The sequence below is a fragment of the Salvia hispanica genome, chromosome 2, assembly GCF_029641045.1.
Source record: "Salvia hispanica isolate PSC_SH4W2 chromosome 2, Shi_PSC_v1, whole genome shotgun sequence".
NCBI classification, from domain to species: domain Eukaryota; kingdom Viridiplantae; phylum Streptophyta; class Magnoliopsida; order Lamiales; family Lamiaceae; genus Salvia; species Salvia hispanica.
Window position 1 is genome coordinate 10,607,445 of NC_142693.1, and position 69,543 is coordinate 10,676,987.

The 69,543-nt window shown below is 35.5% G+C and overlaps 6 protein-coding genes, 1 long non-coding RNA gene and 1 other non-coding gene across 22 annotated transcripts in view; 4 read left to right on the top strand and 4 right to left on the bottom strand.

Moving 5' to 3' along the window:
- Window positions 1-9,371: 9,371 nt before the first annotated feature.
- On the top strand, window positions 9,372-12,232 carry LOC125223069 (uncharacterized). Of its 2 annotated transcripts, XM_048126041.2 has the most exons (5): window positions 9,372-9,596; window positions 10,083-10,633; window positions 11,470-11,761; window positions 11,831-11,912; window positions 11,984-12,232. In XM_048126041.2, the coding sequence occupies exons 2-5, from the start codon at window positions 10,087-10,089 to the stop codon at window positions 12,182-12,184; spliced, it is 1,122 nt and encodes a 373-aa protein (XP_047981998.1). In that variant the 5' UTR covers window positions 9,372-9,596; window positions 10,083-10,086; the 3' UTR covers window positions 12,185-12,232. The 2 variants fall into 2 exon arrangements, with proteins under 2 accessions (XP_047981998.1, XP_047981990.1); XM_048126033.2 differs by lacking the exon at window positions 9,372-9,596 and having other exon boundaries at window positions 9,610-10,633.
- Window positions 12,233-12,301: 69 nt separating this feature from the next.
- On the bottom strand, window positions 12,302-17,468 carry LOC125223083 (RNA-binding (RRM/RBD/RNP motifs) family protein). Of its 3 annotated transcripts, none has more exons than XM_048126054.2 (14): window positions 17,315-17,468; window positions 17,005-17,140; window positions 16,816-16,905; window positions 16,489-16,554; window positions 16,338-16,403; window positions 16,143-16,228; window positions 15,941-15,986; window positions 15,813-15,867; window positions 14,721-14,797; window positions 14,198-14,339; window positions 13,995-14,119; window positions 13,820-13,924; window positions 12,913-13,071; window positions 12,302-12,625 (listed from the first exon to the last, which is right to left on the bottom strand). In XM_048126054.2, exons 2-14 carry the CDS (start codon window positions 17,023-17,025, stop codon window positions 12,551-12,553), a joined length of 1,113 nt encoding a protein of 370 aa, XP_047982011.1. In that variant the 5' UTR covers window positions 17,026-17,140; window positions 17,315-17,468; the 3' UTR covers window positions 12,302-12,550. The 3 variants fall into 3 exon arrangements, with proteins under 3 accessions (XP_047982011.1, XP_047982017.1, XP_088920891.1); XM_048126060.2 differs by having other exon boundaries at window positions 17,284-17,426; XM_089064765.1 differs by having other exon boundaries at window positions 17,005-17,411.
- A 442-nt stretch (window positions 17,469-17,910) lies between these two features.
- On the bottom strand, window positions 17,911-18,012 carry LOC125202943 (U6 spliceosomal RNA). Its single transcript, XR_007173270.1, has one exon. It is a non-coding gene; the product is annotated as a U6 spliceosomal RNA (small nuclear RNA).
- A 4,527-nt stretch (window positions 18,013-22,539) lies between these two features.
- On the top strand, window positions 22,540-26,021 carry LOC125213583 (PI-PLC X domain-containing protein At5g67130-like). 4 transcript variants are annotated; one of them, XM_089063862.1, is made up of 9 exons: window positions 22,540-22,630; window positions 22,709-22,783; window positions 22,860-22,985; window positions 23,057-23,194; window positions 23,964-24,062; window positions 24,167-24,470; window positions 24,833-25,056; window positions 25,177-25,263; window positions 25,680-26,021. In XM_089063862.1, the coding sequence occupies exons 1-9, from the start codon at window positions 22,625-22,627 to the stop codon at window positions 25,839-25,841; spliced, it is 1,221 nt and encodes a 406-aa protein (XP_088919988.1). In that variant the 5' UTR covers window positions 22,540-22,624; the 3' UTR covers window positions 25,842-26,021. The 4 variants fall into 4 exon arrangements, with proteins under 4 accessions (XP_088919988.1, XP_047970185.1, XP_047970211.1 ...); XM_048114228.2 differs by having other exon boundaries at window positions 22,542-22,783; window positions 23,964-24,066; window positions 24,225-24,470; XM_048114254.2 differs by having other exon boundaries at window positions 22,542-22,783; window positions 25,177-25,360; window positions 25,680-25,811.
- Window positions 26,022-30,237: 4,216 nt separating this feature from the next.
- Window positions 30,238-37,542, bottom strand: NAPRT1 (nicotinate phosphoribosyltransferase 1). Of its 4 annotated transcripts, none has more exons than XM_048100194.2 (15): window positions 37,187-37,542; window positions 36,599-36,746; window positions 36,015-36,134; window positions 35,764-35,898; window positions 35,616-35,677; window positions 35,045-35,120; window positions 34,349-34,450; window positions 33,596-33,703; window positions 32,865-32,923; window positions 32,317-32,491; window positions 31,580-31,714; window positions 31,415-31,513; window positions 30,851-30,959; window positions 30,622-30,734; window positions 30,238-30,548 (listed from the first exon to the last, which is right to left on the bottom strand). In XM_048100194.2, the coding sequence occupies exons 1-15, from the start codon at window positions 37,306-37,308 to the stop codon at window positions 30,471-30,473; spliced, it is 1,641 nt and encodes a 546-aa protein (XP_047956151.1). In that variant the 5' UTR covers window positions 37,309-37,542; the 3' UTR covers window positions 30,238-30,470. The 4 variants fall into 4 exon arrangements, with proteins under 4 accessions (XP_047956151.1, XP_047956150.1, XP_047956153.1 ...); XM_048100193.2 differs by having other exon boundaries at window positions 33,596-33,712; XM_048100196.2 differs by lacking the exons at window positions 30,238-30,548; window positions 30,622-30,734 and having other exon boundaries at window positions 30,865-30,991; window positions 33,596-33,712.
- Window positions 37,543-47,790: 10,248 nt separating this feature from the next.
- Window positions 47,791-54,357, top strand: LOC125202597 (OVARIAN TUMOR DOMAIN-containing deubiquitinating enzyme 7-like). Of its 5 annotated transcripts, none has more exons than XM_048101030.2 (12): window positions 47,792-47,981; window positions 48,072-48,181; window positions 48,277-48,352; window positions 48,656-48,805; window positions 48,964-49,025; window positions 51,291-51,375; window positions 51,483-51,644; window positions 51,822-51,948; window positions 52,568-52,698; window positions 52,807-52,904; window positions 53,706-53,833; window positions 54,129-54,357. In XM_048101030.2, exons 1-11 carry the CDS (start codon window positions 47,925-47,927, stop codon window positions 53,821-53,823), a joined length of 1,176 nt encoding a protein of 391 aa, XP_047956987.1. In that variant the 5' UTR covers window positions 47,792-47,924; the 3' UTR covers window positions 53,824-53,833; window positions 54,129-54,357. The 5 variants fall into 5 exon arrangements, with proteins under 5 accessions (XP_047956991.1, XP_047956987.1, XP_047956988.1 ...); XM_048101031.2 differs by having other exon boundaries at window positions 47,793-47,981; window positions 52,577-52,698; XM_048101032.2 differs by having other exon boundaries at window positions 47,793-47,981; window positions 51,495-51,644.
- Window positions 54,358-60,423: 6,066 nt separating this feature from the next.
- On the top strand, window positions 60,424-63,497 carry LEJ2 (Cystathionine beta-synthase (CBS) family protein). Of its 2 annotated transcripts, XM_048099865.2 has the most exons (8): window positions 60,426-60,655; window positions 60,728-60,815; window positions 60,888-60,952; window positions 61,643-61,691; window positions 62,466-62,527; window positions 62,973-63,088; window positions 63,189-63,246; window positions 63,328-63,497. In XM_048099865.2, the coding sequence occupies exons 1-8, from the start codon at window positions 60,488-60,490 to the stop codon at window positions 63,409-63,411; spliced, it is 690 nt and encodes a 229-aa protein (XP_047955822.1). In that variant the 5' UTR covers window positions 60,426-60,487; the 3' UTR covers window positions 63,412-63,497. The 2 variants fall into 2 exon arrangements, with proteins under 2 accessions (XP_088920434.1, XP_047955822.1); XM_089064308.1 differs by lacking the exon at window positions 60,888-60,952 and having other exon boundaries at window positions 60,424-60,655; window positions 61,659-61,691.
- Window positions 63,498-68,477: 4,980 nt separating this feature from the next.
- LOC148931551 (uncharacterized) overlaps window positions 68,478-69,543 on the bottom strand; it is a 1,508-nt gene continuing 442 nt past the window's right edge. The window contains exon 2 of the long non-coding RNA XR_016136034.1: window positions 68,478-68,665. This is a non-coding gene — a long non-coding RNA (uncharacterized LOC148931551). The remainder of the gene's footprint in view (window positions 68,666-69,543) is intronic.

Here is a 69,543-nt window from a genome sequence, read left to right on the forward strand (position 1 = left end):
TCCGACACAAACCCATTATAGACACAATATAATATGGGTTGACACGACACGATAACGACCCAAACCTGATATTACACGATTAAACCTTAATTTTTAACCTAATTTACATAATTAATATTCGTTTTATACCTAATTTATAAGAAATTAAAAAAATTTAAAGTAAAATATATTTTTTAAAATAATAATATTATTTCTTAATGGGTTACCCGTATCCGACCCGCATCCGACCCGAACCCAACCCGAAATTATCGGGTTCTTAATGGGTCAACCCGATAAGGACACGGACCCAATAAGACTTGACCCCAACCCAATAATGTCGTGCGGATTCGTGTCGGATTATCGTGTCGTGTCGAAAATTGTCAGCCCTAATTGTCACTGCCTATGGACCCGAACCTGGGTGATCTATCCATGACCAAGATGAAGCTTGGGTGAAACTAAGTAGAGGTTCGAACATACTGATATTGAAGAATCAGCGAATGAGTTGTGTTTATGGGTGAAATGACACTCGAACCCAGAGCTAGGATCTACAACGCGGGCAATTACTAAGTCACTGATTAATTGAAATCTTCGATTTTGATTGTGTTGTGGACTTCTTGGAACTATCATCACTCTAATAACAGATCAAACCGTATAAATGTTGACTAACATATTTAAGTCTATTAATATTAATTCTCTTCAATAAATAATTAATTTTTGCATGCGTGGATCTATGTTACGAATATGACTCATTTTAATTCATTATTTCTCATCTTTAATATCTTAAATATCAATTAATTAATTTATATTTGCCGGCAACGGTAACAAATTATAATATTTTTCCAATAGATGAACAACTCAAACTTTGATTATTAAGCTGAATAAATAATGAATATTTTTATTAGATATTTTAGTGTAATTGGATTAACTTGAATGATCGGTTATTGTTATAATGATACATTATTTAAGTATGGAGGTGCGGAGTGCACGCTTATTTGAATTCGTTATAATATTAGAAGCGAAGCTCCTAGATAGATGAACGGGGGTCGGGGGGCAGCACCCCCGGGTAGCGGGGTCCAAGGGGCAGAGCCCCTGGAAATTTTTTATTTCCAACAAAGTTACTGTATCGGAAATTCATCCGAAAATATTATTTCCGAAAGTCGAAGGACTAAATTGCAATTTAGGAAACCTTTGAAATTCGGTTATTTTCGGTTTCATCTCCCAATAGTTGCAATATTTCATTGCACTGTTTCATCTTCTTCTTCTTCTTCTTCTACTGATCATTTTCTGGTTCAATACATCGAAAATACAAACATATGATCTTTTAATACTCTGAATTTTATCCGATCAAATATTTTGGTTGAACCCCGAAATTGATTTGATCTGAAAGTGATAAACACGACTTTCAGATATCCGGTTTTTGTTTCTCTGTTTTATATCTCCCTAACAAAGATCAAATCAAAATGTCGAACAAAGAAACGATGAAGGAATGAGCGAAAGGTTTCGCAAAGTTAGATAAGTTTGCTGGCCAGGACTTTAGACGCTGGCAAAAGAAGATGCATTTCATGCTGACAAATCTCAAGGTGGTGTACGTTCTGAGTACTCCCATGCCCGAGGCTGTTGATAATGAAACTCTGGAACAGACGAGGAGGCGGATGAAGTGGGAGAACGATGACTACATATGTCGTGGTCACATCTTAGGTATGTCTGATTCCCTCTTTGATGTGTATCAAAATGTAGAGTCTGCTAAGGAATTGTGGGATTCTCTCGAAGCCAAGTATATGGCAGAAGATGCCTCTAGCAAGAAATTTCTTGTTGGTAACTTTATCAACTATAAAATGGTTGATTCGAGGCCTGGCATGGAACAATACAATGAATTGTTGAGGGTGGAAGAGGGTGAATCCTCAAAGGCTGGTAAAGAGAAACGTAAGTTTCAAGGGAAACGGAAGTTTCAAGGTTATAACAGTAAGGATGGGAATAAGAAGCCCAAACTGACTTGCTGGAAGTGTGGCAAATCCGGGCACTTCAAGAAGGATTGTAAGTCTGGAAAGGGTGGAGGAAAAGGGAAAAACGAGGCTGGTCAAAATGGATCCAAGGATCCGGAAAAGCAATCAGGTTCGTCTTTTGTACCTAATGATCATTCGGTTGAGAATTATTATGCATCAATAATCTCTGAAGCATTTTATGTGCAGGATGATGATATCTCATGGTGGATTGATTCGGGTGCAACATGTCATGTATGCAAGGATCGTCAATGGTTCAAGGACTTTAAACCAATTGAAGATGGATCTTCCTTGAAGATGGACAATGTTGCAACTGAACCAATCAAAGGAATAGGATCTGTTAGCCTAGTATTTACCTCTGGAAATTCGTTATTGTTAGAAAATGTTATGTATGTACCTGGAATTCGTAAAAACTTAGTTTCTGGTATTGTATTGAATAGTTGTGGCTATAAACAAGTATTAGAAAGTGATAAATACATTCTGTCAAGGCATGGTAATTTTATTGGCTTTGGTTATCTTTGTGGCATGTTTAGGTTGAATCTAGATGTCTCTTTTGTGAATAATTCTGTTTGCATGACCTCTTCAAGTATTGGTAATCATGTTAGTAAATCAGAATTGTGGCATGCTAGACTTATAAGAGATTAAAAGATATGTCGAAAATGAGTTTGATACCTGCTTTCGAGTTGAATAATGGAAGGTGTAAAACTTGCATGTTAACTAAAATAACTAGACAACCTTTCAATAAGAATGTAAATAAAGAAACTAAGGTATTAGAACTTATACATAGTGACTTGTGTGATTTTCATTCGACTCCATCACTTGGTAATAAAAAGTATGTAGTTACTTTTATTAATGATGCTATTAGATTTTGCCATGTCTATCTATGTCATTCAAAAGATGAAGCTCTTGATAAATTTAAAATCTTTAAGGAAAGTGTAGAGCTTTATCATGGTGTGAAGATTAAAACTCTTCGCACTGATAGGGGAGGTGAGTATTATGATCCAGCGTATTTTGAATCGACTAGTATAGTACATCAAACGACTGCTCCATATACACCACAACAAAATGGTGTAGCTGAAAGAAAGAATAGAACGTTGAAAGAAATGATTAATTCAATGTTGTGTTATTCTGGCCTAAGTGAAGGATTTTGGGATGAGGCTATGTTAACAGCCTGTTATTTGTTGAATAGAGTTCCTAACAAAAGGAATAAGATTACCCCTTATGAACTTTGGCATAAGAAACCTCCAAAATTGAGTTATCTTAGAGTTTGGGGTTGTCGAGCAGTGGTAAGACTAACTGACCCTAAAATGAAAATCATAGGTCAAAGAGGCATAGATTGTGTGTTTCTGGGGTATTCACAAAATTCTGTTTGTTATAGATTCTATGTCTTAGAATCTAATGACTATGTATCTGTGCACTCTATTATTGAGTCAAGGGATGCTGATTTTGGCAATGAGGATAGATTCACGTCTATACCTAAACCTGGAGGCATGATTGCAAGGTCTAGTAACTCTGATGATCTTACTGGAAAGGTGATAGATACACCTCCTGAGGCTAGGAGAAGTAGTAGAGCAAGAAAAGCTAAGTCCTTTGGAAATGATTTCCAATTGTACTTACTTGAAGGATCAAGAAATGAAATTAATTTTCAATATCAGTATTGCTTTACTATTGGTGATGATCCAAGGACTTACAAAGAAGCTATGGCTTCAAGAGATTCCGCTTTTTGGAAAGAGACAATCTAAGAGGAGATGGATTCTATAATCCAAAATGGTACTTGGATACTGACTGATTTACCACCTGGTTGTGAAGCTTTAAATAGCAAATGGATCTTCAAAACGAAGATGAAGGTGGATGGAAGCATAGACAAATATAAAGCCAGATTGGTTATCCAAGGCTTTAGACAAAGGGAAGGAATTAGTTATTTTGACACCTATGCTCCTGTTGCTAGGATTTCCACAATTAGATTATTGTTAGCACTTGCTGCTATACATAATCTTGTAATTCACCAAATGGATGTCAAAACTGCCTTCTTGAATGGTGAATTAAATGAAGAGATTTATATCAAACAACCAGAAGGATTTGTCATGCCTGGTAATGAACATAAGGTTTGTAAATTGGTAAAATCTCTTTATGGACTAAAGCAAGCCCCCAAACAATAGCATCAGAAGTTTGATGACGTAGTATTGTCTAATGGTTTTGTATTAAACCAAGCAGACAAGTGTGTATATAGCAAATTTGATACTACCGGTAAAGGGGTTATCATTTGCTTATATGTGGATGACATGTTGATCTTCGGTACTGACCAAGATCAAGTTGATAAAACAAAGGCATTTTTGTCATCTAAGTTTGAGATGAAAGACATGGGGAAGGCTGATGTGATTCTTGGAATTAAGATCACACATGGAGAACAAGGAATTTCTATTTCTCAATCACATTATATTGAGAAGATTTTGGAAAAATTTAACTTCAAAGATTGTTCTCCAGTTAAGACTCCTTTTGATCCTAGTGCAAAGCTCGTACCTAATAAAGGAGTTGCTGTGAATCAGCTTGAATATTCAAAGGCTATTGGATCACTAATGTATGCTATGATTAGTACCAGACCCGATATAGCCTTTGCAGTTGGAAAGTTGAGTCGATATACTCATAATCCAAGTTTAATCCATTGGCAAGCCATGAATCGAGTATTTAAGTACTTAAAAGGAACAATGGATTATAGGTTGTCTTATTCTGGATTTCCTTCTGTTCTTGAAGGTTATTCGGATGCAAGTTGGATCACCAATATGGAAGATCATTCTTCCACAAGTGGTTGGGTATTCCGTCTTGGAGGTGGTGCTATATGTTGGGCATCAAAGAAACAAACTTGTATAACAAATTCAACAATGGAATCGGAGTTTGTGGCATTAGCAGCAGCTAGTAAAGAGGCTAAATGGCTAAGAAATTTGATATATGAGATTCCATTGTGGCCTAAACCGATATCACCTATATCTATCAGATGTGATAGTGCTGCTACCTTGGCTAAGGCATATAGTCAAGTGTATAATGGAAAGTCAAGACACTTAGGTGTTAGACATAGCATGATTCGTGAACTTATTTTTGATGGTGTGATATCTGTGGAGTTTGTAAGAACTCATGACAACTTAGCCGATCATTTAACCAAAGGGTTAAGTAGAGATCTTGTGTACAAATCGGCTATAGGGATGGGATTAAAGTCCACTACAAATCTCTGATATTAAGATACCCAATTCCCATTTAGTATGACACTAGATGCAGAATTCAATGTGGAAAACTTAATGTTGGAGATTGGAACACATTTGAAAATTCGTCCCAAGGTATGTGTTCGGACCTACAAGTTAAGGAGGTTGAATATATAGATTCTTAATAGTTCTTTTGAAAAATTGCAAATGTAGGTGCAAGAATAAAGGAGCTACCTATATAAGCATGAAGTTTAGCCGCTTCAAGAAGCTGGGACTTGGTTTCGATATGTTTATGAAGGATAAGGACATAGGCTAGTAAAATATAGTGTCAAGATAGAACTATTCATATGTAAACTTTTGTGTACATCATCTTCGTGTATTCAATGTGAGTTCCCAGAGTTCAATCCTTAGAGACACCCGGGGTATTCGAATATTTGGAATGTGTAATGTACTAATATGGAATTCAATCGTTACGATATTTCATTTATGCAAAAGTTTGAATGTTTGAGATGACTTGTTTTAGTTAATCAAGGATTGCACTAAAATAGGGGAGGATTGTTAGATATTTTAGTGTAATTGGATTAACTTGAATGATCGGTTATTGTTATAATGATACATCATTTAAGTATGGAGGTGCGGAGTGCACGCTTATTTGAATTCGTTATAATATTAGGAGCGAAGCTCCTAGATAGATGAACGGGGGTCGGGGGGCAGCGCCCCCGGGTAGCGGGGTCCAAGGGGCAGAGCCCCTGGAAATTTTTTATTTCCGACAAAGTTACTGTATCGGAAATTCATCCGAAAATATTATTTCCAAAAGTCGAAGGACTAAATTGCAATTTAGGAAACCTTTGAAATTCGGTTATTTTCGGTTTCATCTCCCAATAGTTGCAATGTTTCATTGCTCTGTTTCATCTTCTTCTTCTACTGATCATTTTCTGGTTCAATACATCGAAAATACAAACATATGATCTTCTAATACTCTGAATTTTATCCGATCAAATATTTTGGTTGAACCCCGAAATTGATTTGATCTGAAAGTGATAAACACGACTTTCAGATATCCGATTTTTATTTCTCTGTTTTATATCTCCTAACAATTTTTTTGTATAATAATAATAATAATCTGAGAGGATACCATCAATCTCGACTCACTTGAGATGTGATTTTATGCAATGACACTCTATTACTTCTCGCAAACAGATCAGCCCACCCAATGTACTTTAGAACTATAGGGTACGAAAAACCCAAACTTTCTATAGATAAGAAAAACAATATGAAAACATTCTTCAATACTAATAGAGAATAACTAATCTCATCTCACTATGGTATGTGAATTTCCTTTTTTAAGCACACCAATATCATTTGTTAGCTAAGTTAAGTGTAACATCATATTGATACTACAACATTTCAAAATAGATATAATTAAGCTCACGTATGGTGATTGGGGGATGTCAAGTAGAAGGTGTAAATTGTCACCATGGATGGAGCATAACGGTGTTGCCGAGGAGGTTGGATTTTTGGTTTGATACTCGGGGCTGTTTATTATATATTATTGAATTTCTAGACATTTTTGAAGCAAGATACAATGATAGTAGGAATCATAATTTATAATCCTTTCATCTTTAGTTTGCAACAGCCTGTTTATTATATGTTATGTTGTATTATGATAAATGTGGCTACAAATTCAATGCTTGTTTTGGAATATATACAAATATTTATCTTTTTAAGTAACTTTGTATTCTTTGTATCTGCATCTTGATATAAAGCGAAATACCTATTTATTTTTTTTTGGATTTGGAAGCACGACAGATTTAGAGTTTCTTCTTTATGTTGTTTTTATGTGATTTTGTTATTTTAATATTATCTGAATCATTAGTTATATTTTAATTTATCATTTATTGTATATAAATTTATTGTTAATGAGTTACTGAATATATAATAAAATATAAATAACTTAATTTGAATTGGTCTAATATTTATCTATATATTTCTTTTATATAAATATGAGTACTGAAGATACTTTTAGTTTTTATTGATTCTAATATAGGTTTGTGTTAAAATGACAACCACCCTTAAAATGACAACGTGACAACGCTTATACAGCAATATTATAAACGCTACACAGCAATATCCAACATGTTAGACAGCAATCTATAGATTGCTGTCTAACGTGTTGGATATTGTTGTTCAAGAAAAATTGCTGTTTAAAGGCCAGCAGATTGCTGCCCGTCTTTTTTGGGGGTTTTTTTTTTTTTTTTGCCACGTGGCAGTTTATTATTCGTCCACGTGTACAAATGATTGGCTAGGAATGGTGGTATGGTGTTATTTTAAGGGGTGGTGGCACCCTAACATGCCCCTTCTAATATATTTTTAAATTTTATGATATGTTTATTGATCACGAAATAATGTTGTAATTATAAATTAGATTTGTAGTTTATAGTGATATGAGTGGATCAATTTTTTCAAATGCCGAATTTGAATGATAGTTGTTTCAAATGCTCCTTATCCATGTATTATGCCAGGGAGTTCTCCCAAGTATTTTATAATTTGATGTATTAATTATTTCGAAGTTTGTTAGTATGTTTTAGTTGTATAATTCTTTGTTATTATTACTTATATTTTTTTCTACAATTTTTATGATATTGTTTCTAAATTCTTTTAAATTAAGCTATAATCTAAAATTAATGTTTTAAAAATAATTTAATTCGTGCATTGCACGGATATAATACTATTTATCGTACAAAAACCAACATTTACTATTCCACCGTCTAACAAGGAAGTTATTACTTTCAAGAAAAATGTGAAAAATGGCATTTTTGTCCACACGACATGCAAATTACTATAGCTTATGTATCGTTTTTCTCTGAACATAACGAATTAAACAATAACATTATCATGACATTTCATCTTTTAGGTTGACCTTATTTTCTATTGCACATTATTAAGATTCGTTTAAATAATTCCACATTTCATATTAAAAAATGAGCGAAATGAAATGATTCAATTTCAATTGTACCACGTAACGGGCAACACAAGTTGATGTCTCACCCACTTGTAGCTAGTAACACAAATAACAAAAAGTAATTTCTTCTATAAAATGTTAGTACCTCTTTCTTACAATAAAAGTCATATTTTACTATTTTGATCCGTCCCACGGTAAGAGTCACATTTCAGTTTTACCATAAATAGTAAATAAGCCTCATATTCTATTAACTTATTTTACTCATATTATTTTATTATAACACTAATATATATAAGTGTGACTCATAGTTCACTAGCTTATTTAACTCACTTTTATTTATATTTTTAAAAATACATGCACATGTCAAATGTCATTTCTATTGTGGATAAATTAAAGATAGTACGAAATAAGATAATCTAACCTATCAAAATATCTATTGAAATAGTATTCTGTTCCGTGATAGTGGAGGCATTTCTTTTCGTCACACGATTTAAGAAAAATTGTATTAAGTGAGTTAAGTACAAGAAGAATAAAGTAGGAAATTAAAAAAGTAGACTGATGAGAAAGAATAAAGTAAGAGAGAGTAATAAAGTAAATAAAAAAAATATGTTGAGTTTTACTAAAACGGGAAATACCTCCATTGCTGTGGAACGTACTAAAATGACAAAATAATTTCACTATTATAGAACAGAGGAAGTAGTATCAAACTTCACTGAAATTCTAAAATACTCTTTCTGTCCTCCAAATTTTGACACAGTTTATTATTTCGGTCCATCCCCTAAATTTTGACACACTTCACTTTTTACCATTTTTTATAGTGGACCTCATATTCCACTAATCAATTCATACTCATATTTTATTATAAAATTAATACTTTAAAAGTAGGACCCAAATCCCACCAACTTTTTTAACTCATTTTTCATTACATTTCTTAAAACCCGTATCGGGTCAAACCGTATCAAAATTTAGGGGACGGAGGGAGTACAATTGAGACGGGGACTTTTGCCTACATATTTAACTCATGATATATCTGAAGTTGTTGATCTAAATGTTAATTATTGCGAAATTTCGTTAGCAAATTCACCATTCACACACACACACACACACAGTGATAGAGAGAGATCAAAAGTCGATCCAACAAGGGTCCCAGTGTCTTGGTTGTATCCGCATATGGCATTGACAGTAATTGGAAAACATCTTATGCCAACTCAGCCTTCTCACCATCCCTGTATTCTTCCTCCATTAAATTATTCTTGAAAAACAATCAGTCTTCCACAACTCCATTTTTCTATTCCCTTCTTCAAACAACCTTATTTCCTTTCACATTCTCAAAATCTAGACACCTTAAACTATTCCTCCATTACCCAAAACAGAAAATCCATTATCCTACAACATTTCTTCCACATAAAGTGCAAACAAGATTTTCGAGACGAAAAGGCAAGAGCTTGAACTCAATTAAAGGTAACTTCTTGGGTAAAGCAACATTTCTCTTTTCTACCTTTCGCCTTTCATTTTCTGGTCCCATTTGTGTCTGTATGGTGGAGGGAATTTAGGGACTGTAGCCAATTTTGAGAGCGAAAGATTGGATTTTTATGTGGTAATGCAAGAAGGGTCTGTAGGGGTGTGTGTTCTTGGCTGGTTACAAAGACATGACCAGCCCTCCGGTGGTCCCAACCGTGGCGCCCATAAACTTGCAGACTGCAGAAAAAATAGAGCTTTTTGGAATTATTTGGCATTTAGACATATTGTCAACTGATGATGCCATTGCCTGCCTTCTTTGTCTCAGTATTTTGATAGGTTAACTTAACTTAGCCTCTGGTAGGAAAAAAGGGGCCTTTTAAGTTATTGAAAAGTTAGATCTGAATTCTTGATTGTTTTATTGTTGGTTCTACTTGTATCAATAATGTGTTTATGACATATTTGGAGGGGATTTTGATCTAAATTCAGAGTCATGAGAAGGAATTCTGGACCGCCTTTTAGGAACTCGGGCGCCTTCACTAGCCCCGGGACGCCAGAGTATGGTGATCAGTTGCCGAAGACGTGGAGCTCTGAGAGGGTGCCATTGCCTGCAAGCACTAGTAGGAGGCATGTTTCTGCAGCTGCATTGATGCCCTTCAATAGTGGGAGGACAGTGCCTTCGAAATGGGATGATGCTGAGAGATGGATCACCAGCCCGATCTCAGGGTTCGGTGCAGCAGCTGCTCAGAGACGGCCCAAGTCCAAGAGTGGCCCTTTGGGACAGACCCCGATGGGACTTGTGTACTTTCCCAACTACTCACCCACTATGCCTGTGCACGAAGGCGGGGCTGTGAGGAATTTCATGGCGAATTCGCCCCTCACTACCGGCGTTTTGGTCCCTGAGGGTTTATCTGTTCATTATGAGTCTGAAGTTGATGCAAGATCCCGTCCCTTGTATGGTGAAGACGACAGGAGACATGGTGCTAGTATGCTCGGCTTGTCTGATATGCGTAGCGAAACGTCTGAGCCTAGTTCTCGAGGTACGCTATGGCCTCTTTAGTAGTTAGCTGATTATTGCTTGCACGATGATGGTAAACAAATAAAATTGAGAGAAAGTGTTATGCATTGAGCTTGTCTTGAGACTAGGGCTGTTCATGATATGGATTTACTTGTTTACTTCTATGACTGAACTTAGCATACAGATTCGAATCTCCTCTTCTACTTGTTTAGGAGGCTGTGAGCTTGTTTGGTCTCATCTTAAAGTGACATTTCCATCACTTCTACTCAGGATTTGGCATTATGATTATGCCTGAATAGGTATAATCTGTCATTTTCTAAAATAAGGGAGATGCTGGAAAGTGCAAGTACCTTTTAGTGGTAAATATTTTTGGGCAGAGGTATTAGTTATAGTATATATGATTCGATTTAATGGGTGTTGACTCCATAAATCATAATTCCCCCTTTTCAACTTTGTTAAATAATGATTAGCTTAGTTACAAGAATTGAGTTCATTTTGGGTAATTTTAATTAATATAATCAATTAGCAGAATAAAATATATGGTGGGGCCCATTTCATTGATATATTTTATACACTGCATATGATAACTTGGGTTTGGTATCTATCATTGCTTAAATGGTACAGTATAAATCAAAATTCATTTATAGTGCATCTGATGAAAACTAAACCACTTCATTTTAGGTTCTTTTATGGTGTTAAGCTATCTTTTATTTGATTGATTGAATTCATTGATGATTACATACAACTATATTTAGGTACTCTTGTGTAATACCTGTGGGGCATGTTTGTGTGTCAATAGAATCTGCCTCCACCTGAATAAATCTTGACGATTTCTTGATTGACAATTTTAATGGGCAGACGACAATATGGGTGGCAAGGAAGAAGAAGCCCTAGTTTCAAGAAGGGATATGGCTACTCAAATGAGCCCTGATGGAAGCACCCAGTCATCATCCAAAGGCAGATTATCGTATTCTACTCGTTCCTCATTTCCTATGCTAGGGAAAGACGACATCAGAGATGTCCAGGTAGACAAGGGCACCAATACTTGTAGAGAATTGAGGAAACAAGATGTCAAAGAGATGGAGTCAACTTGCGTAGGAGACATACCTACAGCTTGGGACGTCACTGAGTCATCCAGAAACATGTCCAAGTATGTTGTGGAACTGCAAAAAATCTTGAAACTTCAGAAATTATGTACTTATTGATCTGGTTTGTGTAGGTTTCAGAGAGAGGAAGCTAAGATCTCTGCTTGGGAGAACTTGCAAAAGGCTAAAGCCGAGGCTGCAATGAGGAAACTCGAGGTTCGTTTACCACAAACTCTGCTCTGTATTTGCTTTAAAGACATTCTGCCTAACTGAGTTGGTTCGGGCAGATGAAACTGGAGAAGAGGAGATCAGCTTCGATGGAGAAGATAACAAAAAAGCTAAGAGACAAGCAGTCGAAAGCTCAAGCCATGAGAAGCACTCTGTCAGACCAACCGCCTCCTCCAACACATCGCAGGAGGAGGATTTCGTGCTCTATGTATTTCAAGTTTTGCTCTATTTGTAGCTGCTTCATATGCACCAAGAAATGAACACTTGCAGAGTTTTTAATCATATAATCAATGAGAAATTAGTACTCATTGTGCTTCTTGCAGAAACTAAAAATGAGTAACTAAGAGGCTAAACTGAAATATTTATTGGGCACAGAATACAGAAAACATCTTCATGTAAAATACCAACAACCAACTGGAGATAATTTCCTCCTACGATTCAAGAAATATGGGATTCAACATTAAAATGGCATCTAACTCAAACAGTAACACTTGCTCTCAACAACTAAAAAGAAGTGTCAAACGGAGATAATTTCCTCCTATGATTCAAGAAAATCCACAATTCTGACAAGGGCAACAAATTACATGTCCAGGATTCATTCGATACAGCTGCTACATCTCTCTGACTTAGTAAGGCCTATACCTGTAATCTGCACGTGGAGGTCTGCCTCCGTTCATACTGCCGCCAACACCATAACCCCACTGCCAGGTAGTAATTACATTCAGTCAGTACAACAGTTTGTAGTTCATTACTTAGATACCATATACATCTAAAAAAAACGTATTTACTAACATAATTTCTCAAATAGAAAATAGATTTTCATCTAAATCCTTTCAGGTTTGGTTAAAATACATAACATATTCTGATACAAGGTATACTAGATGATTATATATAAACAGTATAATAGATTATATATGAACAGCAGGTATAGACATGTTGCAGAATTTTTTTAGTGTGAATGAAGAGTAAAAAATACATCAGTACTCACATCATCAAAATCTAAGCTCCCATACATCCTACCATAACTGCGCATAGGCGGCACACCATACCCAAATGGCTCAGGGTTATTCGTCGGGTAAGTACCACTTGGGCCAGCAGCAGCAGTAGCTGTAGCATCATCAATAGGTGTTGCTGAATCTATTGCAATCTGTAAAACAAGAAATTAATAGACTTACAAACATCCTTGCCGGGTTATTTAATGAAATAATTGTTCTATAACATTTTATTTTACAAATAATGATTACCAACCAGTTATCTATAACTTTATGCCTTTGCACAAGTATTGCATCTCGAAAATCAGTTAAATAATAAATAGCATGAATATGGCCAATCTCATTTATGGCCAGAAAATAAAATTAGAAAACAGCGAATAACAGGGGCTAACATCATTTTCCAATGTTAACATTAAGTTTTTATGATCTAACAGCTAAAAACTATATTGAATAAGGAAAACAGGATTTAAATAGAATGAAGGGTCAGGAGTGAGTGATGATTATGGATCACTAGAAATACAATATAAAGGTTTGGGACCATTGTGGAAAAGACAAAATACAAAAATATGAAGAAATGCAAGAAATGCTTGTAGTACTGGAGAATTATTTAGTCCTAGTCACTCAACACCAGGTTGCTACATAATACAAACGCAGGTGGCTACATGATACAAAAACCAATACTTTCTCTAACCTATTCTCAAAATTTATAGTATAGCAGGATATAATTAGTCAGAGATTGATCACACTGCAAAAGATCCATATGTTAGGACAAACTGCTTTTGGACATCTCACTACTTCCTATAACCTTGTCAGCCATTGGTTAGTCAACGCAAATCATTAAAAGATGGAGTAGAATTATTCTCAAAGGATTATAGTCTATTCAAGTACAGAAGGCGTCAAAACCTGATGTCCACATATCTCATGTGATCTTCGAGCTACACGATCTGCAACACCATCATCAGCAAAAGTAACAAAACCAAATCCTCTATGACCTGTTCTCTTGGGGTCCTACAAAAATAGAACTGCAATATATCAAAATCTAGTGCCATCAAATACAGTAAAGCACAGATATTCTTACCTTTGGAACATAAACATCTAAAATTCGTCCAAATCTCCCAAAGTAATGGCGAAGATCTTCTACACTTGCCTCCTGAGGCAGCCTACCAACGAAGATTTTTTTTCCCATTCCACGAGGTACCTCCCCTAATGATATAATAAGCAATTGGGGTCATTAAACTCAAAAAGGCAGTTACAACATTGTACTTTCAGCAATGTACTTACTTCCATACATGGCACCAGGAGGATCATACAGGGTTGGTGCACCAAGTGTAGCATATCTAGTCGCAGCATTAATATAAGCATTATATGCACCATATCCACCCCCGCTTTGAGGTGCTCGGCTAACTGGCCTGAATTCTTCCTCCTGTTATACAGTCGGGAAATAAAACATATATACATGGGCTACGGACTACACATTCAAACAACAAAAAGATTCAAATACACCTTAAAGATCCATTTACTGCAAGGGGACATTTGCACCTTTTAGCTATTGTGCATAATGACATATATCATACTCTTGCTCCATAAGTCTATATCATTTTATGCACCAAAACTTTTACTATAGTGTCACAGTGTGGACTGGATGACCATTTTAACTCAAGTATTCATATCAACGATGCATTTCATTGTCTTTATTGAAAAAACATAGGAAAAGATCCATAAGTAAATCTTGCAAGATGCCGACAGATAATTCGAATTATGGGGAAAAAGTAAAAAAAAAAAAAACCAAAAGTGTTAAGGATACCTTCGGAGTTGCTCGATCCACAACAACAGTTGATCCGCCCAACTCATGAGTCTCAGACATTAGATCATCTACTGCTTCTGTGAACAGTTCAGAATAAAATATATTTTATACGATATAAATTACATAAAAGTACCATCACATGCATGTATAATGCAAGTCAACAACCTCACAAATAAAGAGTGTTAATAGCAGCGGTGCTATAGCTTAAGAGACTGATCACATCTCAGTGTATCAGAATAGGCGGTTATTTAAAAATTCATACAAAAATATTCCAAATCCAGACCTATCAAATTAAAACAAGCATCATTATACCAAACTTGAGAAGTTGCAGCAATATGATATCGATCAAAATTATCAAGGAGTCTTGGCATCTTTATCTTTTATGTTAGATTGAGTCATGTTTATTTTTAGGAGTCTTAAAAGGAGTCTTTTAATTGAGTCTATACTCTATATATGTTGTTCACTGGAGTTGAGTCCAGCAAGTAGCTGTGGAGGTATGGCCCTCTTTGGGGGCAGCGTTACATTTGTTACTTAATTTCAGTACCGGTTATATCAATTTAGTTTCAGTCCTTTTGGTTTTCAATTCAATAGTTCCTGTTTTCCTGTTCTCTATTCTGTTCTTTTAAGATTCCAGCAGCCAACAGCAGCCTTCCTCTAACACAATACATACAAGAGGCCAACATTACGGAAAATATTAGGACTGGTAACTCACTTAACTAAAAAGTTCAATTGTGAGCAGATATATCATTGGGATTTCGCGGATATAAACGACAATATATAGAAGAGCCAAAAATTAGTAATCTCACTTTTAACAAATAGAATTAAGAATATCTTTGAGATCACAGGCAGTATCTGTGCAGGCAAAAAAATTAAAATAGTTTACTTAATAAAACTTGAAAGAAAAATTAATCTTTATATACATAGAAAACATTTAAAAAATAACATATAAGTTCTAATCAAGCAACTTCTGATACTACTCTCTAGTCTCTAGAACCAGGGGCTACTAATCAGTATGAATGTGAACAAGTACAAATCTGACACAAGGAAGAAAACATATGTAAAATGCCAACAAGAGCAACAAATAAGATATACCAGCATTTACAAAAGTGATAAATCCAATTCCACGATGGCCTTTGGTAGATGGATCCTGCAAAAATGAATTGTGAGGTGCAACAACATAGAAATCAACTTGTCGTAAAGAATGGGAGAAAAGTAAAAACCTTCGGCATGTATAAATCTGTTATTTCGCCGTATTTCTCAAAATGGCTGTATAAGAAGATAAAATATAACACTATCAGACTTTTCCAGCATACAAATAAGAGTTCGGTACATATTCATCTACTAATTTGAATTGCAGATAGTCAAAATAACTCATGTGGATGATATATTTATAGAAGCAAAAGTAAAAGAAGGGAGAACAACCTTCTGAAAACAGCTTCAGTTACTGATGGTGGAATCCTAGCCACAAATATCCTGGTAACTTTCTTAGATGAGGTTTTCATTTCATCCTAAAAAATAGAAACTATGCTCAAAAATAAAGTATAAAGAATCAATTTTTTTATGGACAGCTATAATAGGAAAGGTTAAACAATAAAATTGAGCATCAAACAAGTTAACCTTTGGAGTGGCTACTTTGACTTCCAGCACCCTATTGCCAAGTAAATGCTCACTTGCTAATGCCGCCTGGAACATTCACAATTACACAAAAGTTATTATGCGAAGTTGCAAACTGATAGTGAGACTCAACAATGATGCATTCAAAAATAACCTTTGCATCCTCGGCTGTAACAAATGTTGCATACCCAAAACCACGAGAGCGACCGGTAGAACGTTCCTGAAATCACCATGACAAAGAAGATAAGGGGTCTCTTGGTATTACTATTACAGACTTATGCACACATCCCATTAAACAAACCTTTCTCCACCATAGTATAATGTATACCAACAGGTTTTGTTTGTTTCAGGTGAAGTAAGTTTCAGAATACGAACATTAACATTTAGCATCAAGAAGCTGGCAAGCTGCCAAACTAGATAAATGAAAAATCTAAATCTCTTAGGTCTATTTGCTTACACAAATAAAACAATACGAGCTTACCTTTAATACAATACAGTCCTCCAGCTCCCCGAATTTGCTCATGTATTCCCTCAATCCCTCAGTATCGACATCCCATGGAATTCCCAACACCTAATTTGGACACATACATGCACATTAATCAAATAATAATCTTACACTCATCAAATGTACAATTGTGTTATGAAAAAAGAGCAGTATCCTGAAACTTACAACGAGCTTCCGGTCAGTCATGATGAAAAGAGGTCCCTGCTACCTAGAAATGGCGAATTTGGGCAGTTCCCACAAATTTCTCTCCCCTCTTTCCCTCTCTCTCTCTCACCAACCCTCAATCGCTCACGCACTCTTCCTGCACACAACAATAGGGACACCTCTATCTCACAACACACAATTACCATCATCATCATATACCAAAGCAAACTCGCCTAATTTCTAAAAAATTCTAACACAATACATGTACCTAATAGAGAAAAACAAAATTCACAAAACAACCTTGAAATTAGGCGCTCGTCGCTTAACTGACCTTTGGATTTGATAGGATTTAAAACCCTAAATCGCACCTCTCTCCTCTCTTTCTCTCTACAACTCTCCGCTCTCCTCGCGTCGCTCAGCTACGTGCTTTTTACCACCGTCCCTCTTAAGCTAATTTTATTTTCGCCATCAATAGCGACTCTCTGAATGCTTATGCGATTTCTCTCCTCCTTTTACTTGGGCTAGTTTTGGAGGTGTCAACATTTTCATGGTCTTTTTTTAGACTATTATTCTCTTCCTCTGAGTCCAATTTGGCTCGAATTTTAAGAAATAATTCATCCATCCTTAAAAAATAGATTAGTTTTATTATTTTGAACCGTTTACAAAATGGACCAAGTCTAAATATGTGAAGTTTTAGTCAATTACTTTCTCTGTCTCACTCAATATGTCCACATTCTTGAATGGCACGAGATTATTATGTGGAGTAAGTAAAGAAAAAAATAGTTGAATTAGAAGAGAGGAGGGAGTGATTTATTTCCAAATATAGAAAGTGAACATTTTAATTGAGACAAACTAAAAAGGAAAGATAGACATCTTGAAAGAGACAGAGAGAATAATAATTAGATAATTAACCACTAAAGGAACAGAGGGAGAGTAATATATTTATTAATTTATGCATGTTATATTGTGCACGAGTCATGTTAATCTTCTTTATATCGTTCCAATTTTATTGGATGTCCTCGAATGAACTTAACCACTAATAGTCTAATATATACCCAAGTTACTAATCAAATCTACATGAATACAATATTCAATCTTGACGGTATACAGTACCCAAATTCCCAACCAATAACATGATTTTTTTAAATTCGTTAATTAAGTACTGTAGTTGAAATACTTCTAGTTTTAAAGATAAAATATCAACTCATGCAACATCATCTACTAATTATAGTGGTTCTTCCTTTAGTTATGCATTTCTAGATAGAATAAAATACGTAAAAATGATATTAGAGTACAAAGTTAGCAAATGAATTTAATCATTATTTAAGTTTAAATTTAGTGAAAATGAGGCATAAATACAAGTTATATATTTTATTTTTAGCTTATAATATTATCAAAATATCTTTAATATACATAAAAAATTTAGAATCTCTAGTGATTTATAGACTGTTTCTCACGTATATCTACTTCTTTGTCCTTATAGGTTTGCAGGCATACGCGCTCTAGGTTTACCATAAAGGGCGCTTGACCTAGAGTTCGAAGCAACCAACAAACGAAGAATGATACAGAGAGGAATGACTCCTTAAGTTAGAAAAATCGTCCAAAACTTGTTCGACTCGTGGAGAGTCACAATCAAATTGGCAACAACTATTAGCTTCCGCATCTAGACAAAATCGAGTTATCTTGTAGTTCTAGCAACATATGGAGCTTATGAGAAGACAAATGGAGGACAGAGAAGAAAAGAAGATCCAGTTCGCAATATGTTTACCAATGAGAACCTTCCAGGCCCACCCATTGGCACAAGGATCAATGTCAACACGTTTAGCATCACAGTGTCTGAGGATCCCAATAGCTATTAGGTTTATAGGAGAAGCTCAATTTTAGATAAATTGTTTGATTTACATCTAAAGATGTATGAAACTACTAGCATGCTTGAAGAATCATAAACATGATCATACGTACATATATTTGATACAATGAACATATGCAATTAAAACATGTATTCAAATAATCAATCAAATTATGTATTATCACATAAAGCGTAATTCAATCACCACTTTACTTCAATCTTTGAACTTAATCTCGATCAAGTTCAGAGATTGAGAGAGAGAGAGAGAGAGTCAACGCTGAATAGTGAATAGCGTTAATTCTATTATTCTCTTCTTATGGCTTCTTGGCTTGTTCCCTTATACATTGAGTTGTATTTTGGGCCATATCACTATGGATGATTGGATTTTGGTCCTAGTTTAAACTTTCTAATTAAATTAAAATTTATTTAATTTAAGGTCAAACTTAGATATTTTTGTCACCCACCAAAGGCATAATATTGATTTCTCGTCCAAACCAAAATTATGAGTAATTTGGATCTTCCTCTTTAATTACTTCATCCGTATCTAAAAGTATGAACTATTCCTTAATAGTATGTCCCTGATAAGTATGAACTTTTTAATTTCAAAATAGGGAAACAACACTTTACCCCTACACATCATTTTATATACAATATATACCATTACACTACACTACTAATGATGTGGAGCCCCTTCTCCATTAACACTACTTACACTACCATTTATCTCTCTCCTTTACTTTACCAATTATACATTAAAACTTGTGTTAAACCAAATGTTCCTACTTTTCAGGGACAGAGGGAGTATATCATTTCCTGTGTTGAAGATATAATTATTCATTAATTAATATTAAGTCTACTACCTGAATTTTATTAATTAATATCTTTTTTCCAATAGTGGTCCTCTTTAGGAATCCCTATTTATTATTCATAGAATAAATTCCATATTTGTCAGGTTTCTGAATTATAAAACTTCTTCTCAACACCTCTTGTAGATATAATCAAACCGGACTCTCCCAATACACGTGTCATTGCAATAACGTTACTAGCAACACTTAGATAATACTCCATCTGTCCCACAAGAATATGCATTCTTTCCTTTTTAGTCTGTCCCACAAGAATATGCACTTTCTAATTTTGGAAAGTCTTTTCTCTTTAATGAGGTAAGACCCATTTTCCATTAACTATACTTTAATTACTTTTTCTCTCTACATCTCTCGTACTTTATCAATTTACATTAAAATCCGTGTCGAATCAAAAGTGCATATTCTTTAGAGACGGAGGGAGTAATGGTTACTACCCAATCTACCAGGATTCTTGGGCAATGAAAGACCCTCACCATTTGATAAGTCAAAGTAGTTCTCAATTGATATTGTATGCTATATCAACAATGATTAAGAAACAATAAATTATCCACACCTCGTCTTTTTATTAATAGCACGAAAGACTTATCTCACCGTTAGGTCCATTCAGTGCTATACCACACCAACGTCGTTCAATTTCCAAGGTAAGGAAATTTTCGGACTGACGTCGCAACCTTTAGTGATAGGTGATCAAAGTCTATCTAGGTTGTAACAGTTTTCCTTTTGCAAGAACCAACAAGTTACCTACTGTGAACGTCACTTACAACTCGTCTACTATGCAGATGATTTAGACTTATTTTGTTTCCTATGTATTTAAATGTAAAACAAAATTGCAACATCTTATAAATACATAAGCAAAACAAATTGTAACAAAATACTACCTCCGTCCCACAATAAGTGTCACATTTTGTCATTTAGGTCCATCCCACAATAAGTCACATTTCACTTTTCCATAAATGGTAAGTAGACCCCACATTCCACCGTACAATTCTACTCACAATTTATTATAAAACTAATATATATAAGTGAGATCCATAATCCATTAACTTATTTAACCTACTTTTCTTTACATTTTTAAAACCCGTTCCCACACTAAATGTGACATTTAATGTGGGACGGAGGTAGTATTCATTTTAATAAATATGGTCAAAAATTGGGTGTAAGAGTTATTACATATACAAACATTTGAAATATGATTTTCAGAATACTTTAACAATCTCCCACTTATACTCAAAACAGCTTTCGAGTATACCAAAACTGCCCAAAATCCTTACTTATATTGGAAACGAGTCTATGTCAATCGAACACCAAATTCTTTCACATGATGCTCAAATTCCTTGATAGGAAGATCCTTTGTGAATGTATATGCCAAGTTGTTTTTCGGTTGCGATCTTGACCACTCCAATGTCATGTCTCTGCACTATATTGAAATTTCCTCTTGTGTTTACTTGCCTTATGGGTACATGGTTCCCTTGAGTTTGCCACAACACTAGAGTTATCACAATAGATAGTGATGCTCTTGGGCATACTCGGAATCACATTTAGATCAATTAGGGAGTTTCTAAACCATACTATTTCCTTTGTGGCTTCTGATACAACCACATATTCAGCTTCCATAGTCAAGTCAGTGTTTCTTCTTCAAAACTCTTCCATATGACGTCTCCACCTTTTAAGGTGAACACATAGCCAAAGGATCTCTTCGAATCCCGATCAGATTGATAATCTGAATTAGTATAACCCAAAGGATACATCTCAAATGCCTGGTACCTAGGGGTGTGCATTCGGGTTTTGGTTCGGTTTTTCGCCCAAATCGAACCGAAAAACCGAAAACCGAAAAACTGAAAACCGAACTTAAAAAACCGAACCAAACCGAAAAAATCGAAATTTCAAAACAAAACCGAAAAATAAAAAAAAAATAGTATATTTTAATATATCTAATTTATTTTATTTTATATATACTAATAGAATATAAATATATATAATATAAAATTAATATAATATATATAATATTTATTATATAAAAATATATTAGAAGAATATATATTATATATATGATATAATATACTAAATTAATAGGATAAAAATATATAATAATATATTTAAAATATAATTCGGTTTTTCGGTTTTTCGGTTTTTTTTTCGCCCAAACCGAACCGAACCGAAAACCCGAAATTTTTGTATTTTTAAAACCGAACCGAACCGAAAAACTGAAAAAACTGAACCGAATTTCAAAATTTCGGTTTGGTTCGGTTCGGATATTCGGTTTTCGGTTATTTTGCTCACCCCTACTGGTACCTATAGAATACTCCTTCGTTCTTCTCATAGACTTGAGTATTTTCTTTAGCGCAGTCTAATGTCCTTGGATAGGATTTGACTAGTACCTTGCAATCATGCCAACGACAAAGCAAATATCGAGCCTCGTGCAAGACAAAAAAAAGCTAAAGAGACATGTTATGTAAATATAAATGCTTTAAAACTATTTTCTCTTTTATATTATGTTTTCAACTTAACCACTAAATATTTATTTTTTAATTTTTATTATAAAAATATTTGCTTCAATTAAAATGAGATGGAGGAAATATTCCGTCCATCCCTTAAAATATGTCATATTTCTTTTTTCATCTATTATATACAAATAGTCCATCCATTTATCATATCCGCATAATTTCAACTATTTTTTCTCATTCTCTCTTATTTTATTAATTATACATTAAAATTTATGTCAAATCTAAAATGACCTATTTCTATGGGTAGGAGGGATTAAAGAATACTTCTAATCATAAAAATTTAAGTTTATAAACCGAGAAAAGACGTCACTAAAGCAAGATAGAGAGAGACACGTCAATCATTTTTGGGAATAAAAATTCAGTGTCTCTCTCCTCTATTTCTGTGTATAAATCTGTGTGCTATTTTGAGGAAGTTCCAAAATCAAATGCAGGCATGCAAAAGTTGTTTGATCCTTCATTCTCGTCGTCACCTTTCTGAATCTATGCGCTTTCATCTTCTCTACTCTCAGGCCCTCAACTATGTCCCACTGAAGCTATTCTTCGTTGCAGCAGCTTTCCTCTTCACCTATTCTTCAACCCTCAAGGTCAATTTTATTTTCAATTTCTCAAAGGAAATCACATTTTTTCTTATTCTCATCTCCAATTCAAAATTCAACCTAGGTTGGGGAAACCTGTTCGAGCTCCACCAATAACTGCGAAGCCGGCTCATATTGCGGTACCTGCGCTGCCAACGGCAACACCAGGCCTCGCTGCACCCGCATTCAACCTATAAATCCTGTCACTAAAGTATGCACTTTCTGGTTATTTCTCTATCCTAGTTTTTTGTTGCATTATATTGATTCAATTGTGGATTGCAGGTTGGAGGCCTGCCTTTTAACAAATATTCATGGCTGACGACTCATAACTCGTATGCTCGGATTGGGCGGAAATCAGGCGTCGGTTCCGATCTCTTCGCACCGACTAATCAAGAGGATTCCGTTACCGATCAACTCAGAGTGTGTAATCACAATCAATATTTTTATCTCTTGTTGTTTCTATTTAGCTTTGGAGCTCTAGTTTAATTTGAATGAGGCATTGCTGTAATGCTGATTTGTCAGTTGATATGACTAAATGCGTGTATTCTGCTATGTTAGTTGCCGTTTCTTTGGTAGTTTTAACTATGCTTGATGGCTAGCCTGTTTCATTGATTAGCCAAAATTCAAGTTTGTGAGGTCAAAATGAAAGAGGTACTAGTTGCTAGTTTCCACTCGATTTTGTTCTGGATTAGAAACTAACTAGTAGGGTTTCTTATTGATATGGAGAAATGTATCTTTATATTCAAGGGCTGAAGCTGAATTTGGTAGTGTTCTTTGTTGAAATTCATAGTCATTGTAGGTCTTTGCCTACCTGATTTCTTGAAGGAAGAATGTTCGTGCAAGATCTCCATAGTTAGAAGTTATAGGATTTTCCAAAGTATAATTCATATGAGCCAATCTCGTTCATTTTCAGTCTTCTCTTTCTTTGAAAGGCTTGTGAGTACATTATGTATTAATTTTTTTCTTAAGCATATCTAGGCCTTTTAATCTTAACGAAATTAGTTGGAAGTCCGAACATTGAATAACTGTCAGTGCAGTAGTTATGAGCCAATGTTGATGAACAAATACTGCATCCTGAAACATGATTATAAGATGTAAATTAAACTCAATTACTTACTTTGCACATATTGATATTCATTTACAATAAAAGCAAGATTTTTGTTCACTATAAGTCGTGTGCATTTTGTAGAATGGCGTTCGAGGTCTAATGCTTGACATGTACGACTTCAACAATGATATCTGGTTGTGTCATTCGTTTGGGGGGAGGTGTTTAAATGTGACTGCATTTGTAAGTATGTCCGTGCTATGTATTTGGGTACTAATATGCTAATTGTGGTCTCTGTTACCATTTTTTATTTATTTACAAGTCGTTTTAATAAATTTCACCACCAGCAACCTGCTATTAATGTACTGAGAGAAATTCAAGTTTTTCTTCACAAAAACCCAACAGAAATTGTCACCATCTTCATTGAGGATTATGTGGTAACTCCACAAGGCCTGACAAGAGTGTTCAATGCATCTGGACTTAATCACTACTTGTTCCCACTCTCTCAAATGCCCAAAAATGGTGAAGATTGGCCAACAGTTCATGATATGGTAATGAAGAACCAAAGATTGGTAGTCTTCTCCTCTCAATCGTCCAAGGAGGCCTCTGAAATGGTTGCATTTGAATGGAATTATGTTGTGGAAAGTCAGTGTGAGTTTTACTACTAATCCCTCAAAATCAAACTTAGATATTCAGTTTCTATATTTGATCGAATCTATAGACTAACTATTATGCATGCGATTTCTCTCTTGTGTTCCATAAGCAACCTATTCTACTTGGACTTGATAGTTACCTGCTTAATATATTGAAAAAACATTAATGAGCTAATGAGTTCGTATAGCCAGTCTTGAAACTTAAGAACTTTACATGTATCATTTTACATAGTTGTTTCCATGAGTAAAATATCTTTTATTTTATTATCTGATAATGATTAGATATGCACAACTTTTTGAAGAAAAAGATTGTTTACTTTTATTTAATACAGAGACTATACTGAGATATGATTTTTGCAGATGGGAATAATGGGATGATTGTTGGTTCTTGCCCCAATCGTGGAGAATCTTCTCCCATGAGTGCATCTTCAAGATCTCTGATTTTGATGAATCACTTTCCAAGTAATCCTAATGCATCGCAAGTTTGTGTGGATAACTCTGCTAATCTTCTCAACTTAATGAGGACTTGTTATATAGCAGCAGGAAATCGATGGCCAAATTTCATTGCAGTTGATTTCTATAGAGTATGTGCCAATGTTGTCTCAAAGGGGTCCACTTACTAAAATATTTTGGCCTAAAAAATGTTACGTGTATTTGGATATTATGTGGGCTTTTGACTTAAGTTATTTATTCTCTTGTTGCAGAGGAGCGATGGAGGAGGAGCCCCCGAAGCTGTTGATAAGGCGAATGGGCACTTAACCTGTGGTTGTGATAGCGTTGCTTATTGCAGAGTACATTCTCAAACAAAATATCTACAATTTTCACCCCCTCCCCCTTCACGGAATCAATGAATTATTTGCATCTCATCAACCAATATTCATGTTTTAGGTTGTTACCTTTTTTCCTTGCACCTTTTGGATGTTTGTCCTTTCGGACATCTTCTCTTGCATGTGTTGAACACAATTTCATGTCAGTGTTATTCCTTAAAATTCCTCTCATGGAATTAGGGATCTGTATGTTAAGATAGAAATACATTTTATAAACAGTCATAAGCTATCAAACTTCACATTGGCGCCTCATAATCAACTAGCTAATAGCTCAAAAGGAAATGAACGCCCAACCCTAACTAAAAGTGAAGAAGCCCTTACATTGAATACGCATATCGACCGTTTATATACTAATGAAACTTGTGTATGATACATTGCAGGCAAACACAACGTTTGGCAAGTGCGATGTACCTTTACTTGCACCTCCACCGCCATCTCAGCTACTGCCTTCAACTCTAGCTCAAGCACCTATCAACAATTCTCATAGTAACAGGCCTCTCATTTCGATTATCTTAGTTGCACTTCTCCTGCTCTGTCTCTGACCTATTATACATACTCTGTGCAAGCTTGAGAGTACAATTTGTGGGTATAAAGGTTGAGAAAGCATCACTAAAACATGCAAGTTTCCCATTTGTGCACATGAAATGGTTTCGACTACTGTATATTGTAACGTAGACATTTACATCAAATTTGACAATGAGAATAGAAGCTTCTTTTCCACACTTATTTTGATGTTCCAATTGCCGTAGATAAAGAAATTTGGTAGCTTTATCCTAGATTCCCAAAGTGTTATGTATGTTATAAGTAGTCTCGGATTTTTTTCCTTGTTTATGATGGAAATTAGTTCAATTTTGTGTAGTGGTAGCTTTGTCGGAAGGAATATGTTGCAATACATTTTGAGTAGAGAGAATAACAACTCATTGCCAGCTGTTGTAGGAGCAAGTAGTTACAAAGAGGTTGAGCCTCCCTCCGGACCTTATTAGAAGTTCCATTTTTTATTGGCACGGATTTTATAAAATTGTTTGAGTTTGTAACTAAAAGTGGTAGAAAGAGTTAGTGGAGTATGGATCCTACTTTAAAATATTGATTTTATAATTAAATGTGAGTGGAGTGAGATTAGTAGAATGCGGAGTCCATTTGCCAAGAATAGTAAAGTGAAATGGAACTTCTAATGCGGACCGGATGAAAATGGAAAAATGAGACTTATAATGGGGACTGGGGACCGGAGGGACTATTGTATACGGCTCGACTCTGCGATAGATAGTTATCGTTGTTTTAGAATTGTATCTGAGAGATTTGGTTCAGTAGTTCATGTCTTGTAATCTTCCATTGTTATCATCTTCCATTCCTATCCTATACACCATTCGTGTATTAGTTCACGTTTCAGCACTATCTATACATTTCCTATTCTTCATTATGTTTTCCCTATGTCTGCAAATTCTATCTCCAACAATGGTGGAGAATTCCATCGATCAACATCCTTCGAAGTTTGAAGATGCAACTGGGGTTTAACTCAGAAAAATGTTGAGTGGTATCAGAGCTGTTGATCATCGGAAGGGGAAGGCGGCTAATCCTCGAAGACGGCAGTGAGGGAGGATTGTGTGGATGGGGAAGAACGATGGTTAAATTGGAGAAGATAACATCCTTCCATGAAGTCTATTGGAAACAAGCAATGCTTCTCATTAAGCAAGAGGCACAATGGCAATGTCGGATGCTAAATTCGATGAGCTAAAGAAGTTAATTCAAAGCCTACGCTAGCCGAACGAAGGTCGATCGATGACAACAATGGATGCTAGTTCCGGAAGCCGTGAATCACATGTCAGAGAAGGAGAGACACGTAACACTATTCACAATCCTTTGGAGGTGGTAGTGAATGTCCATCTGTTAGAGAGTGAAATGTCGTGCTAAATTTATGTTTTGTGTTGCTTAATTTAAATACTTCCGTACAAAATGTACTTCCAAAAATTGGGTTACCATCCGATATAATTTTCTATAGGAAATAATGGTGTTTAATGACCATGTTAACAAATAAAGAGGCCACTCAAGGCTCATCGAATTTTGTTGGAAGCGCCCCAAAGTGTGCATAAATTGTTAGTCGATCGACCGCGACCATAATAGCGGTGAAGCCTCGTGAGGGAGAGTGGAAGGCCTGTGATAGCCCATTATAGTCTTCTCACATACTCTATTTGGGATCGGAAGAGGTTGTAACTCATATTTTAAGTTGAGTACTTTTGGTAGCTTGACATTTTGTACATGTTGCAACAAACTCCTAACATCTTTGTGCATGCCAACCCAAAAAAAAAAATTGCTGCTAACCCTCGGAAGGTTCGGTCGACGCAAGGATGCTCGGTCGTGGGTGCGCTTTGATATTCTTGGGGCACGGTTGTGTGTGTAGGTAACGTACAATGGATAATGGTGTGCCGGTTATAGTATAAGTTCTCGTCTGTCACTGAGATCTATGGTGGATTCTTTCTCGTAGCCACAACGGCGTGAAGCTCGCATAGGTCGGGTATCATGTCGTTCTCAGCATGCATAGAGTCAATTTAGCATGGGGCTAGTTGAGCGAGTATCGCGAGCATGGTGCCCTCGGTCATCTCATTTGAGTCTCTGCAAGAGACTATGGCAACGAATCTATCTGATGCACCCGTTTTGTATCCAATCTAAACTTTAAACCATTAATTTTCAGATATAAAATTGTTGGTCCGGTGTTTGGAGAAAATCCTTCGGGTCCTTTGGTTGCTATTAATCACAAAAGGACCTTTGTATTTTCAGAATCTTAATTTTCTAAGAGCATCCACAATGGATACCCTAGTGGAAGCCCTAGTGAGAGCCCTAGTGATTGCCACGTCAGCATGCCCTATCTTTCTGCAATGGTGGAGCCCTAGTGCATGCCATATCTCTTATCCACTTTTCATTTCAATTTTAAATCATTGTTTTTTTAATTTGTTTTTAATTACTATAAAATATCAAAATATATTATTTCAAACACCACAAATGCAAAAAAAAAAAAAAAAAACTACATTACTTAATAGAAAAGTGGAACTACATCATACTTAGATTAAAAAAAAAACTACATTAAAACTAAAATACTAAAAAAAAGAAAAAACCAAACTAGTCATCTAAATTCAACCTCTGCGCCAAATTCTTGATCATATTCTTAGTCCTCTGTCGGGCTTCCGGATCGGTTTCTTCACGAAGGCTGTTTTGGGCGTCAAGTATAAACCTATACTCAACCACCTCGCGATAACCTCCGAACTCCTCGATCGCCCTGTCCATGAGCTGAACAGATGGAGCAGGCGCAGCCTGCGGGGGGGGCCGCTGATCCAGACGCGCCCGCCTTCGCCTTCCCTTTGGCCTGGGCTTTGGCAGCCTTGGTACCAATGGGACGTCTAAAAGTAGACGTAGGCGTGCCGGAACTCCCTTCCGGCTCAGCGTTCAGATCCACAGGAGATGGGCCGCTGCTCGTGTAATCGCCAGCGGCGGTGTTCTTCGTCCGCTTCGGAGCCGAGGATCCAACCGGTATCCCTCCGTTGAACTTCCCCTTGTCCTTCAAGATCAGCCAAACATTGTACAGCTTGAACTGCCCGAACTGCTGTTGGTACTCGGACAACGACTTGTTGAGGACATCCTCCATGCTCTCACCGCTAGCTCTTCCGTCCCTGTTCCTGTTGTAGATATAGCAGAAGTTGTTGACGTGGAGCTTGATCCGATCCCAACACTTGCGCAGCTGAACCTTGGTCCGCTTGAACGCCCACTTCAGTTTCACCTCGTTGTAGCGTTCCTCAATGCGATCCCACATCCTGGCCGAAGTCTGGTTGTTGGAGGCTATCGAATCCTCCGATACATCGACCCAACACTGAGCCACCTTCAGGTACTCATCCAACTCGTAGTCAGTACGCCCTGTTGCGTACTCCTTGTTCAGCTCATCGTGTGGGAGTAGGACTGGAACCGATGGCGCCTTTTCTTTCCGCGCCATCTTCTTCTTCCCTTTCTTCGGCGGCGGCCGCACAGGGGCAGGAGGTTGCCCACAACTAGGCTCCATATCCTCAACCCGTTACTCCTCGGTGCCGAAGAACGGATCAAACTCAGAGTCGGAGATGAAAGTGGATCCTACAGATCCAGGCGTCTCAACCCGGTAGTCTTCGTGGCCGGGCCACCGGGCGCCGCGGCCGCCGCTTCCTCCTCCAAACATCGGCATATCGTCGTCGACATTATTCGGGCTCGGGTATTGACTCAGATCCATTGTTGAAAGTGTGGATATTGAGAGAATATAGAAGAGAAAGTGAAGGGTTTGGTGTGTGAAAAGTGAAGAAAATGGAGTATTTATAGTGGTTTAAATTAGGGTTAAATAATTAAAAAAAAAAATATGGCTCGGGCTCGGGCTCGGGCGCGCCTCTGCAATGGGCGCCCGAGCTCACGCCCGATCGATCGGGCTCGGGATCGGTCGCGACCTAACTATCGGTCGCGCTCGGGCGTGACCGAGGGCTGCAATGGATGCCCGACCACGCCCGAGCCCGATCTTGGCCGATCGGGCGCGCGATCGGACATCCATTGTGGATGCTCTAAATGAACTAATCAAAGTCTAAAACGACCTAAATATAACCTTCGTATTATGTAAGAATGACCTCCGTGTTTTTAAAATCTAAATTTTCTAAATGAACTATAATGCTCTTCAAATGACTTTGTTTTCCGATATTGAAAATTTATCTAGTGTTGAGATTTGATCTCTATTCATGCACTAAAGGGATGGTGGCCTATAACAATACCTATTGTGATTTAAAAAAACAACTAATTCCTATTGCATAACCTGATAACCTAACGTGGATGTCATTTTTAGACAATAGGAATGTTATTTTTAGATTGCCCGAATCTATAAAAATTGTTATCTAACATTAATCCAAGAGAGATAAGGAGAGAAGGAATAAACACACCTGTGCAAGTGCAAATCAACCAATTTTATTGAGGAATTTGATTTGTTCATACCGACAGGAAGATAAAGAATATGCATCATGTGCATGCCCCAATGTGAGTTTACAAATTTGCAACTTCTGCTGCAGCAATTACAACACAATACCAGATTTACATACATACAAAAATGAAAGAAAGGCACAGCAGATTCCATTTCCCACTTTGTGAATGTAAAAATATGGTGACTTGAGGCATTGCAATAATCATTGCAACTCTCCCACGGGCGCTTCGTTCAGCCACAGGAAATGTATGAAGTCATATAGTTTTGCACTCACACTAACCTGCAACAGTAATACAACGTCACGACTACCATCTTCAAGTGCACGTTAAGCTGTGTACTTGAGCTAGATGTACCTTGTATGGTGTCGGGTTCAACCTCCTCATGTGATCGGATCGCATTTGGCCTAGTTGGTTGATGCAACGTTCTCTAATTGCGTTAAGAGGCAGTAATTCTTCTCTATATATTCCTGCATGCGTTGTGTTCATGTGACCCAAGTCAATATGATGAAATTTTCCCATATAACATCAAGATTTGATGGATGTATAAGCATGTTCGAGATTTTAGAAACCAAAAAAAAAGCACCTGATCTACCAGGCCAAAAACACTTCAACAGCTCCTCTACACGCTGTGGAACCACGTATGCTCTCTTGGATTCATTGAATGGATGACGACACAATATCCGTACACCCACCTATTACAGCATGAAATCCACATGATGAGGAGCTACACTGACAGAATAGGCACTTGTTATCAATCATCCAGTGGTGATCACGACGAGCAGTAGAAAGAAACACTAGTGGAATGTGTATGTTATGCACATAATCAACTTCATTCAGTGTTATTATCTTTAGTCTTTACCAAGGCGTGGTAGACTGGTAGGTTCACAGTACTATGTTGGAAAAACATTCGCTTACTGGTATAATCTGACTTAAAAGACTTCTCTCAAGATGCTGAATTCCAAATTTTCTCTAGGACAGTTATGCATACTAAATCTGTTCCACTACTAGGATATGTTTGGATGAAGTAAATCCTGACCGCCCAAAATTGTCATGGCTGAATATATCAGCAATGTTCATCAGAGAGTAACAGGAAAACAATCCAGAACTCTAGGGAGAATTATCATTAAGAAATAAGAAAATATAGAACCTTCGGGGGCGGTTCATTTTCCCCAGTCATAATGTCCACAAGAGGATAGCCTTCCTTCCCATATAATCTGTAGCACCTCTTTTTGCATGGAATAGAGACCTGAGATGAAACCCCAGTGAGTCTCCCAAAGTAGTGAAAGTGCAACATCATGAGAATTCATCAAACCTTTGAAACATCTTCAGAGAGCTTGATGCGAGGCTGGTTGTTTATTTCAACCAACTTGAATACAACACCAAGGGCAGGTTGAGCGTAGCATGTTACCAAATGAGTTCCGATTCCAAACGCATCAATTTCATGACCCTGAGCATATGAAGTTAACAATGAAAAAGATATAACTCCTCAACAACATAGCAATAATATAAATTACAATGAATAAACACGACAGAGAGCAATAAGACAGATTAACAATCATTGAATAAGAAAGAAACCAATATAGAACAATGGTAAATTTAACAATTTGTCATTTCCCAGCTCTTAAAATTACCTAATCCAGCTTGACTTTGCCATTCTTGCATCATGATGAAAGGGCATGGTTTAAGAATTTGTAGATTATGCCTAGAGATCAAACTATATATAGGCTACTTGGTTCTTCTTTAGTTGATTTAGGAAAAGGACAAGTTTCTTGGATACATTTCAAAATTTAACATGAAATCCGTTTGTTTGCTTCATTGTGAAGCACATATAAACCCAGAAGGGAAGTACTGTACTCATACGGCCATGTTATAAAAGTAATGCTGAATTTTTTTTCTTGGTGGACATAAATAAAGTGACAAAGTAGATATCAGCTCCATGTGAAAATATTACTGATCAAATAAACATATGCTTCTATTAGAGAAAGGCGCAATGGTAGAATGACCATCCATCTAAAACATGCATATAATCCTTTTCATGCAGACACCTACCTGTTTATTTAAGGCATCCAAAGTTTCTTCATTGAGATCGTTGCTTGCTGTAATGCCTGTCTTCCCAAAATCAGTGACCTTGAACTCCTTCTCTATAGCCTGAAAGAATTTCCTACTTTCACATGACAGGTAGGCAAGATCTCCGGAATCCAATCTAACACCTAATGCCTTATAACTGCAAAAAGGGCATTTATTAAGTATGGAATTAAATGCAAATATTGATTGGAGGCTTCGATAGAAAAACTGGAAGACCACTTTAAACCATCTTTTGGACACGGTCAAGGTGTGGTCATGTGGCTTAGAATTTATAAATATGCCACAAGAACAAAAGGTAGAAAATATGCGAGAAAGATGTGAAATTTCTGATAATTTCTGACTACGAAAATATAGACAGAAAAAATACTTAATCGTTTGGATAACTAAGAGTCTCCCTACTGTAAACCTACAAATAGGGAAATTGTTACTTTAGGATGTTAACCCTACAAGATAGCGGACACATGATTCATAAAATCCAAGTACTAAGTCAGGTATGCATCTCTTAAACTTACCCTAAGTCATATAGAGCTAGAGCAACTGCACAGAAATTAGGAATGCCACTTCGCATAACCTGTTCAGATAAGTTACAATAGCCAACATTATGAATTGGGGAAACAGGGTGGAACCAAATACCACATCATTTATAAGCATGTTCACTGTATAAGAGCCCAAGACCAAGGAAAGTACATGTGTTAATTTATTTCATAATAAATGATAGATCTACGGGGGAACAATTTAGATGAAGTAGTGAAATTGAATCATTGGAATGGAAGTTCAATGAATGCACAATTAAACCACCCATAAAAAATAACCGCAACAAATCACTTTGAATAACTGCAGAAGTAGCCAATCAGATTCCAAAAGATTCGACATGCAGTTCGAACTTTGAAGAGTTTGGTGGATTACAATAATTCCCTCTTCACTAGAGGTTAACAATAATTATGACAATAACCATAGAATCCCATATACTGTACAATACACTAGCAGAATAAAACATAGTAGTATAATAATTACATAGGTTGAGAGGCATTTCTTCCAACAGCATCATAATTCATAACTACTGAAAAGCTATCATTCTATACGAACAACCTGAAGATTAATTATGTAGCTTTAACAAACTGAAGTATTACTCAACACAAACATTATACGCCATGCGAAAAATCAAAGAACAAGCATATAAACCCGTCCTACTGGACAGGAAGCATTGACAAAATCTGATGGACAAGTAAAAGTTTTGACTTACATCATAAGTGTCCACAAGAGCCAAAAAATTCTTCGGGAACGCAAGGGCATATGAGATAAAAGCAACTAATTCACTTTGATTAGTTTCACCAAAAATCCCACCTAATAACTGCGAGCGCTGAACAGAGGAGAGTGTGAATCAATGAGCAAAAAAAATGCTAAAAAATAATCTCAAAATGTTTAAAACTAAATGCACATAAGGCTATGACTTTGAGGACCACAAAGACATCATAACCTTCTTTCTCAAACTCCACCATATCAACCGACCTAAAGGATCACAACAACCAGATACCAAAATATATCCAAAGTTTGAGAAGAAAAGGTGAATGATGACAAATTCATCTACATGCATTAAGTGTAAAAATTAATCCCTAATACTGTTGGGCTAGCACTTAAATTTGACCTATTTAAAATCAGCTTCTTTGTTGCCACAACATCGTAAAACCAGCAATGCACCTCACCAAAAGATAAATCAAGACATGTAGTTTCTTCCATATCAAGGTTATGCAACTTCTATGCTAGTTTTTTTATAGTTATGGAAGTTTCTCTAAGAGGTAAAACTTTGAAATACAAAAATCAAATACACATTTTAAGTTCAATGTAATAATATTTGATGGTAAAACGTAGTAAATATGAATTTTTGAAGACAATTTAGGGTCTTGAGTCAAGGGAAAGACAAGAAGAATATAAAAGCAAAAGTTAGTGAGATATAGCTCAAAAATATGTTAAAACTAAGCATAGTTTCATTATATACCTCTAATTTGATTAACCATGCCTGCACCAAACCGACAAAGTCCTCACAAACATTTGAACCATCAGAATTCTTGAGTGATTTCTCAGTGATCTCATCAGAACTCTGCACATATCACCTTACAATTAGACAACCTAAAGAATTTGGGAGTATATTCTAAACAAATTTTAAAAACTAATGGTAAATGATGCTGCAGTTTCAAGAAGAAAATAATTTTTTTGATGCAGAGATTTTAAAAGCAAATATGGCTAGCAGGCCATAAACTTATTTTCTTCATTACTTCTCTCTCACTTCTCTCACATAGTCTCTCTCTTTCATAAGTTTTCTGAGTTGGGGTGTCTTTACTTTCTTAAAACTTCTGTGAAAACATGGATTAAAGGTTCTTTCAATAATCATCACCATAAGATCCTACCGGGAAAAGCAACAACACCTAATGTACATAGAAAGGTTCCATTAAAAGTATTAGTTCCAGAGAGAAAGGAAATCCAGAAGGCATGAAAGGAAGATGCATATCATGTAAACCTTTTATAATCATATAAAAATCTCAGAGGTGTCTGTAAAAAATCTGTTTACAGAATGCAAACAAGATTAACTAAACAGTAGTAACAGGTAAATTCAAACCAGACTTTAGAAGAAAGTATATTACGAATTGCTAAGGACAATATATAACATACACAGGTGCTTATTGTTTGTACCTACCATAAATGAGCTGACAAAGGCATGGGAATGAGTTCCACGGAGTGGTATTCCAAATAATTTTCCAGCAGCAACATTGCTGTCAGCACCCAATAGACAAGACAGATAAAAATGAGAAAATATATTGTCCTCCAAACACGACAGTAAATTGAGATCTTTTCAACCCCAAGTAGTGGGATTGACGCTTTATTGTTGTCAGTTGTAACATTGAACCACAATTTGGGTTGGTGGTACTGGAGAATAAGCATGAGACATTTATATTCCCCCCCCCCCCCCCCCCTTTCCTCTCTCAGGGTATGATTGATTCATTTTTATCGAACTAAAAGTACATTTAAGGAATGGTTCCTCAACAAATGATTCCCATCCCATGTTCCCTTTACCACCATATAAAAAATACCCCCACCCAGGTCTTTTTTTTGTACATTAACTATTTTTGGCTTTGAAGAATATATAAGATATTAATTTGAATACCGTATGCATTTTAAAGACCTAAAAATCTTACTGTTTCATCATATTTGCATATACCATCAATGGCGAGAACTAAAGGGTTTAAGTTTGTTTTATCGTAAATCACCTGGTAGCATCGAATCCACCCATGTAACAATACTTTGATGCCCCAATACCCCCATCAGGTCCCTGCATAAATAAGAGGCAGGCAACAAATTGATGCTCTCTACAAAGATCGGTACTTCAAAATGAACGAGAGCAGCAATTTATATAACCTGGGCCCGCCGCAGCCCAAATTCTAAAAGAAGTTTGGATTTTCCAGCAACAAAACGATGCCTTGCCGCATTAGTAGCAACCAATGATGCATAATTAATAAGATTGACAAGTGGTGTTTCAAGCAATTGAACCACCTTCAAAGACAATGACAACAACAATGAGTAATACAATAAAGGTGATGAATTATTAACTAACTAAAAGAATGCACAACATGAATGACTTTGTATAAGTACACTAAGTTGGTACTTACAGCTACTGGCCCTTCAATCCTCATCAATGGTATCTTTGGAAACACAACAGATCCCTCAGAGATTGCATGTATCTCCACATCAGAACAATCAATTTGCCGAAGGTAGTCATAGAAGCCAATCTAAAGTGAAACATCAATAAGCCCAACTTTTGTAGACAACAGAATGACATCTTCTGGGTGCAAAAGTTCAGCTCATAAATTTTTGTTTTTCATAAAAAACGCCTCATCTAATTTACCTATCCATTCCATTTTTGTTAACTACTAATAATTTGTGAAGCTGCAGCATAATTTCCTAAAAAGACCAAGGACTTGGGAGAGATCTTCAAATAATGCTCAAAGCAAGTGTACATGTAGTTCTTCTGTTGTGAATAAAGCTGCTCAGCTAACTGATCTGTCATATAATGATTATCTTTCTGTAGCTATAATTGTAAGTTTGTAACCAAAATCAATTTAAAATTTAGAGTTCCGGAAAAATTGAAAAGTTCAAGGATTGACATAAGAAAGATGTGACCTTTAAATATAAAACACAATTCAGTAGACCATTTAAACATATTTGAAATGTGAGGTAAGACGATAGATCGAACCTCGCAGGATGAGGGTAAAGAGGCCTGTATGAAAGAAATTTCATCTTCTGTAAATCTAAAGTTAGCAATTAACTTTATACACTCTTCTAGGCCAGCAAAAACTGTGTATTCCCCACCAAAAGGGTTCCTCCGGAAGTACAAGTCAAACCTAAAAAGAACATAATATCAATACTCAGACAGGGTAAAGGTTCCCTTCATAATCTTCATGGGCGAAAAACAGCATATCTTGTAATGCCTAACCTAGTAGCACCAATCCTATCTGAGCTTTCGGGATAAGTTGTTGTATTGATTAATAGACATGACAAAAAAAGATCATTTAACATGATGTAGCCCAACACATGAGCTTGTGCGTATCCTAGTTGCTGTTAACTGAAACGTGCATCTTTTTGTTTTCAAATCTAACCAAATATGGATAAATCCATTATATCGCCATCATTGATCTTTTGAAGACAAAACAATTTTGCAAAAAGTGCATATTCATCGGAAACTCTAAGTTAAGCAGAGTGATGAAAATAATGAGAAAATCCCAAATGTATGTTGATAGCAGAAATGCAGTAGAGAGAATCGAAAATTGAATTAAAGAGATACACAGCGCGGTCGTTGTGCTTGGCGGATTTCCAGTAAGCATAGGCCATGGTGAACTGGTAGAGATCAGTGAGGAGAGGAGTGACCATGGGATTGGTGGGGCCATCAATCGCGGCGGCGGCCATTGAATCGTATTGGAGAAAGGTTAATTGGTTGAGGTATATGTGCAGAGAGGGTATATGCGCTGCTGCTAGTCGTTACAAACGATGAGCTGAGGCGGCACACAACAAGCACACTCTTGGAGAGAGAAAAGCAATGTGAAATAGTGAGCGGTTGGTTGGTTGGTTGGTTTGTGGTGGGAGATGATCGATACACACACAACTCAATACAACACAATGGGCCACTTTATACATGCTCCATATTCTTGTGCTCAATTTGAATAGCTTTGTGGAGCACATATATATAGTGGCATGATGTGCCTAAACCCATCATTATCAATACATATTTTCTCCACTTATTTATTAATAAAATTTTAATTTCACCATTTCAATTCATCTTCAAGTAACAGTCCATTTAATTTTTACTATAAATTATACTCATCCATCTCTATAAAAAGCATAAACATTTGCTTCAGTACGATAAGTAAAAGAGATATAACAGATAATATAATAGTGTTAGTGGAGAGTCTGCTTTACACCATAGTAATGGAGACATTTCGTTTTGAGCACTCATTTTGAAAAAATAATATACTTCCTCCGTCCCGGATAATTTGGGTCATTTTGATCGGACACGGATTTTAAGAATTGTAATGAAAAGTGAGTTGAAAAAGTTAGTGGGATGTGGGTCCTACTTTTATATATTAGTTTTATAATAAAATGTGAGTAGGAATGAGTTTGTGGAATATGGGGTCCACTACCAAAAATGGTAAAAGTGAAGTGGGACAAATTATATGGGACGGACCGAAATGGAAAATTGGGACGAATTATCTGGGACGGAGGGAGTAATAAATAGTTAAAGTGGAGAAAGAATAAAGTAAGAGAGAGAATATTGCAGATAAGACTTTTCACTACATTATTTTCCCTCTTACTTCACTCTCTCTCCACTTTAACTGTTTATTATCATTTTCTCAAAACGAGAGTTCAAAATGAAACGTCTCTATTACTGTGGAACGGATGGAGTACTAAAATAACGAGTAAGGTTATTGTGTTGTTTAACTATTCCAAAATTAGAAAGTTTATATTTTCGGGGAACGGACTAATAAGAAAATAGTTTATAATTTCAGAGATGATGGGAGTATAAACGAGTCATATATTTTCATTAATTCATTTTAGTTATTTTTATAATAAACCAATATAGATTTAAGAAATGATGTAATCCACTAATTTTTCTTAACTAACATTTCTTCATAATTCTTAAAACTAGTAACAATAAATAGAAATCTTAATCGTGAAAGTATGGGGTATTTGTTATCCTTTTAAGTCATAAAGTAATATATGAATTAATCTTAAATAGGTTACAATAATTTGTTATCTGCATCGTTCAAATTATGAACATTTAGAGCATCCGCAGCGGTGTCCCGTCCATCCGTGCCAGCGGCAGGGACACCGCTCGTTTTTAAATAAAAAAAATATTTTCCTACTTCCCAATAAATTATATTCATTTTCTAAACACTTTTAATTTATTTTTCAATTTTTTTCCCCCAAAATTCACATTTTCATCTATAAATACTTTCACTTCCACATTAAAAATTATGTAATTTTTAATTTGTAGGATTTTAATTATGTAATTTTTAATTTTTAGGATTTTAATTATGTATTTTTATTTTTTAGGATTTTAATTATATAATTTTTATTTTTTAATGTATTTTTATAGTGTAGAAATATTTTTAGTAATTGAAGTATTTAAATTGAATAATAGAATGATGGGACCCTTGAGCTTGTCATTGCGGAAGAGCACGGATGTGGGTGTTATGCTCTTGCCTAAAAACAAGGAGTAAAAGTGGGTCCGGGTTCACCTCCATGCTTTTATTTAAGAGCACGGATGGGGATGCTCTTAATAAAATGGTTGTTGGTCGTTAATATCACAAGTTATAAGAGAATTTTGAACTTTTCCACAGACATAAAATTTGATCGTAAAATTTATGAACTTTCATCGTATTTGAAATTTCCTACAATTATGTTATTGGAAATATTTAATCATGCGTGGACTTTGTCGATTCATAGATGACCAATATTGAATCCTATCTTATCAAGTGAGATACAAAAATTCAAAGAAGAATTGAAGATACTACATGGACATTGTGCACTCAAATTTAATGTGTGCGCGCGAATAAGGAGTTTTATTTAAGAATATGAAAAAAAAATGTCGGTTACGGTATAATCACAATGTATGAAAAAATTATGCTGTTTACGGCTATTTGTAAAGACATCTATTCTTTTCTTGTGCAATTAGTCACCTAGACTATTCGACGAGCCACGTGTACTTTCGATTTCGATAGAGTCATCAATTGTATATGAAACTCTAAGGATCAAAGTCCACAATTATTACAAAGTTTTAAATCGTGGACTCCATCTATTACTAATTGATTTTAAAATGAAATTTTATGAATTTCTATCATAATAGTTATATTGCGGTTTACACCTATTACTAATTGGTTTTAAAATGAAATCTTATGAATTTCTATGATAGTAGCTGTATTGCGGTTTGCAGTATAAGATTGTAAATCATACCATTTGGGTTCCTATTTAATTAATACTCCTACTATATTTTTTATGTTTAAAATAGAAACAATAATTAATTACTTTGACACTGCCTATGGATTCTAAAAACTTATGAACAAGTGGTTCAATTTAAAAACAAAATTTATTATTCATGGAATATTTCAATCGTCCGAGATTCTGAATAATAAAATATTTTCTTTAACTCATCTTTGGGATATTATCAAACTGGGACTCCGACACACAATTCAGTGCAATAATAATGCTAGCATCTCCAGATATTAATGACGACCCAAAGCATAGTTTACTAGGTTGCGAAAAATGTGAGTCTATTGATAAGTCAACTAACGTATGCTCAATTTTATGTAAACAGATGGATAAATACTACTTTGTGTTTATGTATATCAATGATATTCCACACTGGTGTTGTTAGTTTCCATAAGTAAGAAAAACTTTCGGACTAACAACACTCCATGTTTTCACGATAAGTAAAGAAACCAACTGAACCACCTACTGTGAAGACACGTTCCACTATTCAGTCCACAATGTAGAAGACTTAGACTGATTATTACTTAAATATGTTACTCCCTTCATCTCCCATTAAGTCTCCATTTTCTTTAACCCACGGGTGTAACACCTCGTATGTCGGCCGAATCGGTGATGTCACAAAAGAGGCGCCATCAAGTATGACAATTTAAAATTTCATATTTTTGAACCATTTGAAACTCAAATATTTAAAACATTAAATTTTACAAACACATCAGAAGTTATTTACTATAAAACACTACAAAAAAATGTCAGTTTATCGACGGAATTAGCGAAGGAAAATTTTCGCTGCGAATTACCGACGGAATTATCGAAATAATTTTCTCTACGAATTACCAACGCAATTACGGACGGAATTTTCCATCGCTAACTTTTTTCCTTTTTTAGTTAATGTATTTTCCGTCGGTCAAAAAAATTTACCGACGAGTTCTTTACCGACGGAAAAAAATTGTCCATCGGTAAAGAACTCGTCGGTAATTTTTGTTTCGACCGACGGAAAATACATTAATTAAAAAGGAAAAAAGTTAGCGACGGAAAATTCCCTCGGTAATTCGTAGCGAAAAATTTTCCGTCGGTAAACTGACATTTTTTGTAGTGAAATTAAGAGTTAACATGCACAACTAACAATTCAAACAATCTATACCGCTAACAAAGCTTAGTGACCCGCCAAGGAAGCAGTGCAGACATGAAAAAACATCGACTGGTATCCTCCAATGTTGACTGACCTTGATAACCTCTAGATTACTCGTTTACTTCAACAATTCGACAAAAATGATGAAAGAACGGAAGAAAAGAGCTTGGCCTCCTTCTATGTTGGAGCACCATTTTTTTCTCTTGAGAATGAAGATGAATAGTAACTTGGGAGGCTATTTAATGTAAGCTACTAATATTATTTTATTTGTTTAAATCCTCCATTCGCCCCTAAAATATGAACTTTTGAAATGACACGAGTTTTAATACAAAATTGGAAAAACAAATAATGACGGGCCCAGGTGGGGTCGAGTGCGGTCGACCGACCCCATCGTCCGTCCATGAATGCCGCCGGAATATGCCATTACCTAACCCTCCGACCTTCAAAATCCCTACCTTCGACCCCACGGCAGTGAGAAAACTGAAAATTAGAAAAACAAAGAAGGAAAGGGAAATACAGAAAACAAAGAGAGATGGAGAATTATTCAGTACAAAGATCTGGGGAAGAAGATTCATATATAGCGGGGGCCGGGGAAGAAAGAATGAGATTTAGTTCAATATTCATTTATTGAGAGTATTTTGAGATTTGGGCTTAATGAGTTGGAAATTTGGGCTTAGAAAATGAGTTTTTTAAATATTTTAATTCATTTTTAATCTCTATTTTTCGGAAATCATCTTAATTGGTAGTATTCTATTCTTAGTTTGTGATAGCATCACAATTTTATAGGTTTTTTTCTTATTTTGGTAATTACCAGTAGTATAATTTTATGAAATTTCAGTAGACAACAAAACAATTTACTAAATTTGCTTATCATAATTTATTGTATAGTAGTACCTTTTAAAAAATAAAAAATTTAATTACATGATAATATTGATAAATCACATAACATATCAGAAATAAATAAATAAAAAAAACTTTGAATATAACCATCAAAGAACATGCCAAATATTTAAATAAACTATTTGCATAACAAAATATAAATATAATGTTACTTATAATGTAATTCTTTCAAAAATATAGTATAAGAATATTAGTACTATTATTTAGAAAAAAAGTTTTAAAATCTTTTATATGTATGAATTTCAACTGTATCTGACCCACAGGTTTTATATCCCGAGTCCGTTATTGAAAGCAAGAGAAAGATAGAAAGAAAAGTGTGTTAGTGGAAAATGAGTTCCACCTTATTAAGGAGAAAAAAATTCCTTAAATAGAAAGTTCTTATTTTTAGAGGAAGGACAAAAAGGAATGAGTTTCTATTTTTAGGGGACAGAGGAGTAGTAAAGTGCCAAATGGCACTCATCTATATCATTTAAATTAATCTAGAACTTTCTATCCTTTTAAGACACGTTGAAGGTCCAAAATATCACCCTAGTTAACTATTAAAAAACATTCCCATAAATTTTCTTGAATAATTTTGGTCATTTTCATGTGAAAAGACCAAAATCCTTCTACTAAATTCTCTATATAGACATAGCATAAATTCTAATTTCTTTTTCAATCTTACTAAAATTATATAACTTAATAATAATGCTACAATACCTCTCATTAATTTTCATTACTTATTTTTAAATAATTTGGCCTTTTTCACCGTCAAAATAATCGCCGAAAGTCCTAATTCACTAGTTTTCTAATCAGAATTAAATTCAATCTACAATCTTTTTTGAGGTATTACGTGGTTTAAAAAGGTTAGTGGAATGAGTTAGTTGAATGTGGAACATACTTATCATTTATAGCAATAAAAAAAGAGTTACATTGACATAAATTATGTATCCCCAACACTCACATGGATGTTGATATACATCCCATCCAATGCCCCTAGACATCCCTAGTAAAACCAAAAGAGCCACATTGACATAAATTTAATTTTCACATGGATTTTGGTAAAATATCAACCACCATACTGAGATGTCTATTGTTAGAGTTTGTGTATTCTAGAAATCACCTTTCGAGTGATTGAATACTGTAAAAACTCTTATTTTATTTTCAAAGGAATAAAACAAATTATTTTTGTCATAATGTTGTTATGTTTTACGTTTAATGGTTGTTTTACTACATGTTTAAATGTATAAGAAACTAAACAAAGTCCAAGTCTTTGTTTTAGTAGACCGGTTATGGGCGACGTCCACTTTAAGGTAACACGGTCAGTTCTAAACAAAGGAAAAGAAGAATTTCACAACCCAAATAGGCCTAGACTACCTATCGTGAAATGTTTCAATGTCAGTCCGCATATTTCTATACTTTACTTGAAATAAGATAACATTGGTGTGGTAGAGCACTGGACGGATCTAACATCGAGACGAGTCTTTATGCTATCTACTGAAAGACGAGATCTTAATAAATGTTTATTTCTTAATCAATGTATGTTAGCATTGAGCATACAATATTGATTATGCATTGCTTTGACTTATCAAATGGTGTAGGTTTTTCGCAATCCAATAATCCTGATATATTGGGTAATGATGATTAATATATAGCGGTGCTAGGATTGCTATTATATTGAATCATGCGTGAGGTGAGTCTCGTTTGATAATGTCCTCAAGAGGAGCGCGAAATAATGTTTTATTATTCGGAACCTAGCTAGTTGGAGTTTGTTTACTCTATGAATAATAAATAAGTGTTTCATGCTAAGTCCACTCTTTAAATTTATAAGATGTTAATTGATTAAGTCTATAGCAGACATTAATTGGACATTTATATCTTAAGCGCGGAAAATGAACAACAAACAATGAAAACCCGGATTACTTGTAATTTTGGATTTGGATGAGCAATGCAATATTATTTCTGTAGTGGCTGCTAATAATATTCCAATATAAGCTTGTATTAAATTGTGAGTTCAATTTAATTAGTAAAAAGCTAATTGGGGGAGGCCATATCCAAAACCTTACATAGATCCCTTACTGGACCCAATATGAATTTAATATAAATAGGAGAATAAATGAGACAGAAAAATACACTTAATTTTTATCAAAAATTTTTGTCCTCCTATTCTCTATAGGGGGCGATTTTTCCCCTCTTCTACTCTCTGAGAGAATTCTGTCTTATTTATCCAATTCCTAGTATCTCGGCGAGATCAACCCACACTGATATTGGAATACAGTTCGGGAACCAGTCAGAAGATCCGTGGTCTAGTACTCGACGCCTTCACGTGGAAAAGTAGCGAGCTATCGTCGATTCTTTGGAGAATCAAGAAGGTATAATTCCTACTCCGTAGAAAAGTATGTTTTAGGTTTCAATTAATCTTAAAGCATGTTTTAATTCAAGTTATGTGCATGATACATGTGATAATTACGCGAATAGATTTTGTCTAAATAATCTGCTAAATAGATCGAAATTATTATGTGATTTAGAATGCGATTCCACTGCCAATCCCTTCACCTACTTGAACCACTTCCAACGTGGTTCATCGCACCCGTCTTCCATTGGCGTGGGCTTCTCCATGAATATTTCATGGATACTAATCACCCCTTTCAAGACCTTGTGAATGTAATGAGAAATAGTCTGCCGAGATCGCATAAAATCAAATCTAACTAAGGTTAATAGTAAAGAAACATGCTCCTCCATGGTGAGGAGCGATGCTGCTTAAGAGTACAGAAACATGCTCCTCCATGGTGGCATATTTCCGATCAAACAGGTCTAGGCACTCTCATAGATATCCACACAGCTGCCCGAAAGTGTTATGATCTATACGAAGGTTGCTTACACAATCCCTATCAGTCAACCGCACAATATCCATATGTCTAATTTACTCAAGAATTATGGACATCTTATAAACCACCCCATTGGCCTCGTCCTCTCCTTCCTTCAACTACCATTCTCTCACTAAAATACTCAACCAAGCTAACTAACATAAAACACTTTGGGTACTGGTTATGGACCATCTCTTCGACGAGCACTAACATATTTTCAGTCTTCTTCCTCTTTCTCTGGATCCGGTCCATGAGATTTCATCCAAATTCTCAATATAGAAGAAATCAATAACAAAGCACGGCTCATTGTTGTGATAACGTTGTGCATAACATGACCTCAACCACACTCTGATTGCTCCAAGAAGAATGTCATGAAAAATAATGGATTGTTAACAAATCTTTATCTTATACTTAATTAACAAAATCAATCACCAGATCTAGATGAGGGATATAGTGACACACGCAACAACGGAACAACGCTCTAGATAATGTTTGTCATCCGAGGAGCATAAATTAAGCTAGTGCTAGATCGACAGGAATAAACATGCTTCATGTGCTACCCAAGAGTTGACGTATGGTATTGTAAATGTAACTACAAAACAGAAATAGAAATAATAATTGGATAACCTCAACAATTTGTTGAATAATCCAAACTAATCAATGAAATCCCGCATAACAACATACTCCAATTTTTGAAGAACCAAGAACCCAAATACCCTAACAACCTATGTCGGAGCAAATACCGAACGGACCCTAACAACCTATGTGATTTGCTCCTACAAATCTATATTGATAGGTTTACTGGCCCTTATAATCTGCAATTCTGCATAGTCGAAGGATTGATAAATGGCGACTGACGGATTTGCAATTTGTTCAGATACTGCTTCGTTCATGATGTACGAAGAAGAGAGAGGATAAAAGGACAAAAAGAAATACTCCCACTATACCACTTCTGGTTGTGTTAGAGCTATACCATATTTTGTGCAACTAACATGTAAAAGGTGCAGGTCACCTATTTTACAAAGGGTTAGACGGAAAAACTTGTAATGGAATCAAATAAGGAGAAAAGGGCGCAAAGTGGGTCTTTCCACACATTTTCAAACATGCTTTTATTATTTTTACAAGGTAAACTAAATACACACATCGAATAGTTTAGTGAATAGATGTAATAAGGGGAAACAAATAAATCCCTAAAAACAACAACATGAAATAACATTTGATTGTTGCAAAGAATCTCAATCAGATCAACTCACTTAACTTTGAGTCATTTCTATCGAACTATCTAATAAGAACAAAGTTAGAATTTTGAACTCCAATATTATTTTTTCAATATGATGAACAATTCAATTTCAATTTGAATTGACAACAAATTATCTCGAAACGTGGTGTTTCGAGTGCTAAATAATAAATGTGATAATTTGCTGCATCATCATTGATTAAGTTTAAAATTTGGATTAAATTTCTTAAATTTATTGTCTCAAAAGTAATCCACCCCACTTTTCACGACAGATTTCGAATTTGAGGTTAAATTGGGTGATCTTTCAATTTATAGTATTAAATTCACACCTCTTTTAAAATATGAGATCATACACACGAATTTTTCATTTTCCTTTTTTTTAGTATTATTTTCCCTCACAAAATATATGAAATGACCAAACTATCCAACTAGAGATTTCATCTATAGACAAAAAAGGAAAAAAAAAACACATAAAAGAATAAGAAAAGAATAAAACACTAAAATCTTTTGTTAGGTGATTTGGTTAGTTCATGTATTTTGCAAGGACAAAAAAAAGTAAAAAATAAAAAAAAGGAGGAAAAGCCAAAAATCCCCTAAAATGAACAATTTGCGTACTCCGAGCTCATATAATGAAAGAGATGCAAATTTAATCCTAGAATCTGGGGATGTCAATCAGGCTAACCCGTTCGGGTTGTCTAGCGATTTGGGTGCAGGTTATTCGGGTAGTAAATTTTCAACATTAACCCTAATCCACCAGGTTTAGGGCTAACCCATCGGGTAATTCAAGCCAAAAAGTTTTAAAAAAATCTCTAGTAATCAAAATTTTCCTCTGTAAAATAATTCTAAATTTAGATATATATTTTTTATTTTAGTTTTATACTCACATAAAATCTTTAAATTTTCATGGTTTTCAACATTTGTTGGAGATGAGCCTTTCATATTGGTCAACACAAAAATAAATCAAAATTAAAGCAATCAATTTGAATTAAAATTTGTGTTCATGTAATTATTTTGGCATTGATTATAAACAATTCTTTATGAAAATTAGAAATCATATTTTATGGTGAAAATTAAAACACTAAAATATATTGGAAATTTTGCTGGCTAATTCAAAATTTTGTCTTAATTGGCTTTGGCAGTGATAAGCCAACAGTGACAAATATTAGGACGACGAAAGAATGGGTCGAGGTGGAACTTGAAAGTTGGTAATGTAGAACCGAGTGGAAAAGTATGAAATGAAGATTGAAGACTAGTGAATTGCAGCACATGTGAAATTCAAAAGTACAAGACAAACCCTAAAATTTACTATTTTTAATTAAAAGCTGCAACCCATTAGGCTGACCTGAAACCCTTTTAACCTGTCAATCATAATGGGCTAACCTTTTAGCCCGTTTTGTATATGAGTTACGAAACTACAATCCTAGCCCGTTAAGTTTTTCGGGTTATTTGAGCCAGGCCATGAATTTCTAGTTAGAGTAATATGACTACTAAAAGTTGGCTAACCTTTTAGCCTGTTTTGTATATGAGTTACGAAACTACAATCCTAGCCCGTTAAGTTTTTCGGGTTATTTGAGCCGGGCCATGAATTTCTGGTTAGATCAATATGACTACTAAAAGCTATAAGGTCGTCCAATTTAATTCCAAATTATAAAATCTCTCCTCGTGCACTCTTTATTATTCTAGTTCTTTCTTATCAATTATATAAACTCACTATTTAAAACAATTTAGTCAATTGTAATTATTATCAAGATATCTTTTGGATTATATATAAAATAAAATAAAATAACAGATCATGCTGAGCTAAAGAACATCAGAAAGGAACCCCCTTAGATATAAGAGATATCAATCCCAGGCAATCCCAGTTGGAAAATTGCAAACCCCTAATTTCAAAATTGTGTCTTGGCGGCGAGGGACGGCAATATACATGGCTAAAGCAAAGCATCAGAAGCCCAAACCTAGAAAACCAGCCAAACAGACCCATGTAATGTATCAGTATTACTGCTAACAGTGATGCCATTTTTGTTAATTTTCCTAGTTTTGCGGTTTGATATTTGTTTTGAGTTGTCAACAGAGCAAAAAGCGGGGAGGGAAGCAAAACGATGTTTCTGAATTGCGGGAGCAGCTTGATGTTTTAAATTTGAAGATAATTCAGGTGACTGCAGATGGCAATTGCTTTTTCAGGTGCGTTCAATTTAGACCTTTTATTTTGGAAGATATGTGTGTGTTGAGTGATGAATGTGATCTGGATTCTGATTAATTGATTTTTATGGGGGTAGGGCATTGGCTGATCAATTGGAAGGCGATGAGGATCAGCATGAGAAGTATCGTGGCATGGTGGTGGAATTTATTAAGGTGAATTTATGAGAAACGGAGTTATTTTTTGCTGTTTCAGTGTGTTGTGATCAGCAGCAGGTTTTGCATTTGTTACTATAGTGATGATGGTGTTTTTTTTAATGAGATGAATGTTGTTCTCTAGTTATATTGAGTTTGGTTCGTGGTCGTCCTTCGGGGTTATAGAGTTTAGGGTTTAGATTTTCTTGAATATCTTAGTGAGATGGTAAGTAACAAGTGCTTGTAGAACCGGGGTTGGTAAATAAGTTTGTTTTAACATAGTTTTTCCTGTTACTGGTTTGATTGATGAGTTACATCTAATAGGAAAACCGCGAATCGTTTGAGCCTTTTGTGGAAGATGAAATTCCGTTTGATGACTATTGCCAATCCATGGGAGAGGATGGTACATGGGCAGGGAACATGGAGCTGCAAGCAGCTTCTCTTGTCACTCACAGTAACATATGCATTCATAGAGTATGTTATGTTTCCATGGTTCAAAACATGGAAATGGAAATGGAAATTTCAAGATTTCGCTACTTTTCAGCAGCACAAGTCCCTTTGTGTGCTCAGTTTCTATATATATTATGTCAGATTTTGTTAATTAATTAGTTCTCTTATTCAATTATTCGCAGAATATGTCTCCTCGGTGGTACATACAGAACTTTGGCAACCATGACGCTCCAATGATTCATCTGTAAGACCTGTTGCTAAGCCATATTTAGTTATGGCAGCTTTGCCATTTTCAAAATTTTTTATATATTTTCAATAAGGTTATGTGCTAAGAAAGCTTATTGGTTGCATCATATTATGTATTCTTGGTACTGATTGACATTTTGTCCGAATGCATATAAATGTACTTATATGTTGTAGCATTTAAATTTGAATTTCATGCTAGTGGTCTTTCTTTTCGTGTTGAGTTTCTTTTGGTAGTATCATTCTTGTGGAGCGTATTACTAATTTGTAGTATGTATTGCATTTAAAGGGACATATTTAGTGGTTGATGGGATGCCCAAATTTGTCCTCTATTCGGAATACTCTTAACAACAAAAATTATAAACTCCCCAATTTATGTTGCATGTATCTTATCATTAGGTCCTGCTGTAACTGATATGCTTTCTTACCATTAGTATTACCTTCTTAAAAACACGTTAAATTTTTTGAAATTGGAAACTTAGGTCCTTTCTACCTGGCATGGACAGACAACTTTTCTACGAAGTTGTTTGTTCACTTAGTCAAACAGCATTTAATGCTCAGAGAATCATGTTTCATAGTTGGAATGAAGGATTGGATTTTAGGGGAGGTTTTGGAAGAAAATAACAAATACTCCATATTAAGATAGTTTAATTACTCAAAAAATAGATTACTCCATAACGAGATTGAGGTCAATCCAAAAGCTGCCGTATGTTTTTTGTGAAGACTTCATGTGTAAGTATAACATCTTGCGCCAGTGTGTTCCTGCTCTTCATTGAAGAAAATTGATGAAGTGTAAGATACTTATCTCTGTTAAATTGGAATATAACATATGATGTCAGAATAAGATATTTAAATGACCAGTTATGTGCTGTTAATTTATTACCCATATTAGGAATTGATAAAGGTTGACATAGAAGAAGGAAACATTAAATTAAGGTGGAGTCGAGGGATTCGAGAAGGTTAATGTAAAAGTGATATGGAGTTAAGGCGGTTGAACACAAAACTAACGAAACCAAAGAAGACACGGAATGGAATTTAACTCAAAGAAATTAATCCCCCGGAGAGGCCTAAGACAATCCTCCGAAGAGGCCTATGGTTCTTCACCGCCAACAAATTTGATCTCTACTGAATACATTCTTCAAATCCTCCAACAGAATTTACAGGAGTTTACTAGACAAGAATCATCTAATTGATTTAAATCAATTCCTACTTTGTTCAAATCACATAAAATATAAACTTAAATTAAAGATAATAAAAGATAATAATTGACAATAATCAGCCAATTATTCTTCAACGACTTTGTGGTTAGATAGTTATCCATCCGCGAATAGGGTCAATATAAGGTTGTTGAAAAAGAACTAAAACTATAATGAGGAACCCTACTATTCTAACGTATGAGGTTAATAATGATTAGAAAGACTAGTACAATGTAGGTCTCCGTGGGCAATAGTTAGACGTAGACCCCCCCTTTAATTCAAACTTTAAACAATTATATATATATTTAGTAAGATACCCAGGGAATTCTGTGAATTCATTAGAATGTGGTTGGGGTTTATGCGGTGGACTGTAGTTGAGCTTTAGGTGGAAAGTTTGTTTGCCTGTTGAAATGATTCCCGGGAATCTACTGTACTTTATGCAGCTCAACATATAATCCTGCTTCAGCTCATAAAATTATTCCCTTTTTACCTATGTTTCGTCCATTCTACTACCCTTGGCTCACACAATGAGATGATGAATCTTGGAGAATTTTTCTTCCTTTAAAAATTAAAAAATGGTGTACTACATTTTCTAATGGAGGTATCGTTTCTCCTGTTTAAGAAGTTGCAGATATTCCCGTGTAGTTAGTATGCTCTAGTCTACTAGCTTGTATTTTCCTATTAGATCAGGTCATTGTATCTTTTCACCCAATTGCTAAATAATTAGCCTACTCATATAATTGGACACTATTCTATTAATGCATGATCTATGACTTTATCAGTAAATTCATGTGCTTAATATTGAGGTGCTATGAGCCTATGATTGATAATGGAGTACAGTACTTTGCCTGTTTATTTAAACTACCTGTTATAACTTAGCTCTTAGATTGAATATTATTAGTAGCATTTGAAGTTAGTTTCCGACTTCCCCATTTCCTGGTATATCTTATGAACCAGTATTGTCCCATGTTGTTTTGATTGTACCTCTCCCACCCCAGAAAGACCTTCCAGCTAATTTTCCTTTTCAAGTATGTTTTGTTTTCCATTTCTGAGTTTGCGTACTCTTGCAGTTCTTACCATGATGGAGAACATTATAATAGTGTCCGCACAAAGGATGACACATGCTCTGGGCCAGCTAGGCCGATTGTTATAAAGGTTTTCTTTTTTCATGGATTTGTACTCTCTAAAGGAATTTTAAATCTCATTTTGCACATATTACCTGTAAATTTGCCCTCTTTAGCTCTAAATCTGATATATTCTAGCTATGTCAAAAGGGTGATGCTGATCTTTCAGCTAAATCTAATCAACCAAAAACAGCTGCAAGGAAATCCACAGGGGGATGTGGAATGAGTGCTATATGTGAAGACTCTATCAAAATGGCGATGGCCGGAAGTGGATGCAGAGATGCTAGAAAAGTTGAACAGGTGATTATGTTTAAACAAGCCCCTTTCCCTCTTCCTGTATGCATGATATAGCCACTCTTATCCCAGATCACGAACAGGAGGATATGTGCTTGTTATATATTTACTTCATATGGAGTATGCTTCGATATCAGTTATTCTAGGAAAGTTTATTTTTTATGTATCTAATTTCCAATGTAGGCTCTACAACAAGCGGGTGGGGATGTTGATGCTGCAATAGAAGTCCTTGTGGCTGAAGAAGGATCCTCAGATCATATAGCTGTTGAAGCTGATTCTTCTCCTCTAATCGAAACTCCTAATGGAAATGGTTGGTTTTATCTTCCATTGTTCCTCTGCATCTGCTAATTTTATTATGTATGCTGCTGGAATAACTTATCCTTTCTTAATTATCTTTGCACATTTCATGTTTGCCTTTTTAAAATCGAGGCTTTATTCATATAAAATACTTGTACTAATTACTAAGGGCTACTGAATTTGTAAAAAGTTTGAATTTATCGTAAGTGCTATTATATGCAGAAGGAAATTATTCTCTTTCTTTGGCAACAAGATTATGTAAGATGTGATTGATTGAGCTATGTGTGGTATGCCACATGCATCCAATAACCTTCCTGTTCCTATTATGAAGGCATCGTCATGGAAATGGGACTAAAATTACTCTATTTTGGATAGATCGAAAGAAACTAGAACTACTCTATGTTGGATTGATGGAAAGAAACTAGTAATGCTCTATTTTGGATAGTTTTTCCATCTATTCCTATATAGATGGAAAGAAACTAGAAATACACTATTTTTGGATAGTTTTCCATATTAATGCATTATGGGTTCTTCTTAAACCGCGGCATGCTGATTTCTCTTTGCAATTGAATTTTAACAATCATTCTATTGTATTTGCAACATATTTACTTGCTTCATGTTGTATCTTTGAGGTTTTCCAGAAGAACACCAAGCTGAGAAAGATCATCACAAGCTACTGGTTCAAGACACAACAATTGAACTGGAATTATCTGGCAATGATGCAGAGACAAATAACAAAAAAGAACTCCAACCTGATGAAAAGGTTCTATTATGTGCAAGACACTGATGCCAAAATCCAAATGCAGAAGTGCATTTAGCCTCTATCTTTAGTCTGTTTTCTGCATGAGTTAGCATCACTTTATTGCTGCAGAAAATCCCGAGGAACAAGGCTTGCCCGTGTGGATCAAAAAAGAAGTACAAGTCTTGCTGCGGTACAGTTTCTGGGAGATCATCCGCCAGATTTCCAGTGTATGATTTTAAATGCCTTTATCATTATTTGTAGCAGTTGATTATTTGGTTAATCATTAAAAGCTACTCCACTTGACTAGTAAAATAGTCATTATGCTCATTCATAATCAAAACCAATTCTTCTCTAGGATGCCCATTAAATCACTCGGGACTCGGGAGCCAAACATGATCCACATGGTTGCGTTGATCTCTGTTAGAGACTGAATGTTTCTTTCTGAACTAAGAGCTTCACAATCAATCTTCTATTCCTACGATCCTCGAATACTACTCCGTTTCCTTAAAGATAGTTCTCCAACAGCTTCGCATGTTTGTAGAAGAATACTTACTTCATTTTCCATAGCAAAACATATTAGGCAGCAACACATTGCCATGAAACTACAGCATAATGTACTTAAATGAACAGAACCAGCCACCAAGTTGGCCAAATAATTTTTCATGCTCACATTTGCCGAATTTTCCTAAAGCAGCTTATTGTTTTGATGAACTGCAACTGAGCACAATTGATCTTATGATATTGTTCTGTACTGCTTAGTACTCTCACTTCAAAATCTGATGACTCTCACTTTAGGTAAAAATGTCAGTATCCTTTTTGTTTCCTCTTTGCATTAGATACAATAAGAAAAAAGGCGAAACCCGATTCTAATGTTAAGTCGGACCTTAGATTCTTCTGATACACCATTGCAATAAAAGACTCTTGTTATGCAGATACTACATGTGTTTATGCCATCAAAAACACTAATCAACTCAGGCCTGGACTACCTATATAATAATTTTTGATTTTATACATTACTATGTCGACAGTAACCAAACAGTTGACTACGGTAAGAGCCGGAAGGACAGAAAGCAAGGTAGAAAAGGTGGCACAATTCTTGTTCATTCTGATGGAGGGCCGCCCGACATGGGTGCACTATGCATCTAACAAATTTCAGGTAGCCTTCCATTGCTAATGTGTTATGTCAGATACTTTATCTTATGTGGATAATACATGTATACCTGAAATGTCAGTAGCTTTTCAATTGAAATTCATTATGCATTACTACACATGTCAATGCACTACATTCATTCATATTAAGATGAGTAACTACAAGACCTTGAGTTGGCTTTGATTTACCACAAAACATATAATGCTCTCTCTGTCACTCTCAATTTTGACTCATTAATGCTTCCATAGCCCTCATCTAGAGAATGATTGATTCTTTGTCTATTTCTTTTTATATGTTGCAGGTCATTTATGGAAATAATTCAATGAATTGAAGATAAATTGTTGTATCTTATTCCTGCGAAGGCAAGGCAGGAAATACCGTTCATACATACAGATTTGGCATGGTTAGAAACTTAGAATAGCGAATACCTTGCAAGTTTTGACTCTTTTTGTTGTGTTATATTGATATAGGTTTTGTTTAAAGTGTAAAAAAAGGTTTTTTAAGTGGAAATACAATTATAATTTATTTTCTTTTTTTTTTTTAATGTGAAGAAGTTTTATGTAGCACTTAAATTCATTGTGCCGGCTAGGCCGAACATCTTATTTTTATTGGCGTATCTTGATTTGTTCATGAGATTTGAGATTTTTCATAGGCATGGCTTGGCTTCCGAAGTGATTATTTTTCTGGCTTTTATTAGATACTCCCTTCGAAGTGAACTTGATCTGTCTACTAAAATCCAAGTCTTATTTTTCATGAGAGATAACATCTCTACAACCATAGCAGCTGACCATTTCTCACACTCAGATCTACTCATAGCTTCTTCATATGTGCTAGGTTCACTGAATTCTATTTCCTCAGCTACACATAGAGCAAAGTAAGCCATCTCATATTCTGAGAATTTTGCAGAAGCTTTCTTGCCCTCTTAGACTTTTCTCTGACATTTTCTTGCACTAAAGGAACATCTTCCCTTACTGCAGTTGGACTATTGCTCATGCTACTCGATTCACTTTGTTCAGCTTCTTCTTGCTGAGGCTCCACCTCCACAGAGCCCTTTCATTGCTCAGATTTTCATCAAAAGTGACATCTCTACTAACTCTCAGCTTCCCATTTTCTTGCTCTGTTCACCAGAGCCTAAATGCTTTTGATCCACTCTGATAACCAGGAAACATACATCTCAATGCTCATGCATCAAGTTTGCCATGTCTGACATGGGCATAAGCTCTACCTCCAAAGACCTTAGCTTAGAGAAATCTGGTAATTTACCATACTATAGGCTGTCTGCAATGTCAAAATTAATTGCTGATGAGAGACTTTTGTTTATCAAGACTATTGCAGTGGACACAACTTCCCCCAGGACCTTTTATCTGCCCCAGAAGTCAAGAGCATGCACCTAACACTCTCCATGATAGTCTTGTTCATCCTTTCTAACACTCCATTTTGTTGTGGATTTCTTGGAGTTGTTCTTTGCCTTTTTATGCCCTTGATCTTACAATAATCAATGAACTCAGCAGATAGATTTCCTGACCATTGTCAGTTCTTAGGCATTTCAGTTTTGTGCCTTTTTTCCTCTCCATCAGGATTTGCACCCACAATTTCCTCGAGTAGTCATTTATGATGAGGGTCATGAAATACCTTCCCCCATTTATAGTAGGTGGCTGGGAAGGCCCCCAAATATCACTTTGTGCATAATCAAGCACTGACTTAGAAGTGTGCTTTCCTTTAGGGAATGGCAGTTTCTTGCCTTTTCCCACAATACATTGCTCGCATTTTATCAGGTCTTCATCCTCAACTGCCCTTATCAACCCCTTCTTGATTCAAGAACCCCAAGTGAGATCAAATTTCTTTTGACCTCTGGTATAAACATGGGACAACAAGATTACAGATTCATTTTTCAGCCTCAATCTGATGCTCCCTTCACCTTTAATAGAGCAAACATGATTATTTCCCAACAAGACTGATCCATTTGATGGTTGGAAATTTCGAAACCATTCCTTGTGTGAGCTAATATGGAAACTACAACTAGAATCAATTATCCAACACTCACTTACTTCAACATCCATAACATTCATGATCTGATGTGGCTCTTCATCTTGCATATTATCTTTTGACCCTGATCATTCCTTTCAGATTCTTGCTTTCTCTTCCAAGAGAAGTAATTCTTCTTGATGTGACCTGACTTTTTACAATAATGGCAGCTACTTGTTTCCTTCTTATCTTTGTCAGTTTGGTTCTTGGCTTGGCCTTGCTTCTGCTTGAACTTCTGAATTTCTTAACATTCAATACCTTCGCAGATGACACTGGTTGCGATTGACTTAGTTTCTGAACTCTTTGGTTTGCAACACAGTCTGAACTTCAAGAAGAGTGATATGCTCGTCTCTACCATACAATAGAAGCATCCTTCAGTTGCTCATAGGTGGAAGTAGGGATGCCAATCCAACCCGAAACATGTGGGTCGACCCGAATAGCTTGGTAAAATTAATGGGTTAGGGCTGTAATTTTGTAACCCGATTTCAAAACGGGCTAAACGAGTTAGCCCAAATGAGTTGGCGGGTTAAACGGGTTGGCCCGAATGGGTTGCGGGCCGGCCCGACGAGTTGCCACTTTTAATTAAAATAGGTTTTAGGGCTTTTATGTATTTTGAATTTCATGTGGCACAATCATTAGTCTTCTTTAATCTTCAGTTTACACTTTTCACTCGATCTTACACTATGAACTTTCAAGTTCTATCCTGACTAATTATTCCATCGTCCCATCATCTGTCACTATTGTCTTACCACTACCAAAACCAATCAAGACAAAATTAAAAACTAAACCATCACAATCTCAATATATTTATCATTTTAATAATTATTCATATAAGATATGATTTTTAATTTTCATAAAGAAATAATCATGAACAATATGTTGGGATCGGTATACTGAAAAAGCATATTTCGAGCATGTTGCACGGATAGAATTGTTTGTATACAATAAACTCTACAATCCACTTTTAACCCAAGGCGAGAAAAAGTAATTTTATCACATTGGTGTTTGCTTATTCGTTTATACGATGTTTCTCAAACATTTAAATGTATAAGAAGAAAACAAGTCTAATTCTTCTGCATAGTAGACTGGTTATGAACGATGTTCACAGAAGGTGACGCAGTCGGTTCTTTGTAGAAGAGAAATAAAATTTCACAACCTAGATAGACTTTGGCTACCTACCGTGAAAGGTTGCAGTGTCAGTCCGCATGTTTCCTTACCTTAGGAAATAAACGACACTGGTGTGGTATAGCACTAAAGATCTAACAGTTGAGATAAGTCTTTCTTGCTATTTACTGAAAGACGAGGTCTCGGAGATTGATATTTCTTAATCATTGTTGACATAGCATTGAGCATATGATATTGATTATGCACTACTTTGATTTATCCAATGGTGTGAATTTTTTACAATCCAAGAATCCTGATATTTTGGGTAGTGGTGATCAATGTCTAGAGGTACTAGTATTGTTATTGCAATGAATCATGTGCTGGGTGAGTATAGTTTGATAATATCCTCAAGAGGTGTTCAAAAAAAGTATTATTATTCGGAAATCCGGCCGGTTGGAATTTATTCCAGAATAATAAATAAAGATTTTGAATTAGACAACTCTTGGAAAAAGATATTAATTAATTAAAGTCAAATAGGAGACTCAAATTAATTAATGAATATTTATATCTTAAACACGGGAAATAATAAATTAAAGAGGTAAAGCCCGGATTACTCGTAATTTTGGGACTGAACGGACAATCAATATTATTATACTATAGTGGATGATAATAATATTCTATTTGGATTTGAATTAAATTGGGGCTCAATTTAATTACTCCCTCAGTCCCGGCTAAGATGACACATTCCTTAGCCGACACGGGGTTTTAGGAGTTATTGGTTAATGTGTTTAATTAGAAAGAGAAAAAGTGGGTAGAAGTATTAAAATAGAGAGAAAGGAAGATGAATATTTTAATATGGGTGGAAAAAAGTAGTTGAGTGTATTAATTGGAGAGAGAAAGTTTCTAAAAAAGGAAATGTGTCATCTTAGTTGGGACAAACTAAAAAGGAAAATGTGTCATCTTAAGTGGGACGTCCGGAGGGAGTACTAAAAGTCCAATAGGTTTGGCCCAAGTCCAACCTCCATGAATCCCTAATCTGGCCCATCACAACTCTATATAAAAGGAGATTAGAAATGAGTTTTAATGAGATTTAACTCATAATTTTCGTGCTCCCCTCTGGGAGTGGACGGAAAAAATCAGTTTTTGACATAACTAATATTCTGTCTTCTTTCTAATCAAACCCTTTTTGATTTTGAGAAGCTTTGCCTACCCAAAGGTCATTATCTGGGTTCGAGATACAGATTAAAAGGTTCGTGGTTTGATACGCTCGGATTTTGCACTGTTTTAAGGCCTTTATTTGGTCACTTTTTAATGTCAAAACCACAACTCATGCCCATATTTTGCATATTTTATCTATTTTGACGTGTTTTGTGAGAAATGTGCATATTTGATCCTAAAAAAACTGCAAAAAGTCAAAGTTGGAAATCTGGAGCAATCGAGACGCCCAACAGTCCGCTACAACACATACAACGGCCGCTGTGGCCCAATGACCGCTGAGCCAGTAGCGGTCCGCTCCGAAGAAAGTTGTGCTGAGATGAAGAACATGCCAAGCGACGGCTGGAGAGTGCGCAACGACAGCTTCAAGAGTTTCCGAGGCTACGGGATTATTCACAACGACCGCTGCAACACAGTGTAGTGGCCGCTATCCAAGAGGCAGAGGTCCTCTACGGATCAATGTGTTGCGATCGCTGGACAAGGTGCAGCGGCCCGCTGTGGAAACGCCGCGCACAGAATTGACCTACTCTCCCCAAGATTTACCAAACTTAGCCACTTTTTACCTTATTTGCTGGAGCTTGATTTTTCCCTATAAATACCCCCTCAAACATTTTCATTAAGGATCCTGTTTTTGCCATTTAACTCTAGAGTATAAAATTTGAGAGTTCTTTATTGTGCAAGAGGTTGAAGAAGGAATCAAGAGAAGATCAAGACTGCAAGGATTCAACCTTTAGGTTTTATTGCTTTAGTTCTTATGTTCACTTTGTTTACCCTACAATCTATGTTTTTAGCTTATTCAATTATGTGTAACTAAATTCATAGAATTCTAGGGATGTGTTAGTAACGACTTTGGTTATACAATTCCTTTTTGTATTTAATATCCGTTTTGTTTTTACTTCGTTTCTTCCCTAAGTTGTTGGATAATACTTCACGTTTGAGTGACACATTCGGTGATGATTTAATATAACTTGCTACATAATTGTGAGATGAGGTTGACGAGTTAGATCCACTTAGTAGACACTACAATTAGCTTCTCTTAAAACGACACTGTTTATAGAGAGTGAGGACTTTATAAGGGTCTTAGGATCTTTTGGGAGTTACAGATCTAGGATTGACAACCTTAGCGTTAGTAATCTACGCTTGTGCCACATGGACAAAACTTATGTGACTCGTTCTATCGAAGTATAACATGTGCTAGGGTATTGTAGTTGGAATTTGTATAACCATAACTGTGAACGCACATCCCTGGAATTCTCTTATCTCTCATATCTCATCTCTTTAATTATTTGCAATTAGTTGTTTATTTGCTATCAAACTGTTTTTAGTTAAAAAAATTCCCAAAACTTTCAGTTTTTCAAATAGTGAAAGAAGCTTAGTAGAAGGTAGCCAGTTTGTTATTATTGTCCCCGTGATCGATATACGGTACTGAACTTTAGCTATACTATTCATACTCTGTATACTTGTAGGTATTTATAGCGCTAATAAAAAGTGCATCATGGTTGAGTATGAAAAACATCACGTGGAGATGGCGCAAGCAATCAATGATTATTTGGAGAATCAGATCGGTAATTCTAAACCGTAGAAAATTCATGTTTTAGGTCTTAATTCCTTTTACGTGAATTTATGTGTGTTCTAGCATGCAATTGATGGTTTAACATGTGCGTAATTGATCCGATAGTAAGTCAAATAGATCTGTATGCATAATTTATTCGTTTATGCATGTCTTATGCTGTGCAGGGGCACCAAACCCCAGTACAATATCAAAATAATGACACGAAAATAAGCTTTAAACCAAATTGATTGATTTATCTTTGTCTATGTTGTAGTTGGCCGAGATGAAATGCTTCTCTCCAATTATTATTGAAGAAAACTATGAAAATTTAAAGATTTTATATGATTCTAAAACTAAGAATAAAAAAATATCTAAAATTTTAAATCATTTTATAGAAGAAAATTTTGATACACGAGATTATTTTTTAAAGGTTTAGGCCTGAGTAATAATATATATTTAAAAATAAAAATAACATCAACAATTGTTTTATTTACTTTTACCTCATTATCTTTCTATTTAACTTGCAAAATAACAGTATATAAAATTAGTATATAAAATTAGCATAGCAAAAAACAATTACTCATATTTCATATTTGGTGGGAAGTGGGATAGTTAGATTCCAAACATTGCCGCCCAATCTATGATTTGCCATACACAAATCCAAAAGTATGACTATTTGTCCAAAGAAAACAACAAAAAAATTTGATCTGCGCATTATATTGTTTGGTTCTCGAAGTGTCCGTCATTTTGCTGGCGCAACCAAAATGAGCTCCATATCACGGTTGGAAGTCCTCCCTCTGTTTCTCCTCCCTCCGAGTCCGACCTCCTCCGTGCCACCGATCCCCTCCCGCTTCTTATTCCGGCCCTGCCCCAAACCGCACATTCCCTCCGTTTTTGCCGTCGCGTCGACCTTCAATTCTAACTCTCTTCCTGTAATTCTTAATGCATCCTTATTTATGCACTTACCTTATTCCACAGCTCTACATTAATTCTGTTTCCTGCAGCCACGAAATGGAGTTTATAGAGTCGGTGATTTTATGACCAGGAAAGAGGATCTTCATGTGGTCAAGTCCACCACAACTGTTGAACAAGGTATGTACTCCTATATTCTATCTCCATTCAGATTTGATTTGAGATGGATTCAATTTTGATGCTTGTCAACAGCATTACAAATGCTCGTCGAGAACAGGATAACCGGTTTTCCTGTGATTGATGATGACTGGAAATTGGTGAGTTTTTGCTTCTCTCACCTTTTCTGATTTGATTTTGCATCTCCTAGAATTCTGTTCGATATAATTCAATAGCGAATCAATGGCTTAGTTATGTGAAGCTAAAAAAAGATTAATGAAGATGAAAAAAGATGTATAAATATGAGATTTGAAGAATGATTGTGATAAAAACGGACTTAGACTCACATTACATTTTAGAAAGAGGGAACACAGTCGGAAACAAAAGGAAATAGTAGAAAGGAATAAAAAAGGAAACAGCACAAGAAGAGAAAAAAAGAAAAAGAAAAAGAAAAGGATTCACAACGCATGCGCACACCTAGTCGTTTCAGTCTGTGTTGGGCGAGTGTGGCATGTAACGCAGGCGTAGCACGGGCGCCTCAGTGCTTCACCAAGAAGCATAAATGAAGATGCTTCAACTAATAGAGTGGTGAAATTTTAATTACAAGGTGCAGATTTAGAGTAAAATACACAGCGCAATTTTTTTGTTCTAATCAGCACAATTGTAATTTGAACTTTGAAGTGACTGGTACTGTAGCTGCAGCATGATCTCATATGTCATCAAGCAGTAAAAGTTTGTCATAATGTGATGTACTATTTGTTAGAATAAGGTGATTTGGGATTTATTTAGATGCCGTTTATGCTGAAATGGGATTCTGAAGACTATGCATGTTTTATTCATCTGTTCTGCAGGTTGGTCTTGTCTCAGACTATGATTTATTGGCACTGGATTCAGTCTCAGGTTTATCTCCTCGTTTCCTAATCGTAATGATACACATGCCCAATTTACATTTTTTATTCTCTCAAAATTAAGTTGAATCTTTCGAATTCATTATTGCAAAGTTTTGTTTTCTTTGGGCAAGCCATGATTATCACCTGGAAATATTGTGGGTTCACTCATGTGTATATGTTGCAAAGATGGATATAAGAAGTAGAAATGATTTATAATGTGTGTTTTTTGTTTCTGCTGCTATGTATTTTTATCACCATGAAATGCATGACAACTAAGAAGTAAAATTGATAATTAATACTCCCTCCGTCCCGGCTAAGATGGCACATTGCTTAGCCGGCACGGGATTTTAGGAGTTATTGGTTAAAGTGTTTAATTGGAGAGAGAGAATGTGGGTATAGGTATTAAAGTAGAGAGATGAAGATAGATGGATATTTTAATATGAGTGAGAAAAAGTGGTTGAGTGTATTAATTGGAGAGAGAAAGTTACCAAAAAAGGAAATGTGTCATCTTAGTTGGGACAAACTAAAAAGGAAAACGTGTCATCTTAAGCGGGACGGAGGGAGTAGTAAAAAGTGAAGCTCTATCATAGAGAACCCTGGACTGAATCAAGCATTACACTGAAAAAGAGTTCTTTGAATAAAATATATGCTCTCTATTAGTTTGTGTCCATATAGATGGATATGTACCTGTGTCTCCAAACATTTCTTCTTCTCTTGCTTATAGACTGAGAAAATCAGTAACTTCATTATTAATATTAGAAAAATGTTCGATTATCACCATCAGGTACTGAAAGGAGTCAAAGGACTGATGTAGGCATGTTTCCTGAAGTTGACAGCACTTGGAGAGTAAGATTTTTCTTCATGTCTTGTTATTCTTGTACAGTCAAACTTCTTTCCTTCCATGATACTTTTTCATATGGGTTTTATTGGCATCTTTCACACCAACCTCTGCTGCCAGTAGGGTATGAAGTTTATTCATACAACTATGCAAGTAACATGACCATAATTAATTATAAGATTCCGAGTTTACGGAAAATATGCTGAAGATACTTTCAACACTAGAAATGCAGGAAATAGCATTGTAAGTTTTCAACAAAATGAAATCAAACAGCTTGGTAGTTTGTTTTTGCATTCGCATCTCGAAAACCAGATGCAGAAAGAGTCGTAATTGAGGTCTGAACGATCTTATACGTTATCTGCAATTACGTGAGTTTCTATGTAGTTCATTTAGTGCTGATGGTACCGATTTTCGTATATTGGTACAGTCTCTTATTCTGGACAAGTTTTGCAGACTTTCAAGGAAGTACAAAACTTGCTTACGAAAACCAACGGACAAGTTGTGGGTGATCTGATGACTCCAGCACCAGTTGTGGTTGGCGAATCCACCAATCTGGAGGATGCTGCAAGGTACTAGTGTTTCATTCTGGCAAGCATATTTGATGTTTCTAGTTTTATTTTGCGAATGGCAACTCAAATTTTTAAGACACGTTTTGTTGTTAATGTTCAGAGTGCTACTGAGGACGAAATACCGTCGCCTCCCTGTCGTGGATGATGACGGCAGACTGGTAAGAACATGAAATTCCTTTTCTTAGTTTTCTTGTGGGATTGATGTACACAAGTTTGAATTAAATAGTTCAATTTTGCAGCTGGGGATTATCACTAGAGGAAATGTTGTCAGGGCTGCTTTGCAACTCAAACGAGCCACTGAAAAAGCAACCACAACGGCATAAATCTAGAGAGGTGTGTTACCACTAAACAATGTGAACTAAGCAAATATTATCTCAAAATTAATAAAACTTTTTGATCGATGACATTACCCCTCTCTCTATATATATACTCTGGAAATCATCTGCGTAAGAATGAATCTGCACAATTCAATTGAAAGATCTATAGTCAGTACTTAATAGTAGTCCATAGTCCATGTTTAATATCTTCTAGAATTTATAATTGATTTGATGTATGCAGCTTTTTCCAATAGTATATGTTCCTTTTTATTCATCCTATTTCTTTATTTTGTGCACTATATACTTCAGCGAATGCATTATAAGTAGACCCATCAATGCATTATGAACACATGTCTTAATTAACTTCGTTATATACAACATTATACTAAGTGCTTCACCAAACATCAGTGACAAGATATATGAGTTATATGTACTTATTTGACTGTTCGGTAGAAAAGATCGAGGCCCCCATCTTTATCTTAAACCCCGTCTTACTTCTATTATCTTGTGTTACCTTAACATGTCTACAGACATGCACTAAGTATATTAATAATTGACAAAATTATTTTGTGCAATTCGTAGCCTAATGGTAGTGGCTGGAGGTAAAAATTCTGGGTTTCAATAGCACATAGTGTTGCAGTTTTTAAATTTTATTGTTTATTTAACTACTGTAGTACTACAACACCTAATGCATTGCTGATCAGCACGAAGTGTAATACAAATGTATTTGGGCGAGTTGAATTGGTAACGTGTTATAATGATCAAATAAGGTTTTAAACTCGTATTTACACATTATTATTATTATTATTATTATTATTATTATTATTGTTGTTGTTGTTGTTGTTATTATTATTATTATTATTATTATTATTATTATTATTATTATTATTATTATTATTATTATTATTATTATTATTATTATATACTGAATTTTTATAAATAGTTTTTAAACTCAAAATTATTTATTATGTACTATTAATTGTATTGTACCATAAGCCTATTAACGACAATTAGATTTTTAACTGCATTTGGGTTTGTAACATAAGAGCATGGCCCCGCGCTTGCTCGCCGTTGGACGCGTGCCGTTGGCACGGACTTGCTCGCACGTCTGAGCGAGCAATATTTCCCATTTCCTAAAATAATATATCTGTTTTTTCCCCACTTATAATTTATTTTTTCATTTTTACCTCCAAAATTCACATTTTTCATCTATAAATGCATCCAATTTCATTCCAAAAAATCCCACCAAACAACTCTTCTCATAGTCTCAGTTTCTCTCTAAAGTATTGCTAATATGTCTGGCCAACAATATCCAAACACCCCCGGCAGTTGGAACTAATGGTTCGGCAGTTCGACGTCTACCCCGTTGCCGGATGCGGGTTTTCGTCGGCTCCTCCTACCCAAGGCTCGGGCATTCCGGGTGGCTAAGAAGGGACGTCGGTCCAAGCAGTTCGCTACGTCGTCCTGAAGGGATGAAGAAGGCGAAGGCTAGCTGCCGCTGCGCACAGAGCCAAGCCCAACCACCCCCCATAACTCCACATGCCCCTTCCCTCCTAACGTGAACACGTTATTCAGGTATTTGCAGACTGCTATCAACATTGACACGTCCCGGATTAATACACTACAACTAGCTGCGCATGACCGGATGATTGAACAATTAGGTATGCGTCGTCGTTGCGACTGGAGGAATAGTTTTAATCTGTCCGAACAAAGAATATGTGTTGTTAGTTTTTATAATTTAAATTATGAAATTTTATTTAGAATGTACTTTTAAATTTTTAAGATTTTAATTATGTAATTTTGAATTTTTAGGATTTTGTAACGGTATTTTAGGTTTTTTTAATGATTAAAAAAATGTTTAGTAAATGTAATTTTAAAATTGATAATAGAATAGTGTAGTGAAGAGGATGCTCTTGGAGAAGAGCACGGTTAGGGGTGTTGTACCTTAGCTAAGAGCATCGAAATAAATGTACTATTAAAGTGGGACTGGGTCCACACTCGTACTCTTAGCTAAGAGCACGGTTGTTGATGATCTAATGAACTATGAAAACAATGTAATTCCCAAAAAAAATGGTAATCCTTCCATCCTATTAGAGTTAGAGTCAAAAATTTATTTTGCAAAATTGTACACTTAATTTTTATTTTATTTTACTTTCCAGTATATTTTATTTTCTCATAGTTCTCATACTTTGTTCTTGTTTCATACACCCTCCTTATGTCATTAGGAGTCCCATTTGTTGGCAATACGAGTTTTAAAAAATGTTAAGAAAAATGGGTGGAAAAAAGTTAGTAGAATAAGTGTTTCACTTGTATATATTAGTTTTAAGGGATATTGACACCTAATATCATGGAACTTTCAAAAAGTTGGGTTTTCCCACGAACTTTGAAATTGACAAATAATATCGCAAACTTTAACCCGAGTTTGTTATTTCCTCCAAGAAAAACTATCTTCAAAGATTGAAAAACTTGAAGCTCTCGAAGTTGTTGTCGAGAAATTACAAAAATAAATTCGTAAAATAAAATTATTTGCCTGAATTTTTTCATTGGTGGGAAATAACAAACTCCAGGGTAAAGTTCGTGATATTATTTGCCAATTTCAAAGTTTGTGGGAAAAACTCAACTTTTTGAAAGTTCCATGATATTAGGTGCCAATATCCCTAGTTTTAATTGAAATGTGAGTGGAATAGTTAATTGAAGGTGTGGGCCTATTATCATTTATGGTAAAAGTGAACTAGGACTCTTATTCGCGAACGGACTAAAATGAAAAAACGGGACTCCTATTCGCGGCCGGAAGGAGTATTACTTACTACATATTTATTTTTAATATTTGTGTCCAAATAAAAGCCTGCAACACTAATGGAACAAGGAGAGTAATATTATATACTCACTTCGTTACACTATAAGTGATTGATTTGTTTTGGGCACGAGATTTTGAAAAAAATACTCTCTTCATCCTTGAAAAGTATGAACATTCGGTTCAGCACAAGTTTTATTGTATAATTGGTAAATTTAGAGAGAAAAAGTTAAAGAGTAGAGTAAGTGGTGTTAGTGGAGAGTTGGCTCCACATCATTAGTAGGGGAATGTAATGACAAAAGTTGTAAAGAAAATGATTTGTAGGAGTAATGCGTTGTTTAATTATTTCAAAATTAGAAATTTCATACTTTTCAGGGACGAATTGATAAGGAAATAATTCATACTTTTCATGGACAAAGGTGGTAGTATTATTGAGTTAAGTGGTGAGAGAATATGAGTGATAATTAAAACTCGTGCTGTTTCAAAAGTAGTCTATTTTTATGAGATTTAGAGCACTCTCAATGCTCTCCCTTATTTCTCCCTAACTCCTGCCACATCAGCGCCACATTAGCACCAAAATTTATCCCCAGTTTTTAGCCAACTTTTAGCCAACTGCTCCAATGGTTTCTCCCTTATTTCTCTCTTATTTCTCCCTAACTCAACATTTCATTTTTACATCATCATTTTTAATATTGTTTAATTTTTCCTACAAATGTGTTTAATAAATAGATTTATAATGAACAATTCATCGTTGTATTATATTTTCCATAAAAAACAAAGATTTAAAAAACTAAGAGGGAGGGGCGTCCGGCGGGAGACCCAGCAGGATCTTCATATTTTGGATGGTCGACCAGAGGGAGTCTGCAATGGGGACGGATCCGCATATGGATATTGGCCTGGAGGAGAACTCAGCGACAACAACGAGGCCATCCACTGCTGATTTTCTTCATCAGTGGGGTTGGGATTTTGCGAACTCGACTCTTTGCCTTTACCTTTTCGGGAATTTTTCCTATTCGAACTCATAATTTTGAAGATTGAATATAGAAGATTGAGAAAATGAAGATTGTGTGTGATGAATGGAGGAGGAGGAATTATATATAGGGGAGTAAAAATAGCCGTTGGGTATTAAAGAAAAAAAAAACGCCGAAAATACGCCGAACGCGTCTACAGTGGCCGGCGTTCACTCGGCGATAAATTGGGGTTTTTTCGGGAACCGGCGTTAATTCTACCGAATTAACGCCGGAAAAAACGCCTATTTCTCCCCATTGCCGGCGAATTTTCGGCGATAACCGGCGATAAAACGCCGGTTTTTAACGCCGCCTGCATTGGGAGTGCTCTTAGCGAGTATGACTTTGATGAAATTGTATTTAAGGAGTATATGTTTTAACACTAGTAACTTTTTGCCTACGTTATGTCAAAATATAAAACTATGATTAAGTTTTTATACGAACATGAAATAATGATGAAATTTTTATACCAATATAAAATTCTTCATATTTTATGCAGACAAAGATTTGATGTCGTCTATATATAATTGATGGAATGAATTAAAATAAAATATGAATGAAATTTTTTGTACTTTTTCCATCTCCTAAAAATATAAATTTTGAGAATGTACTAGTTTTAATGTGAAATTAATAAAGTAAGAGAAATATAAATAAAAGGTAATTAAAATATTTTGAGTTTAGTATAAGGTCTATCTTATAAGAGAAAAATTTCAAAAAATATAAAGTAAATTTTGTGAGACGCACCAAATGAAAAAAAAGAGAAATAGAGTGAATACTACTCAGTAAACTTTTAATTTTTTTATATCAATATAAAAGATGGAATGAATATTGAAATTATCCATGTCATAGTAATTGCGATGAGGTAGTTTTCTAAATATTTTACATGATTGAATAAAGATATTCATATGATATACTTCCTCCATCCGGTGAAAATAAGTTAATTGGAGATGGATACAAATTTTAATGCATAATTAATAAAGTAAAAGTAAAAGGAGAAAATATGATTGAAATAATGCAGTGGATGGTGGATGCTAGGGGTGAGCATTCGGGTTTCAGTTCGGTTTTTCGTCCAAACCGAACCGAACCCGAAAAACCGAATTTAGGTGAAAATTAAAATCGAACCGAAACCGAAATCCGAAAAACCGAAAACCGAAAAACCGAAAACCGAACTATAAAACCCAAATTAAACCGAAAAACCGAAATTATATTATATTTAAAAAAACCAAAAAACCGAAAACCAATACCCGAAAAACCGAAATTAAGACCAAGCATTCAAAGTAAAACCATGGCATGATTAACATCTCAACCAACAAAAATATTTAAGCTACAGCATCACCATCAACAAAAATTAAATTACATAAATATGTAGGCAACATGATTAACAAATGGAGCTGCAAGTTCCTTTCTAGATCTAAAGCCTTCGTAACTTTTCTTGCTCAAACTTCCAAATATTCAACACCTGCAAAGAAGACACATTAAGAAATACTCCCTCCGTCCAGCAATAGTAGTCACATTTCTCCAAAGCACGAGTTTTAAGAAAGTTTTGGAGTGTGTAATAAATGGTGTGTGATAGTGGAATTTGGGATTGTTAAACATTTTTGCTTCATCTTGCATTCAAGATTGAAAAAGAAGCTGCCAAATTTTTTTTTGGCATTGCATACCATTTCAATGAACCCAACACATAATGAAATTTTTAATTTCAAGCTGCCAATATTCATGGACATAAATTAAAAACTGAATTTAAAAAAACCCTCAACTTAAACAAAATGTCTTCCATTACTAGCAAAATGAGTGGAAATCTGCTCCAAATCTGAACCAAAATTTCAAATCAACCACCATCCATGGCATAGCTTTCAGATCTGGTCCGAAATCCGAATCTTAACCCATAGAAGGGGGTTAGGGTTTCAGAGTGTACTGGGGAAGAGGAGGAGGCGGCGTTTGGGAGGAGGAGGAGGAGTAGGCAGCGGCGGCGATTGGGAGGAGGAGGCGGTGGCGACGGTGGCGATTGGGAGGAGGAGGCGGCGGCGGCGATTGGGAGGAGGAGGAGGAGGCCGGCGATTGGGATAGTGAGACGAGAGTGAGAGAGAATGAGGGAGAGAATGAGGGAGAGAATGAGGGTGAGAGAGTGAAATTAAGTTGGGTGGGGGGTGTTTTTTATGGCAATTGTGTAAATTAGTGAGAAGGGGGAGGGTAATTAAATTGTCCAAATATGGTAAGTAGAACCGGGACTCCTATTCCCGGACGTCCCAAAACGGAAAAACGGGACTTCTATTGCTGGACGGAGGGAGTATTATTGAAAATGCTAATGACAGTAGAGGGAAAATGCTCAATTTGACC

What these genes read in the sequence shown, in the direction of transcription:
- LOC125223069 (XM_048126041.2), top strand. Translation starts at nt 10,087, where the DNA reads ATGAGAAGGAATTCTGGACCGCCTTTTAGGAACTCGGGCGCCTTCACT. An exon ending in GTCTGAGCCTAGTTCTCGAG is followed by an intron (nt 10,634 to 11,469) that starts GTACGCTATGGC and finishes TTTAATGGGCAG; the next exon opens with ACGACAATATGGGTGGCAAG. An exon ending in TCATCCAGAAACATGTCCAA is followed by an intron (nt 11,762 to 11,830) that starts GTATGTTGTGGA and finishes TGGTTTGTGTAG; the next exon opens with GTTTCAGAGAGAGGAAGCTA.
- LOC125223083 (XM_048126054.2), bottom strand. Translation starts at nt 17,025, where the DNA reads ATGACTGACCGGAAGCTCGTT. An exon ending in TGACTGACCGGAAGCTCGTT is followed by an intron (nt 16,906 to 17,004) that starts GTAAGTTTCAGG and finishes TGTCCAAATTAG; the next exon opens with GTGTTGGGAATTCCATGGGA. An exon ending in AGGACTGTATTGTATTAAAG is followed by an intron (nt 16,555 to 16,815) that starts GTAAGCTCGTAT and finishes TGGTGATTTCAG; the next exon opens with GAACGTTCTACCGGTCGCTC.
- LOC125213583 (XM_048114211.2), top strand. Translation starts at nt 22,625, where the DNA reads ATGCAGGCATGCAAAAGTTGTTTGATCCTTCATTCTCGTCGTCACCTT. An exon ending in CCGTTACCGATCAACTCAGA is followed by an intron (nt 23,195 to 23,963) that starts GTGTGTAATCAC and finishes TGCATTTTGTAG; the next exon opens with AATGGCGTTCGAGGTCTAAT. An exon ending in ATAGCGTTGCTTATTGCAGA is followed by an intron (nt 25,264 to 25,679) that starts GTACATTCTCAA and finishes GATACATTGCAG; the next exon opens with GCAAACACAACGTTTGGCAA.
- NAPRT1 (XM_048100193.2), bottom strand. Translation starts at nt 37,308, where the DNA reads ATGGCCGCCGCCGCGATTGATGGCCCCACCAATCCCATGGTCACTCCT. An exon ending in CTCTTGTGGACACTTATGAT is followed by an intron (nt 32,924 to 33,595) that starts GTAAGTCAAAAC and finishes TTATCTGAACAG; the next exon opens with GTTATGCGAAGTGGCATTCC. An exon ending in AAAATGAACCGCCCCCGAAG is followed by an intron (nt 30,960 to 31,414) that starts GTTCTATATTTT and finishes ATGCTGTAATAG; the next exon opens with GTGGGTGTACGGATATTGTG.
- LOC125202597 (XM_048101030.2), top strand. Translation starts at nt 47,925, where the DNA reads ATGGCTAAAGCAAAGCATCAGAAGCCCAAACCTAGAAAACCAGCCAAA. An exon ending in GTAACATATGCATTCATAGA is followed by an intron (nt 48,806 to 48,963) that starts GTATGTTATGTT and finishes AATTATTCGCAG; the next exon opens with AATATGTCTCCTCGGTGGTA. An exon ending in TCATCCGCCAGATTTCCAGT is followed by an intron (nt 52,905 to 53,705) that starts GTATGATTTTAA and finishes CTATGTCGACAG; the next exon opens with TAACCAAACAGTTGACTACG.
- LEJ2 (XM_048099865.2), top strand. Translation starts at nt 60,488, where the DNA reads ATGAGCTCCATATCACGGTTGGAAGTCCTCCCTCTGTTTCTCCTCCCT. An exon ending in TCAATTCTAACTCTCTTCCT is followed by an intron (nt 60,656 to 60,727) that starts GTAATTCTTAAT and finishes TGTTTCCTGCAG; the next exon opens with CCACGAAATGGAGTTTATAG. An exon ending in CACCACAACTGTTGAACAAG is followed by an intron (nt 60,816 to 60,887) that starts GTATGTACTCCT and finishes GCTTGTCAACAG; the next exon opens with CATTACAAATGCTCGTCGAG.